The 72,089-nt window shown below is 46.2% G+C and overlaps 2 protein-coding genes and 1 long non-coding RNA gene across 3 annotated transcripts; 2 read left to right on the top strand and 1 right to left on the bottom strand.

Moving 5' to 3' along the window:
- Positions 1–25,998: 25,998 nt before the first annotated feature.
- On the bottom strand, positions 25,999–30,134 carry LOC109746128 (cysteine-rich receptor-like protein kinase 44). Its single transcript, XM_045228102.2, has 8 exons — positions 30,055–30,134; positions 28,310–28,476; positions 27,943–28,198; positions 27,631–27,859; positions 27,366–27,543; positions 27,041–27,265; positions 26,450–26,908; positions 25,999–26,340 (listed from the first exon to the last, which is right to left on the bottom strand). The coding sequence occupies exons 2-7, from the start codon at positions 28,445–28,447 to the stop codon at positions 26,471–26,473; spliced, it is 1,464 nt and encodes a 487-aa protein (XP_045084037.1). The 5' UTR covers positions 28,448–28,476; positions 30,055–30,134; the 3' UTR covers positions 25,999–26,340; positions 26,450–26,470.
- An 11,381-nt stretch (positions 30,135–41,515) lies between these two features.
- Positions 41,516–42,868, top strand: LOC109746129 (uncharacterized). The gene is made up of 3 exons (XR_002228697.3): positions 41,516–41,781; positions 42,400–42,525; positions 42,642–42,868. It is a non-coding gene; the product is annotated as an uncharacterized lncRNA (long non-coding RNA).
- A 4,201-nt stretch (positions 42,869–47,069) lies between these two features.
- Positions 47,070–54,324, top strand: LOC123493927 (uncharacterized). Its single transcript, XM_045228237.2, has 3 exons — positions 47,070–48,846; positions 50,131–52,173; positions 52,317–54,324. Exons 1-3 carry the CDS (start codon positions 47,725–47,727, stop codon positions 53,295–53,297), a joined length of 4,146 nt encoding a protein of 1,381 aa, XP_045084172.2. The 5' UTR covers positions 47,070–47,724; the 3' UTR covers positions 53,298–54,324.
- The last annotated feature ends 17,765 nt before the right edge of the window (positions 54,325–72,089 follow it).

Raw genomic sequence — 72,089 nt, 5'->3', positions numbered from 1 at the left:
TATGTGATGTATGAGATTGATCATATTCTTGTAATAGGAATCACGACTTGCATGTCGATGAGTATGACAACCGGCAGGAGCCATAGGAGTTGTCTTTATTATTTTGTATGACCTGCGTGTCATTGAATAACACCATGTAAATTACTTTACTTTGTTGCTAAACGCGTTAGCCATAGAAGTAGAAGTAATCGTTGGCGTGACGACTTCATGAAGACACAATGATGGAGATCATGATGATGGAGATCATGGTGTCATGCCGGTGACGAAGATGATCATGGTGCCCCGAAGATGGAGATCAAAGGAGCATAATGATATTGGCCATATCATGTCACTATTTGATTGCATGTGATGTTTATCATGTTTTTGCATCTTATTTGCTTAGAACGACGGTAGTAAGTAAGATGATCCCTTATAATAATTTCAAGAAAGTGTTCACCCTAACTGTGCACCGTTGCGAAGGTTCGTTGTTTCGAAGCACCACGTGATGATCGGGTGTGATAGATTCTAACGTTCGAATACAACGGGTGTTGACGAGCCTAGCATGTACAGACATGGCCTCAGAACACACGCAATACACTTAGGTTGACTTGACGAGCCTAGCATGTACAGACATGGCCTCGGAACACGGAGGACCGAAAGGTCGAGCATGAGTCATATAGAAGATACGATCAACATGGAGATGTTCACCGATCTTGACTAGTCCGTCTCACGTGATGATCGGACACGGCCTAGTTAAACTCGGATCATGTTTCACTTAGATGACTAGAGGGATGTCTATCTGAGTGGGAGTTCATTAAATAATTTGATTAGATGAACTTAATTATCATGAACTTAGTCTAAAATCTTTACACTATGTCTTGTAGATCTAATGGCCAACGTTGTCCTCAATTTCAACGCGTTCCTAGAGAAAACCAAGCTGAAAGATGATGGCAGCAACTATACGGACTGGGTCCGGAACCTGAGGATCATCCTCATAGTAGCCAAGAAAGATTATGTCTTAGAAGCACCGCTAGGTGAAGCACCAATCCCAGAGAACCAAGACGTTATGAACGCTTGGCAATCACGTGCTAATGATTACTCCCTCGTTCAGTGCGGCATGCTTTACAGCTTAGAACCGGGTCTCCAAAAGCGTTTTGAGAAACATGGAGCATATGAGATGTTCGAGGAGCTAAAATTGGTTTTCCAAGCTCATGCCCGGGTCGAGAGATATGAAGTCTCCGACAAGTTCTTCAGCTGTAAAATGGAGGAAAATAGTTCTGTAAGTGAGCACATACTCAGAATGTCTGGGTTGCACAACCGCTTGACTCAGCTGGGAGTTAATCTCCCGGATGACGCGGTCATTGACAGAATCCTTCAGTCGCTTCCACCAAGCTACAAGAGCTTTCTGATGAACTTCAATATGCAGGGGATGGAAAAGACCATTCCTGAGATATATTCAATGCTGAAATCAGCGGAGGTGGAGATCAGAAAAGAACATCAAGTGTTGATGGTGAATAAAACCACTAAGTTCAAGAAGGGCAAGGGTAAGAAGAACTTCAAAAAGGACGGCAAGGGAGTTGCCGCGCCCGGTAAACCGGTTACTGGGAAGAAGTCAAAGAATGGACCCAAGCCCGGGACTGAGTGCTTTTATTGCAAGGGAAGTGGTCACTGGAAGCGGAACTGCCCCAAATATTTAGCGGACAAGAAGAAGGCCGGCAACACCCAAGGTATATGTGATATACAAGTAATTGATGTGTACCTTACCAGTACTCGTAGTAGCTCCTGGGTATTTGATACCGGTGCGGTTGCTCATATTTGTAACTCAAAGCAGGAACTACGGAATAAACGGAGACTGGCAAAGGACGAGGTGACGATGCGCGTCGGGAATGGTTCCAAGGTCGATGTGATCGCCGTCGGCACGCTACCTCTGCATCTACCCACGGGATTAATTTTAAACCTCAATAATTGTTATTTAGTGCCAGCTTTGAGCATGAACATTGTATCTGGATCTCGTTTAATTCGAGATGGCTACTCATTTAAATCCGAGAATAATGGTTGTTCTATTTATTTGAGAGATATGTTTTATGGTCATGCCCCGCTGGTCAATGGTTTATTTTTGATGAATCTCGAACGTGAGGTTACACATGTTCATAGTGTGAATACCAAAAGATGTAAAGTTGATAACGATAGTCCCACATACTTGTGGCACTGCCGCCTTGGTCACATTGGTGTCAAGCGCATGAAGAAGCTCCATGCAGATGGACTTTTGGAGTCTCTTGATTACGAATCATTTGACACGTGCGAACCATGCCTCATGGGTAAGATGACCAAGACTCCGTTCTCCGGAACAATGGAGCGAGCAACCAACTTATTGGAAATCATACATACCGATGTGTGTGGTCCAATGAGTGTTGATGCTCGCGGAGGATATCATTATGTTCTCACTCTCACTGATGATTTAAGTAGATATGGGTATGTCTACCTAATGAAACACAAGTCTGATACCTTTGAAAAGTTCAAGGAATTTCAGAGTGAAGTTGAGAATCAACGTGACAGAAAAATAAAATTCTTACGATCAGATCGTGGAGGAGAATATTTGAGTCATGAATTTGGTACACACTTAAGGAAATGTGGAATAGTTTCACAACTCACGCTGCCTGGAACACCTCAGAGAAATGGTGTGTCCGAATGTCGTAATCGCACTCTATTGGATATGGTGCGATCTATGATGTCTCTTACCGATTTACCGCTCTCATTTTGGGGTTATGCTTTAGAGACTGCCGCATTCACTTTAAATAGGGCTCCGTCGAAATCCGTTGAGACGACACCGTATGAATTATGGTTTGGGAAGAAACCTAAGCTGTCGTTTCTAAAAGTTTGGGGATGCGATGCTTATGTCAAGAAACTTCAACCTGAAAAGCTCGAACCCAAGTCGGAAAAATGCGTCTTCATAGGATACCCTAAGGAAACTATTGGGTATACATTCTACCTCAGATCCGAAGGCAAGATCTTCGTTGCCAAGAACGGGTCCTTTCTAGAGAAGGAGTTTCTCTCGAAAGAATTGAGTGGGAGGAAAGTGGAACTTGATGAGGTGATAGTCACCCCTTCCGAACCGGAAGGTAGCGCAGCGCGGGAAAATGTTCCTGTGGTGCCTACACCGACTGGGGAGGAAGTTAATGATGATGATCATGAAGCTTCGGATCAAGTTACTACTGAACCTCGTAGGTCCACAAGGACACGTTCCGCACCAGAGTGGTACGGCAACCCTGTCCTGGAAATCATGTTGTTAGACAACGGTGAACCTTCGAACTATGAAGAAGCGATGGCGGGCCCGGATTCCGACAAATGGCTAGAAGCCATGAAATCCGAGATAGAATCCATGTATGAAAACAAAGTATGGACTTTGACTGACTTGCCCGATGAGCGGCGAGCCATAGAAAACAAATGGATCTTTAAGAAGAAGACGGACGCGGATGGTAATGTGACCATCTACAAAGCTCGACTTGTCGCTAAGGGTTATCGACAAGTTCAAGGGGTTGACTACGATGAGACTTCCTCACCCGTAGCGAAGCTGAAGTCCGTCCGAATCATGTTAGCAATTGCCGCATACTACGATTATGAGATATGGCAGATGGACGTCAAAACGGCATTCCTTAACGGCTTCCTTAAGGAAGAGTTGTATATGATGCAGCCGGAAGGTTTTGTCGATCCTAAGAATGCTAACAAAGTGTGCAAGCTCCAGCGCTCAATCTATGGGCTGGTGCAAGCATCTCGGAGTTGGAACATTCGCTTTGATGAGATGATCAAAGCGTTTGGGTTTACACAGACTTATGGAGAAGCCTGTGTTTACAAGAAAGTGAGTGGGAGCTCTGTAGCATTTCTCATATTATATGTGGATGACATATTATTGATGGGAAATGATATAGAATTCTTGGAAAGTATAAAGGCCTATTTGAATAAGTGTTTTTCAATGAAGGACCTTGGAGAAGCTGCTTATATATTAGGCATCAAGATCTATAGAGATAGATCGAGACGCCTCATTGGTCTTTCACAGAGTACATACCTTGATAAGATATTGAAGAAGTTCAGTATGGATCAGTCCAAGAAGGGGTTCTTGCCTGTATTGCAAGGTGTGCAATTGAGCACGGCTCAATGCCCGACCACGGCAGAAGATATAGAAGAGATGAGTGTCATCCCCTATGCCTCGGCTATAGGGTCTATTATGTATGCCATGCTGTGTACCAGACCTGATGTAAACCTTGCCGTAAGTTTGGTAGGAAGGTACCAAAGTAATCCCGGCAAGGAACACTGGACAGCGGTCAAGAATATCCTGAAGTACCTGAAGAGGACTAAGGATATGTTTCTCGTTTATGGAGGTGACGAAGAGCTCGTCGTAAAGGGTTACGTCGACGCTAGCTTCGACACAGATCTGGATGACTCGAAGTCACAGACCGGATACGTGTATATTTTGAATGGAGGAGCAGTAAGCTGGTGCAGTTGCAAGCAAAGCGTCATGGCGGGATCTACATGTGAAGCGGAGTACATGGCAGCCTCGGAGGCAGCACAGGAAGCAGTCTGGATGAAGGAGTTCATTACCGACCTAGGGGTGATTCCCAATGCGTCGGGCCCAATGACTCTATTCTGTGACAACGCTAGAGCTATTGCCCTTGCGAAGGAGCCCAGGTTTCACAGGAAGACCAGGCATATCAAGCGTCGCTTCAACTCCATTCGTGAAAGTGTTCAAAATGGAGACATAGATATTTGTAAAGTACACACGGACCTGAATGTAGCAGATCCGTTGACTAAACCTCTCCCTAGGGCAAAACATGATCAACACCAGGACGCAATGGGTGTTCGATTCATCACAATGTAACTAGATTATTGACTCTAGTGCAAGTGGGAGACTGTTGGAAATATGCCCTAGAGGCAATAATAAATGGTTATTATTATATTTCTTTGTTCATGGTAATTGTCTATTATTCATGCTATAATTGTATTGTCCGGAAATCGTAATACATGTGTGAATACATAAACCACAACGTGTCCCTAGTGAGCCTCTAGTTGACTAGCTCGTTGATCAACAGATAGTCATGGTTTCCTGACTATGGACATTGGATGTCATTGATAACGGGATCACATCATTAGGAGAATGATGTGATGGACAAGACCCAATCCTAAGCATAGCATAAAAGATCGTGTAGTTTCGTTTGCTAGAGCTTTTCCAATGTCAAGTATCTTTTCCTTAGACCATGAGATCGTGCAACTCCCGGATACCGTAGGAGTGCTTTGGGTGTGCCAAACGTCACAACGTAACTGGGTGACTATAAAGGTGCACTACGGGTATCTCCGAAAGTGTCTGTTGGGTTGGCACGGATCGAGACTGGGATTTGTCACTCCGTGTGACGGAGAGGTATCTCTGGGCCCACTCGGTAATGCATCATCATAATGAGCTCAATGTGACTAAGGCGTCAGTCACGGGATCATGCATTGCGGTACGAGTAAAGAGACTTGCCGGTAACGAGATTGAACAAGGTATTGGGATACCGACGATCGAATCTCGGGCAAGTAACATACCGATTGACAAAGGGAATTGCATACGGATTGATTGAATCCTCGACACCGTGTTTCATCCGATGAGATCATCGTGGAGCATGTGGGAGCCAACATGGGTATCCAGATCCCGCTGTTGGTTATTGACCGGAGAGGCGTCTCGGTCATGTCTGCATGTCTCCCGAACCCGTAGGGTCTACACACTTAAGGTCCGGTGACGCTAGGGTTGTAGAGATATATGTATGCGGAAACCCGAAAGTTTTTCGGAGTCCCAGATAAGATCCCGGACGTCACGAGAGGTTCCGGAATGGTCCGGAGGTGAAGAATTATATATAGGAAGTCAAGTTTCGGCCACCGGGAAAGTTTTGGGGATTACCGGTATTGTACCGGGACCACCGGAAGGGTCCCGGGGGTCCACCGGGTGGGGCCACCTATCCCGGAGGGCCCCGTGGGCTGCAAGTGGAAGGGAACCAGCCCTTAGTGGGCTGGGGCGCCCCCCTTGGGCCTCCCCCCATGCGCCTAGGGTTGGGAACCCTAGGGGGGGAGCTTTCCCCTTGCCTTGGGGGGCAAGGCACCCCTTCCCCCCCACTTGGCCGCCGCCCCCCCCCCCCCCGGAGATCCCATCTCCCAGGGCTGGCGCACCCCCCTAGGGGCCTATATAAAGGGGGGGAGGGAGGGCAGCAACCGACAGCCTTTGGGCGCCTCACTCCTCCCCTGCAACACCTCTCTCTCTCGTATAAGCCCGGCGAAGCCCTGCCGGCATCCCGCTACATCCACCACCACGCCGTCGTGCTGCTGGATCTCCATCAACCTCTCCTTCCCCCTTGCTGGATCAAGAAGGAGGAGACGTCGCTGCACCGTACGTGTGTTGAACGCGGAGGTGCCGTCCGTTCGGCACTCAGTCATCGGTGATTTGGATCACGGCGAGTACGACTCCGTCATCCACGTTCATTGGAACGCTTCCGCTCGCGATCTACAAGGGTATGTAGATGCACTCCTTTCCCCTCGTTGCTAGTAGACTCCATAGATGCATCTTGGTGAGCGTAGGAAAATTTTAAAATTATGCTACGATTCCCAACATCTTCGGCACATCTTCACAAGTCCATTGACACCACAATGGGCGGCAAGCATCAAGCACTTGATCTCTTCGTGATGCTCCACTTGAACTTGCGCACGGAATTCTTGATGACGATCACCACTTGATGTCATCCTCTCCATTGGTTGAGTGATATCTTCCTCTTGACGCAAGCCCATGAACACGTACCTAACCCCACATAGAACTCCCACATAGACCATGGGTTAGTACACAAAGCACAATGGACAATGCTTACCATACCATGAGATCACTTGATCCCACTCGGCGTATCTTCTACGCTTTGTGTGATGATCAACTTGAATCACTCTCTGTACTTAGTCTTGATCAACCTTGACTCTTTCCAACTCTCTTCATTTGGATGATGTCTTGAAGGTAAACATGAATGGTATCACAATCTTCGTCTTCAAGACATGCTTGCAATAAGCTCAACACTCACATGACCAATCTTTGGATAATTCCTTAATAGCACGTTGGTCAACACATAAACTCCTTGAAACCAACACATGGACTTCAAGAAATGCCTATGGACAAATCCTTCAAATATAACTCAATGCAACCATTAGTCCATAGAGAATGTCATCAATTACCAAAACCACACATGGGGGCACCACATGTCCTTTCAATCTCCCCCATTTTGGTAATTGATGACAATCACTTTCAAGAGAGTTTATATAAGGAATTATGCATCACCATGCAATGCAACAACCAATAATGCATGCGAATGAGATGCAAATGCTAAGGAAACATAAACCAAAGCTTCTCCGCAAAACTCTCTGAAACTTCTCCCCCATTAGCATCGATTGCCAAAATGGGCAAAAAGCTTAGAAGGCCAATATAAATTGTGGTCCTCCATAAATTGTGTATTTCTCAACAAGAGAGTGGAATTCAAAACACATATCCAATGGTAAATACTTGGAGGAAGACAAACTATACTGAGGCCCAAAGATTGCAAAAGAATGATATGCCGCAAATACATAACAAAGAGAGAAACAAGCAATCAAGCAATAAAAAGATACCAATTGAAGCAAGCTATCAAAAGATACCAATTGAACCAACTAGGCCAATGATCCTACGAGCCACATGAATAAAGCATATTATGATATGAGCAAAGGAGTGTTCTAAAGAAACTAGAGAAGCTCCCCATGATTTGTGTACACATAAGAATATTTGTATTTGCATACAAAGTGCACAAAACAGGATCATAGCTCCCCCAAAATCAATAGAAACATACAACAAGTGCAAGTGAACATATAGGAAACAAAGCCTAGCACTTGCAACAAACAAATGGTTGAGCAATCATGTAAAAGAGGCAACTAAGAATAAGCTCAACCAAAATGATGTGTGTGAGTCATGGCAAAGCACTTGAGAAGACTAAAATAAGGATGAGCATTAAGCATCAACATAGTCTTAGAAAAATGAGATACAAGGTGCATGACATGTCCTCCCCACACACACCAAGCAAACAGGATCACAAGCTCACTAATAAGCATATAAAGAACCTATGCTTGTGACAACCCGTGGTGAAGATAGAAGATGAAAGCCTCATCAAGACGAGGGCTACCAATTAAGATGGCAAAAGCCTCGTAAAGATAAGCATGAGGAAAATAATCTTCACCACACAAGAGTGCATCAAGATGCAACGATAGAAGACACGCACTCAAGGCAAAAGCTTTCACGAAGCCACCAAAGAAATAACATAAGAAAGACAAGGTGGATGTGAAAGAAAGGATATCAACTAGATACACAACTTCTCTCAAGTGTATAAGATTCTAGGTAGACGAAATCATGATGACATATATCTACAAAGAAGGATGTACACCTGAAATAGTTACAACACGAGGAACAAGATATCCAAAAGGAAGTCATACATATACCAATAAGATATTTCCTTGGAAGCATAGCACATGGCTAGATATTGTCTTATTGTATATAAATGAATTCCTACCATACAACCATCAAAGACATCACAACTAGCAACATGAGATCGTTGTTGAGATGCTTTGAGAAAGGAACAAGTATCACAAGATGGAATGAATAGCATGCCAAGATGCAACCTACACAAGGTTGAATGCAAGAAAATAATGCATGAATAGATACTTGTTACCGAGATATCATTGGAAGGATGTAGAAGAAACCAATTGAAGGTAGTAGATAGTAGTTCATTGAGCATCCTAGCTTGACTCCTATAAGCACATGGTGACACCACCTTCCTTGTGAGTGAGCCGAGCATCCAATGCATCTCCAATTGTTCCTAGAACAACAACACAAACAAAATGGTACCCAAACTCATTGGGACCAAAGAGTTAGAAACACCAACAATACATAGGACAAAATCCACATAAATATGTGCACATAGATATGAAAATGAATTTCATGCACATCTCATCCAGTTTGCGACTTGGTGGAGTTTCCCCTATATATTGGGTCAAAGAAAGAAAGCATGCCAAAGATACTACATGAAGTTAATATGCATGCTCAATAATTTCAAGAACCGACACCAATTGACAAAGAAAAACCAAGTGAAGAAAAGAAACCAAAATAATAAATCATCACTTGGAGGATATCAGCTGAAAGATACATCAAGGAACGAGATATCCAATGATACACGCAAAAATAAAGATGTCAAACTCCCAAAAGAGAGAATGTTTCCAAACAAACCAAGCTCTCTACAAAGTTTCATGATGGCACAAAGTACCAAAAAGAAACGGTTTGTGTTCCACCAACACACACTTGATAAGGACCACAAGATGAGTATTTTATAGAAAATAGGATAGCTCCCCCAAGACTAGTGCATTATAGAGAATTTGCATTTGAATACAAAATGCACAAGGTGGGATCACCACTTTCACTATATCTGGAAAACACTAGACAAGATCAAGAAATTAACAAGATCCACAAGCGGTATGGAAGACACAGGGAGTTGACACAAACCTAGGCAAGAGATAAGGCAAATAAAATCAAAGGCCAATGTAAAGATGATCAATAATTTCTACCACACATAAGTGAGTACCAATTGTCAAAAGACAAGAAGTATTTGCAAATAATTCCCGTTGGTAGATAGCAAGGATATCCAACATCATCTTCACACCAAACACAAGCAAATTGCAAATTGTAGAGCTAACATGCCACCTAGGAACAAGATAATCTACAATATCAACCCTAGGTGACAATATCTCAAATGTACACATTTTCTAAGCTAGTAATATACATAGCATATTACTCCCCCATAATGTGATACCAATTAAAGAAAACTTAACAAGAGGCAATAAGAGGATCGAACAAGAGATAATTAATGAACTATATAGAATTTGAATTTCTCATGAGAAGACATACCACATAGTGACTAGATAATCTTGTAATATCGATACTAGATGGTATTCCTCATGTACACACATTTATAGGATTGTGAGGTGCACAAAGCACATCACTCCCCCACAATGGGATATTCCATTAATCTCTCACAAGAGCCAACTAAGATACAAACAAGATGCACAAAGGCTCAACGTACGACACACATGTACATGATGTGCAAACCAACACACACATACTTGATTGCTCAAGATAATCAAGTTGGAAGCACAACATATACAAACACATGCAAGGAACAAAACCAAGCATGCAAATGGGCAAGTAACTTTCAATGTAAACAATTTAAGCACAAGTTACCGCAAGGAGGCACATTGGATATAAGATATAAACTTGATAATTCAATTGACTTGGCTTGAGACAATAAGAGTGATGAAGTCCCCTTCATTCTTCATAATGTAGCCAAGTCTCCAATGCCCTCCGTTGACACCTATTGATCAAGTTTGAGCTAGTTGGTACCCAACCAAGTTGGGTCCTAAGAGGTTAGTCACAATAGGCTTGGCTACCCAAATGATTCTTTGCTTGACACCACTTTGAGTACCAACAAACTTGGCAAACACACTGCCAACCTTATCCTTCCCAAGAGAATAGGTATCATTAATAATAATTGGGTTAGATGAGTTACCACTAGTGCATGAAGAAGCGAGGTGACCTTTCTCACGACATGAGTAGCAACGTCTACTCTTCACTTTCTTCTCACTTGATTTCTCAACTTGAGAAGCATTAGCTTGATTATTCTTGGGAAGAGGCCTTTCTTCAACTTGAGGTTGAGCATGAGAGTGAACTTGTGGACGCTTACCTTGTTGCTTGTCACTAATGGGCTTCTTCTTCAATGGGCAAGATCTAACATGATGCCCTTCAATTTTGCACTTGAAGCAAATAACCTTGGCCGAATTCTTGACTTGTTTTTGGCCCTTCTTGTTGTTGCTCTTGGACTTCTTCTTCTTATTGGAGTTGAATCCAAGTCCACCTTTGTCATTGGGGGATTTTTGTACACTCAAGATATTGTTGAGTGTGGCATTCCCTTCATGACACTTTTCCAAATCTTTCTTCAAAGAAGTGACTTGGGCCTTGAGCTCTTTGATTTCCTCTACATGGTTAGTCTCAACACAAGCACTAGAGGAAGTATAAGCTTCATCGTTAGAGCAACAAGGCAAGGAAAGCAATTCATCACAAGATGTACCAATGTTATGCATGGATGAATCGCGAGGACTAGCACAAGGCAATATAGCATTTTGACTAAAAGTAGTGCTAGTATCCACATGAAGCTCACTAGATGTTACCTTAGCAAGCATGGCCTCATGAGCTATCTTTAGCACATTATGAGATACTAGAATATCATCATGAGAGCTTGAGAGCTTTTCATGGCTTTCCTCCAATTTCTCATAATTGCTAGATAGCAACTCAAGTTGAGCCCGAAGCTCAACATTCTCCTTCAAAATGGATGCCTCGCAAGTAATAGAGTTAGTAGCACAAGCATCATCAATAATAGCAAGAGGAGAAGGCAACTTTACAAGCTCTTTTGAATATGAAGCTTTAAGTTGTGCATGGGACTCGGTGAGTTTGATGAGCTCACCCTTGATGACCCTTGAGCCATTTTCGAGGTGCTCAAAATCCTCAAGGAGTCTAGCATGAGCAACTTCAAGCTTAACATTTTTAGTTTCAAAAACATTGGCCACCTCAAGAGCTCTATCATGAGATTCCTTCACTCTAGATAATTCTAGAGCAAAAGTCTCCTTAAGAGATTCCTTGGTGGTTTGTTAAAGTTCAAGAGCTTGAGAGAGGTCCGCAATCTCATTAGCGTAATCACGCTCATGACTTTCCATTTTATCAATGGTGACCTCATGCTCCTCAAGACGAGATTCCAACTCATCAATATATTTCTTGCCCTCAATAGCAATAGACATGATTTTCATAAAGTTGGAGCGAGCAATTTTATTCTTAAGAAGAGCTTTCAAAATCATTTCCCCCTTAATTTTTAAGGAGGCAACATCATCATTCTCTTCATCATAATCGACATCATCATCACAAGATATATTGGGATTCAAGGTGGGAGATACCTTTGAAGCCTTGGCCATAAGGCAAAAAGCAATAGATGATGATGTAGGATCCCTTGAAGCACCATTCAAGACCACATCTTGTTCCATGGAGTATTGGGTTTCCTCTTGTTAGCACAACAACTCGAGGAAATACATGCATTTTTATCATGGCAACAAGATATAGCAAGCATATCATCATGATTTAGTCAAGCAATTTCTACATGATATGCAAGGACTATTAACACAAGCATGTGAAACATTTGGAGTGCTCAAAGTGCTAAAGTCCAAAGATGAAGCATTGCAATAAGAAAGTGATGAAGGATTATCAACAATAAGCCCACTATAATCATTGCAATGAACACCACTACTCACCATGTCATTACCTTGTGGCAAACCACATGTAGGTGAAGTAGAAGAAGTTGAGAACGCAACACGGCCGGAGGTGGAGGGAGAACAATCATCCTTACAAAACTTGGACACACCATATTTATCTTGAAGCTTTGTCCACAACTCATGAGCATCCCGGAATGACATGAGTTCAAATATAACTACATTGCTCAAGGCATCGAAAAGCACATTAGAAGCTTGCGCATTGACATAAGAGTTTTTCTCATCCTCTAAAGATAATCTTTGGGGATCCTTTGGAGGAGAAAAACCCATATCTACAATTCGCTCTAAATTTGGGTCCATGACCCTAAAGAGATTAAGCATGCGAATTAACCAAACATCAAAATTTGTGCCATCGAAACTAAGAGTGTCAGAGAATCCTAAACCCCTAGTCGACATCCTTACTCTCTAGGCGGTAAAGCCCAATAAAGAGAGACGAGGCTCTGATACCAATTGAAAGATCGTGGATGTCGCCTAGAGGGGGGGGGTGAATAGGCGCTTTAAAATAATTACGGTTTAGTCTTGAACAAATGCGGAATAAACCTAACGGTTAATTTGTCAAGCACAAAACCTAAAACAACTAGGCTCACCTATGTGCACCAACAACTTATGCTAAGCAAGATAAACAACTATGTGATAGCAAGATATATAACATGGAACACTATGGCTATCACAAAGTAAAGTGCATAAGTAAAGGGCTCGGGTAAGAGATAACCGAGGCACGCGGAGACGACGATGTATCCCGAAGTTCACACCCTTGCGGATGCTAATCTCCATTTGGAGCGGTGTGGAGGCACAATGCTCCCCAAGAAGCCACTAGGGCCACCGTAATCTCCTCACGCCCTCGCACAATGCAAGATGCCGTGATTCCAGTAAGGGACCCTTGAGGGCGGTCACCGAACCCGTACAAATGGCAACCCTTGGGGGCGGTCACCGAACCCGTACACTTTGGCAACCCTTGGGGGCGGTCACCGGTACCCGTCAAAATGCTCGGGGCGATCTCCATAACCTAATTGGAGAACCCGACGCTTTCCCGGAGCTTTACACCACAATGATTGAGCTCCGAACACCACCAACCGTCTAGGGCGCCCAAGCACCCAAGAGGAACAAGCTCAAGGGTACCAAGCACCCAAGAGTAATAAGCTTCTCAACTTGTAACTTCCACGTATCACGTGGAGAACTCAAACCGATGCACCAAATGCAATGGCAAGGGCACACGGAGTGCCCAAGTCCTTCTCTCTCAAATCCCACCGAAGCAACTAATGCTAGGGAGGAAAATGAGAGGAAGAACAAGAAGGAGAACACCAAGAACTCCAAGAACTAGATCCAAGGGGTTCCCCTCACATAGAGGAGAAAGTGATTGGTGGAAATGTGGATCTAGATCTCCTCTCTCTTTTCCCTCAAAAACTAGCAAGAATCCACGGAGGGATTGAGAGTTAGCAAGCTCGAAGAAGGTCAACAATGGGGGAAGAACACGAGCTAAAGAGATAAGGTTCATTGGGGAAGAAGACCCCCTTTTATAGGTGGGGAAAAATCCAACCGTTATGCTCACAGCCCGCACAGAGCGGTACTACCGCTCGTCCTCATGGTACTACCGCTAGGGGTAGCGGTACTACCGCTAAGGGTAGTGGTACTACTGCTTGCGAGTGGTACTAAAAAAATACATCCGTGCCTACCACCGCTGGACTTGTGAAGAGTTTTTGGTCTAGAGCAGAAGTAGCCACGGAAGTAGCCGCGGTAGTACCGCTCCAAGTGGTAGTACCTCTCCCAAGAGCGGTAGTAAAAAATTAAATCCGCTCCTGTCCGCGGTAGTACCGCTGCAGCCTTTCAGAACACCAAAACTGCCACAACTTCTGCAAAGGGGCTCCGAATTCAACGAAACCAAGTTTGTTGGAAAGCTAGCGACAAGGCCTAACACAATCTTGATAGAACTAACAATAAGAAGTAAATTAGAAAAGGCCCAAGAGAAAATGGTGAGAACCCTTCCTTGAAAAAGACCGGTAAGACCTCCAACACCGAAAACGCGATAGAAGAAGCATATGAAATCCGTTTTCGATGTGCTAGAGCTTGTCACGAAGATAACCACAAGCTCTAAAACCTCAAAATAAAATACAATAAGAATCAAGAAAGATGATGCAAGGATGCAATGGTTTGAGCTGTCGACAAATGATACGATCACGCTACTCACTTGAGAGCCCCCCTTGATAGTACGGCTATCGATCCTATAACCCGGTCTCCAAACTATCACCATGAGACCGGTAAAATATAAAACCTATCAAGGGCAAACCTTTGCCTTGCATGAAGTCCACTTGAGCTAGATGATTACGATCTTGACTCCCTCAAGTTGGACCACCTTTCTTGATTGCGTTGGATCGATGAAGACTAGATGATTGCTCCCCCATACTCCACTATGGGTGAGCCACTCTTCGACACATCTTCACAAGTCCATTGACACCACAATGGGCGGCAAGCATCAAGCACTTGATCTCTTCGTGATGCTCCACTTGAACTTGCGCACGGAATTCTTGATGACGATCACCACTTGATGTCATCCTCTCCATTGGTTGAGTGATATCTTCCTCTTGACGCAAGCCCATGAACACGTACCTAACCCCACATAGAACTCCCACATAGACCATGGGTTAGTACACAAAGCACAATGGACAATGCTTACCATACCATGAGATCACTTGATCCCACTCGGCGTATCTTCTACGCTTTGTGTGATGATCAACTTGAATCATTCTCTGTACTTAGTCTTGATCAACCTTGACTCTTTCCAACTCTCTTCATTTGGATGATGTCTTGAAGGTAAACATGAATGATATCACAATCTTCGTCTTCAAGACATGCTTGCAATAAGCTCAACACTCACATGACCAATCTTTGGATAATTCCTTAATAGCACCTTGGTCAACACATAAACTCCTTGAAACCAACACATGGACTTCAAGAAATGCCTATGGACAAATCCTTCAAATATAACTCAATGCAACCATTAGTCCATAGAGAATGTCATCAATTACCAAAACCACATATGGGGGCACCACATGTTCTAGAATAATTATTTAGTAACACTAATATTCTAGAATAATTAGTTTGACCACAGTTTGACCACAATTTAAAATTTTTTGAATTTTTTTGCCTCTCCAGATCTTAAAAGCCCCGTATCTTTCTTTCTGTTTTTTGCCTCTCTAGAATAATTCGGATGTAACTTTTCGAGTAGATGATTTTTCATATAAAAAACTTTTTCATCCGAGTTCGTATGCAAAAGTTATGCCCATTTTAAGAAATTCCAGAGAGATTTTGCAAATAAAGTCGAAATTCATATTTGTTAATTTTCCCAACAACTAGACCACATATCACATGAGAAACTTATTTTATTTTATTTTTTTGACATTTGCATCATTTTCTTTTGGTTTTTCTATAACTGAAAAGGCGGTCCAGGGGGGTAGAGTTTGATGGGCCCTTTAGTCCCGGTTGGTCTGGCCAACCGCGACTAAAGGCCTTCGGGCCAGCCTGAGGACCTTTAGTCCCGGTTGGCCAGGCCAACCGGGACTAAAGCCCCTCCCGTCCGCCAGCTGTCGACCGAGCGCGCTGGGCCCAGATAGTTGGTCGCGGGTCTTCTCCCGAACCGCGACTAAAGACCCCTTTGGTCGCGGTTCGATTATTTTGGGGACTAATGGGGGCGTATGGAAGCCTCTTTTTCTACTAGTGCTAGCCCCACTATATATGAGAGGCCTAGGATACAAGCGTCCTACTAGGACACGACTCCATATCCTATCTAAACACAATACAACTACAAGTCCAACTGTAACCTACCTTGTACACAATATTCGACACAACTCTAACAAACTCCACCTTGGCGAATATCCTTCACCACCTTGAATTTGTCCATGTGTCAAACTTCCATGTACATTGGACTTGAGTTTATCCCATGAGTACCGTTGCTACTCCAAAGACTCCATGTGACTCCACCTGCAACTTGTAGTCCCTCCTTTTCTTGACCACAGTCAATGCTCAAGCAAAATTAAGTTCCTCTTTACTCTAGTATGTGCTCCCAACTTCCAGAGTATCAGTCCAACGCCATCACACACCGATCACTGACCTGCGTGAAAGTGAACAACTCACATATTGGGTGTCACACATAAGAGTTACCTGAACTCAACATCACCGCTCTTTTCTTGACCGCCTGTCTGAAACTTGAAGGAATTTAACCATTGCTTGTAGTCATCCCGAGTCAAATTCGCAGTTGTCTCACCACATGTATGACCACCAGAGCCCTGGCCCGTCTCCATGTCCCGTGCGTACCGCACGCCTCACCGCTATTACCGCGTCGAGCCTCTGCTGTCCCGGTCGAGTCTCAAGGGTTGCGAACCCAGACCACTCTACCCCCACTGCAGAGTACCACCGATCATCACCGACCGATGACGAGTTTCACGCTTCCATCAGACCACTGGGCTCCAGTCCGAATTACGTGTCCCTCGCTTTTCCCGCTGAATAGGCTTCGACTCTCTATGCACTTACGCCGTAGCCCCTCAATCAGCACCGAGTGAAGTCCTCCAGACTTCAGCTCTACCTTTAACATGACTCCATGGTAGATGATCAGTCCACCCTCGCGCCCCGTCGACTTCAAGCTCTCATAAGTACGCCGTCTTGAATCAATCCCGCGCCATAGTCTTGTCGAAGTCACACAAGCCCTCAGGCCTGCGCCACGTGTTTCCACGCCCCAGAAGTCGGTCACCATCAGCATCACGCTCCTATGTCGCTGTCGCCGATCCCACCACCATCTTCTGTTCCAACCGACTTGCGTCGATCCGTCAGACTATCTAGTCCGACCCAGGCGAGTAAATAGCATAAAACTACTAGTTTACAGGCTATGGTTCCAAAAAACTACCACTTTTTAATTTTTCTCTGATAACTACCAAGTGGGTGGTCGGCTGTTTCAAAAAACTCAAATCACCGAGTCTTTAGTAGTTGATCACGATTATGACAGTTGGGGCCCACACTTTTGTTTGACCGTTTACTTTGACCGTTTGCTTACAAGGGGGGCCCACCTGTGAATTTTCAATCATGTCCCTAAAGGTTTTTGCAAAAAGCAATCGGGTCTCCAGAGGAGACGCGCCCGCAGCAGCCTGCTCGATTCCGAGCTGCCTGCACCGGCCGACGAGCCGTGCGCGCAGTGCCTCGCCTGCCGCCATGTCGTGCCTCGCCTGCCGCCATGCCTCGCCTGCCGGATCTACGCCATGCCTCGCCTGCCGTCGTGCCGTGCCTCGTCTGCGGCCGGCACCACGCGGTGACTCGCCTGCCGCCGCGCCGTGTCTCGCCTGCGGCCTCCGCTATCCCCTGCCGCAAGCTCCTCAAGCTCGACGCGGTCGTCGCCGGCTTGGGAGGGGAGGCGGCGGCTTGCACACAAGCCCACCATGGCGCGCGCCGCAACCGCGGGCGGAGCCCCGTGGCGCGCGGGGACGACCACGGGCGAAGCCCCATGGCGCGCGGTGACCGCAGGCGGAACCCCATGGCCGGCGGCGCGCGGTGGCGACCACCTATGGTGGCGTGCAGCGGCGACCACGGGTGGAGCCCCATGGAGGCGCAACAGCGACCACGGGCAGAGCCCTTTGGAGGCACTGCGGCGACGGTCCAAGGACCCGATTGCTTTTTTAAATGATTCCAGGGACCCGATTGCTTTTTAAAAATATTTGTAGGGGCTAATCCATAAAACATCTGTGGATGAGACGCTGACATATGGCCCCCACAAGTCAGTTAACAGTCAAACACACGGTCAAATAGACGGATCGTTTAGGTGCGGGCCCGACCTGTCATAAACCTGTTTAATTTTTTAACAACGAAGATTTTGGGTTTTTTGAAACAGCGGACCGCGCGACTGGTAGGTTTCTGAGAAAAATTAAAAAGTGGTAGTTTTTTGGAACCATAGCCTGTAAACTAGTAGTTTTATGCTATTTACTCGACCCAGGCTCCCAGATCATTCCACGCATTTCCATCCATCATATGATAATTCCGTCGTAGCTGACATGACTTCCTGCAACGCCTTCAAGCATCCCTGTTGTGCCAACAAATCATTCACCCTTGTCTGCCATAAATCAAGGTTTTCAGTCCCGTCAAACTTCTCCACCTCAAACCTGGTGCCCGATAGCGCCACAGTTCTTTGTACGGCTGACCCTGCGGAAAAATTATCCAAGCTTTCCTCACGTGATGCCCAAGAACACAAGCAAAACCTAACGTGGTACACACTCATGTACTAATAGCAATTCCAACCAAAAGAAAATCTTCTGATAATCACGTGATGGCTCCTGCTTTAGCTCAAATCACGATGCTAGCTTTTGCCTTTGCCTTGCCAACACCTTTCCAATGGATGCACATAGCAATGGATTTTCTCTGCACAAATCTGATCTGATGCCTTGCCACGTACGGTTACCCAGCCCTTGCTGCTATGTAATAGCGCACCAGCAGGTTGCCGAATACGAGGACTTCTAGGACTCGGTCCTTTTTGTTTCCAAACAAATCTCTGTCCACTGTCTTCCGATTGCGTCGTTGATCGTAGCAGCGACTCACTGCGCGCCCTGCCTTTGCTAGCCTCGCACGTTTGGGCCACCCAACACCTGGGCCGCAGCCATGATGACTGGGCCGTGTGCCCCCGCGCCACGACCAGCGCGTATCACGCGCCGCCTGTACGCCTAGTCCCAATTGCCTGCCTGCTGCGTCGGTTTCCGCACGCGATCAATCTGCTGCCGATCTTGCCGAGTCGGCTTCGAACACGACGCGTGTTGCTGCAACGCAACGCCAAACGCGTATGTGCACGCTCATACACGCCGCCGATCGATGTGCCGATCAATCCGTAGCTTCCGCGGGCGAAGTGCACGCGCCACGTAAATCTGGGCGAATCCTTCCGATCTCGTCCTCTAGATCGACACGAACATCGCCTCACACCTAGCTCATGATACCACTTGTTAGAATAAATCCGAGGCATACCGTCGATCATCCGAGGACCAAGCAATCACACGAGCACGACACCAAGATTTGTTAACGAGGTTCATCGATATGGCTACATCCCCGGGGCCCGACTATGGGCGCTCCTCCTCGTGACACCGTCACAATAGCGCATCCTGGCCATCCGGGCGCCGGCACACGCCGCCGGCTCCCCCTTGCACGCCTGTACTATTATGTTGGCATAGGTTACATCGTGTGTCTAGCCCCACTATATATGAGAGGCCTAGGATACAAGTGTCCTACTAGGACATGACTCCATATCCTATCTAAACATAATACAACTATAAGTCCAACTGTAACCTACCTTGTACACAATATTCGACACAACTCTAACAAGGACGACCACTCTGCAGCCTGTCCGATGGCCGCTCAATCTGCTTCACATTTTTGTTCATACACAATCTGGTTCAAACTTTGAGCCAGTAGTACCTCCGGTGCCATGGTGAAAAGCATGAGGGAATTGAAGAATATGTGGATGCAAAAGACATGTATATATACTTCGAAAGGGAACTAATTAGACGATAGTGATCAGCCTTCAAACTGCAAAGAGTCAGTTAGCAAACCATGGAGGTACTGACTCAAACTTTATTTATGGGCAGAATCAACACTGATTTTAAGGTTGAAACTGAACACGATTTAACACATACATGGGCGAATCATATCAAACTTCCGCTACTCAGCGCACAGCCAATGTGAAACTGAACATACAAAGTAGAGTCCAATAAAGGGGAACGTACAATAAAATTTAGCACAGTTGTGTTGATAGCAGATCTGCAGATGCCAAATTAAATGTGGGTTTACCTTGCCCATAAACATCTCGATTTGCCGACTAAAGTGGCCAAAGACGACAATCCGGCCAGCCGATGGTGGGGTGCCGTTGGACTTGGGCATGCCCTTGCCCCTCCTTCCCCTCTCCTCGTCGCCAGGGTGGTCGCCGGCAACGCGTGCGACCCAGGCGCGGAGATCCTCGTCTAGTCCTCCTCCGCCGTTGAACAGAACCCACCCGGAATCCAATGCCGTCGAAAGAAGAGAGTGCCCGGAACCACCACCAAAACTATCCTGTACATCAAATCCGATTACTCTGTCGCGCCACACCAATTGGCAAAAAAAAGGGGGGAAATCCTTAGGGGCACGGGAAGGGCAGACAAAAACTCCCAGAGGACGGAGCAAGAACGCCGACGAACCTTTCCGTCGCAGGTACGGGAGCGAAGGAGCCAGTCAAGTCCAGCACCCAGCCGGCGAAATCCAACAGCGACGAAGAACAGGCGGGTGCTGGCGGCGCCCCAGAAGGAACACGAAGGCGACGCGTGGAGAGCGACGGCTGCTGGGAAAGGTGTGCAGTGCGCGAGCAAGAGGTTCTAGCGGCGCCAGGTTTGCGGAGGACCATGGCGAGCAGAGCGAGGAAGAGGGAGGCAACAAGAAAAGCCCAGGCAGGGGGGAGGGGGGTTCACCATCGCGCGAGGCGGGGACGGCGACGACGGTGGCTGCGGGGAGGGCAGGGCGGGGCTAGGGTTCGGCGGCGCCTCTTCCTTCCTAGGGCGTGTGCGATGCGGTGCAGGCGCGGGGAGATCGAGAGAGGGAGAGGAAGAGGATGCGGGAGGAGCGGCTGCTAGGGTTACACACGGGCTGCTGCCTTTTATACGTCAACGGGTGAAAAGACGAGAATGCCCTTGGTGGGGCACGGGATTTACAGGCGGTGGCACCACACTATTCATTGTAGCAGTGTTTCGTTCGATCCGACAGCCAGGATCGATCCATCTCGCGATCCAACGGCCCAAACTTGTTTGGACACCTAATCCAACGGCCCAGAACCAGACGTCCCGAGGAGGCTCTAACAATGGGATTGGAAGGATGATAGTCTGTTCTGGGATGTCCTCAGACAAAATAGACAGTATTTTCCTTTTTTCTTCAGCCCTCCCGATGATTAATGCCTCTTCCACATCTGATGTTGTTTCCCTGTCAGGAGCATGCGGAACATTATTGTTAAAGCTATCTCTCAGCATGAAATTGCAATGTTCGCCTTTATTTGTTATATTTTCCAGTTCAGCTATCATCATCTCCAACACATTAGACTCTGTGCTCTTGGGACCAATTGTAGGACACGGGGGCACATCTGCCATCTGCAACAACTATTTATGTGTAAGTACATGAACAAGACCACAATAGAATTACCATGATCTCATAGTCTCGTAAATTCCCTGGCATGGTTATGCTATATGTGTGTAAGTTAATTTATTGACAATCTTTCAGTTAGACTGCTCTTAACAAATGTGCAAACCGGAAGAGGAAAAGGTTGTAATACCACATGTTGAAATAAAAATGCAACATATATACTAGAATGGCAGAATGCACAACATCAAAACAGAAAACATATGAACACATGGACTGCCTCAACACCACCTTCACCAAGACGGTTTCTTTATATGAACAAGGCCATATAGTCCTGATAGAGGATGACATGAATGAAGCGTAACCAAGGTGAGCGCCACAATTCTATGGAGCATCGCTGTACAGCCACTTCACCCCCACTTCTCCTGTGCTAGTTCGGTTCTCTTCCACCACTCCTTTCGTCCACCAGCCACCTACACCTCCCTGCTTATCCTCTCTCCAACCGCTGCCTCTTGCAGCCACTGCTGCCGCCTGCAGCAGTGTAAAGTCAGGGCGCCGCTGTTGATTTTTGCTCATGGATTGTTAATACTCCATACGGCAACCGCCATTCACATCCGATATGGATATGGAATGATCAACACCCCCCCCCCCCCCCCCCCCCCCACTCCCGACGTGGCCAAGGATAAATGATTGGGGAAATGCGGGGACTGAGACTTGAACCCAAGACCTCAGGTCTGATACCATGTTAAGATATACCTGTCAACCAACTATCCTAAACGGCCGTCATGTGTGGCTCAACGGTCCTCCGGACCATCTTTGTATTCCCCAAAACATTATGACATGAAATAAAGTGCGTTGTTCTTCTAAAAAAAAAGGTACGTACCGCTACCTTCTCAAAAAAAAAAGGTACGTATCGCTAATTACTAGGACCTGGTAAGGGTTTTCGTGATCGTTGGGGGGCTGGCCCCTGCTCGTCCCCCCTGGCTCCGCCACTGCGTGTGGCGGCGGCGGCGGGGCTCTCTCCCCCTCGCGAGGCTCCTGGACGGCGCGGGACGGCCGGCCCTCGCGGCGGCGCTCGGCTCGGCGGCAGGTCGGGCCGCCGGCGGATCTGGGCGGCATGCATCCCCTGTTTGGTGGCGCTGCGGCGTTGGCGGCGGCGTGGTCTGCGCGGGGCGGCGAGGCGCGGGCTCCTCCTTCTCTCGATCTGATGGCGCCACGGTGGCGCCGACGCTCGGGCGTGCGGCGGGGTTCGCGAGGGTAGTCGGCGCGCGACGTCTTCCTCCCCGATCTGATGGCTCCACGGTGGCGCCAGTGCTCGAGCGGCGGTTGGCGTCGGCAAGCGGTGGCGGGCGCAGGGCTCTCGGCGGCGCTCCAGCGTGTGCAGGCGGCGGTGGTCCCTTGTGCACGGTCGGCGGCTTCGTCTCTGACCCGGACGGCGCGGGGGATGGCGGCGGCCCGGCGTGGCCGGCGATCTGGATGCAGTGGTGCCGGCGGCTCGCTGATCTGCCGGTGCTCCAGGGTTCTGTCTGCTGGTGCTGGTGATGACGGCGGCCCGTGCACGAGAGTTGGATCCCTTTGGATTAAAAAAAATGTCGAAAAATAATTACCTGCAATGCCTTTGTCAGCAGGGCTTCATCAGCAGTTTGCTTCCAAAGGATGAAAGATTTGCCCACGAATTGTCCTGGTTGGGGTTCAGAAAGCAGAGGACGGAGATGGACGGAGATGCTGGCGGCGCTCCGCCTCCAGTCCACCCATCTCTTCTCCGTCCGTCATGAACAAGATGATGGGCCTCCATGCCACTAAACATAGTACTGCACAATATTTCTCGCTCGGCCTAGCCCGCACAATCTTTGTGCTTCGCACTGGTTTTGGGAAGCGCTGAACCTGTTTTTCTTCTTATTTTCTGTGTCCTTTCTGCCAGTTTTCTTTTGATTTTATTGCTTTTCGAATTTTTACTTTTCTATGTTTCCAAAGGGACGATTTTTCTTTGAATCCGTGAACATTTCCTAAATATACAAGATTTCAAAATTTCATTAACATTTTTAAAATTTACAATCATGTTTAAAAATGCGTGACAATTTTAAAATTCAAAAAACAAATTGAATTCATTATTTTTTTGAAATTCATAATTTTGTAAGTACACGAATATTTTTCATATTAAAAAATAACGTGTGAAAATAAATCATACTTGAAAATAAATAAATAAATCATGGATATTTTTAAACTCGTTTTAATTTTTCAATTCGCCAATTATTTTTGAATTTGTGAACATTTTTTAAATCAACAAACATTCATGAATATTCTTGAATCTGCAAATATTTTATAAATTCATGAACTGTTTGTATTTTTGAATATTTTATAAAATTCATGACATTTTTAAATTTTTTGAACACTTTATATATTGCCGAACATTTTTTATAGTTCCTTTTTTTCATTCTTTTTTTTCTTAAAGCATCGACAAGAAAAAATTGAAAGACAAGCAGCCAGCAAACGACACGCAAGTGAATAGCAGCAACTAACACTACTTGGGCCATATGCAATAACTCTCGCTAGAGCGTGACACACGTTTGCTCCGTATCCAGCACGTGGCCTGTGGAACAGGAGCTCTCGTCTGCTATACCACACTGATATAAAAAAAGCCAGGCAAAAAAAATGTATGTGTGCCTTCGTCGATTGGAAATGGACTAGAAGGACCAATGTAAGACGCACAACCACGTAGCGCAAACAAGACAAACAACATGAGAATGGGGGTGAGGAGAGGGGGCCTTGTTCCATGCCAGTAGCAACACAATCATCTTAGTGCCGCCGATCAGAAAAAAATCCTAAACTTATTACTAACCGTACCACCACCAGACCGAAGCCCTAAGGTCACCACCCCCTCCTGCCGCCAGAGTGAAAGATGTGTGTGTGTGGGGGGGGGGGGGGGGGGGGGGGGGGGGTGGGGGGGTGGGCTGAGGTGCTTGTATTTTCTTCATTAATCTCAGGACATGTCGTCTTAGTCTGTCAGAGGTCCTCATAGGGTTAGGGTTTACGTACATGCATGCGTTCATATAGATGAGTGTATATACATGTATGTGAGTGTATGTGTCCATATTGTGTTTCTCAAAAAAGAAGTAAACAACCTCCACAAATCCCGCAGCCACAAATCTGACCACCGCCTTGAAATCTCCACCTCCAAGAGTATCAAGGTCGAAGGAGTCTTGGAAACTTTCTCAAATTCTAGCATATTTTGTATAAACAGTGGGAGACTAGTTAGATCTCAACATGGATTAGATTCCCTCTCAGTTCACTCTCAAATCTCTCTCTGTTGTCAAGAATCAACCAAAATGGCGGCAATGGAGAGTGGGGATAGCAAATGGATGCCCTTTTCATGAAGGAGAAGAATTAAATAGGCTTGGCCAGAATCTGCCCATTGCATGAAAAATATTACATCAAAAGACTCCGGACATTCACTTACGCTATCGTCAAACTTGCGTCAAAATTCGACTCTGCGTCTAGCCACACGCGGAGATTCGACATTCACTTACGCTATCGTCAAACTCGCGTCAAAATTCGACTCTGCGTCTAGCCATACGCGGAGATTCTGATCATCACCCAAGGACATCTGAGTCTTGGATACTTTAAGTCACCCTAGGTACTCCGGTCCATGGCAGAAACATTTTTCTAGGGCCCTTGAAGAAAGCTTCAAACACTCCGGTGCCCGGACACTCCGACCATCACCCGGAATAGGGAATCAAAAACAATCCTCTAGAAAGCAATTGTCTTATTTTCCATTTTGTTGGTCGTCGATGGTCGCCGACTAACTAACTTTTTCGGTCTAAAACATGTCATTACACTTAGCACAAAATTAATCCCTTAATTTTTCGTCATCAAGTACCAAAATGAACGTTGGGAAAAGATGCTCTTTCACATCCCTACACTAAAATGTCAATCACCAGTACCTATATTGTCCAATTTTACGGAAATATCAGTTTGTATTGATATTTAAAACTAGATCCTATAAAAAAACGTTATAACACATTATCTATTAGAACACTTTTGAATTTCTTTAAATTAAGTTGACACATCATGTGCTGACATAACATGTAAAATGTACATACACTTCCAAACATTACAATCATCCAATCTTAACATTACATGGCAAATAAATGTGATAACTTTTTTTCAAAGAAACACATACAGTCTTTACTAACAGAAGTAGAACGGAGCATCATCTGAAAAACCATAAACCTGCACTTCACAAAGAAACAAGGGTAGAAAAAAGGAATCTCCATGCTGCATCCAACAATCAAACTTGATATATTCATTTTGTGGCTTTCTGCTAGTCCCCCCCCCCCCCCCCCCCCCACACACACACCCTCTCTAAACCAGCCGCAAGCCGCAATCATGTACCAACCTCTATAATTTTTCTGCAACTATCAGTCACAAACCAAAACCAACATGTAGAACAAAATTGATGTACTGTAACAATGCCTAAATGATCAACATGGCAGTTTTCATCAAAGAAGCACCGAATGTATATCTGAAACAGTACAATTTAAATAAAACCACTCTAATTTTTATTCTAAGTGAAAAACAATGCAGACGGTCACTTACGGTCCATCTTTTTGGAATAATATAGAAAATACAAGTAGATGGGGAGTCCCCACAACTGATGTAGAAATAAGTAAATCAAATACTTAACAAACGGTAGTCTTCCAGTATAGTCATAAAGAGACAATGGTGATTGATGTTTATTATTTTCTGATGCTCTGCCTGTCCTGAAGTCTCTTTCCGGTTGGAAGGCTGAAAACTCTCTTATTTTTCCTGAAATTTTAACTAAAATATATCAGGGAAAGGAATTTAACTTAGCATACATGTGCAATAATTCATTAATTTGTGAAGTCCTTCTCTTTGAGTTTAGATAAACACTTACCAAAAATAAAAGTGCTGCAAATTACTGGTCCAATCCAACATAATGAATCGGCAATATCACCTCATCCATGGCGCTGATGTTTTGAAGGAAGTCTTGAGTTATTTCATCGGACGTGAAGTGCTTGCTCACTCTTACGGTCTGCACAACCAACATGTCAAAGCACTGCATATTCGGCAATGCCACCTCTTCTTCTCGCAATGTTAGGGTGATGTAACATTTGGAATATGGTGCAATGATCCCTTTGTGTGGTTGTGCAAGATACTTTTCTACATCGGTGTTTATATTAAAAGCAATGTGGCTGGATGCCACCTTGTTGATGAGCTGCAGGCAGCACCGTATGTCCTTGTTTGGCTCAAATGGGAAGCAGAGTTCCAGGGACGGATCCACCACAATATCCTTTCCCAAATTGTTGGGACTTTTATTCTGTTTCAACGCTCCCAAACCATTGACACAGTTTCTCTACAAAGACAAAAGTTCAAGGTATTAGCTAACTAGTGATAGCCAGTGTTCAGCAACTATACATACATACATATTACCCAGTGAACATATATGAGTACGGGCATGAGTATGAAATGAAGGTTATATACATACCAACGGGTGTATAGTTGGTTTTGGATCTTTATTTAACATCTCCCCGACTTTAGAGTCTAGTTCCTTGAGCTCGCTGATAATTTCAGTCATGTAAGGTCGCTTGTCTCGGTCGTCCTCCACACAACGCATTGCCATGTCAATACATTTCGTTACCCCTAGGAGGTCTGCTTCGTCCCATCTATAACCTTTGGTTGCCTGCATCTTTGTTTTCCAGTATTCTTGTACCTGTCAAGTTGCAATATACATTGTGTATCTATATATCACTCACATCAAAAGAGGGTAAGGCACACCAATCTGTTAAAAAAAGACAAATGCATTTTCTTACACTGTCGATAAAATCTTGTTGAATTAGTTTTGAAAAATTTGGACGACGACGCGCATCCCAATAATCACCGTATCCCTTTTCTCCCGCCATCATGTGGAAAATTATGACTCCAAGACTGAAAACGTCATTCTTTGGTGAGACCTTGCGATTGTGTATGTATTCTTGCGGCATGAACCCACTGCATGATAACATGTAGAATATATGCTCACTAAAATGTTTATAAACTGGACTGAGCTATCTACACATGAGCATTATGCGAACTTACACCGTTCCTTTCATAGCACTTATTTGGTGAGTATATGATGTACCAAAGAGCTTGGACAAACCAAAATCTCCTATTTTGGGCACAAAATTTTCATCCAGCAATACATTATCCGGCTTTAAGTCTAGATGAAAAATCTTCTGTACTTGTCCCTTATGAAGGTAGTGCAGGCCCTCGCAAGTCCCATGAATTATTTTGTACGTTGTTGGCCAATCAAGTATGCAGGACTTGTCTGCATGCAGAATGAAAAATGTGTTTGTCACAGACACAACATGGTAAATGGTATAGCAGAATTGAGGTAGAGCACCATCATACCAGAAATATGCTTCGCCAGGCTTCCTCCCTTCATATATTCAAAGCAGAGAGCTCTCTCTATTACTGCTGAGAAAACTAATTTTCCTTCGTACTCAACATCTTTATGTGCTATCTCATAGCAGTAACCAATCATACGAATGATATTTTCATGTTGAACCTTCTTAAGGTTACGGAATTCATTTTCAAATGCCTCATCGTTAAGTCCAGGGACGGGAAAAAGCTTCTTGACAGCTATTTCGTCCCCATTAAGCACTCCCTGTTCATATGGATCAAGACCTTGGTTGTTAGAGCTACCATCCGATAATCAAAAGGTACAAAATGATTAGTTCTAGAACAAATTAAACATTATATGATTAACCATTCCTACCTTGTAAACTTCTCCATAACCACCACCACCAACTTTCATCTTCTCTGAAAAATCCTCCGTGATTGTTTTTAACAAATGCAGTTGCATGGGCTTTGCATCCTTATCGGACGAGGACATTTTCTCAAACAGGTACTCCATTGGGTGTCGTTATTCTTATTTGGGAAAGCCTTCAGTAAGACAATATCTTAGATTTAATGTTTGTCAATACAGTTGTTGGTAGAAAGTAGTCAAAAGTCTAAAACTACAGAATTATATCCGTAGAAATACAACAGGTATTCCGTTTTTCACTGCCAATACTATTTTTTCTGGCCCATGAATACAAGATATTGTTTCTGCACTGAACAACTTAATAACTGGAATAACAAAAACACAAAAAAATTTAAATAGCACGCAAAGCCTCTTAGCGATGGACCGCTTCTAAATGCTATAGCGTGCAAGTATTTAAAATGTTTGCTCATGTGTTTAGACAAAAGACCCTTAACGCAGGACCTCTTCTAAATGCTATAGCGTGCTATAACGAAGATATAGCGCGCTATTTAAGAAAGAAAAATATGTTTTTAGTCCCTCAAATTACCAAAAGTATATAATTAGTCCCTCAAGAATTTTTGGACGACATTTGGTCCCTTAAGTCTTAAAGCCGGACACATTCGGTCCAAAACCAGAAATGTGGAAAAGACCGTTGACGTGTCACTGGTATTCTCTTTTGTTCTCCCCTCTCTCTCAGCCGGCGAAAACAGGGGCCTGCACCACCGCCGCTATGAACCCGAGTCGCCCCGCCAGGGTTCATCAACAGCTCCCTTCCCCGCCCATCTCCACGCAGATGAGCGTAGTTCCCAACCGCCCCCTTCCCGTCCCATCTCCATGCGGATGAGCGCCGCCGGCCTAGATCAGCGCCCCTCCCTCCCGTGGATCCACCCCACCCTCCGTGGATTGGTGCCCGTGGGGCTCTCTAGCCGCCCCCGTACCATGGTCAACGTGCGCGTGGTGCGTCTAGCAAACTGCTCGCGTGTGGTGTGCGTGCGCTGCCGGCGTGTTGTGCGTGCGTGCGTGCGTGTGCTGCCGGCGTGGTGTGCGGTGGCGTGTGTGGGTGTGTTGTGTGTTGCCGGCTTGCCTGAACATGGCGACGTGAGTGCGTGTGGCGTACTGTAGCATGCAGGCGTGCGTTTGTTGTGCCCCGGCGTGGTGTGCGTGCTAGGCTGCAGCAAACTGCTCGCGTGTGTGTGTGCCACAGGCGAGCTTGCGTGCTTGCGGCCGGCGTAGATGTGACTGTATGATAGAGAGTGACACGTCAGGGTTCTTTTACGCATTTTTGGTTTTTGATCAAATGTCTCCGGTTTTGAAACTTGAGGGAGCAAATATCGCCCAAAAATTTTGAGGGACCAGTTGTATACTTTTTGTAAAGTTAAGAGACGAAAAACATACTTTTCTCTATCTAAAACCATATTAACCACCTCCACTTAATCAGTCAGCAAAGCCCCTAAGGCGCGCACCACATAAGCAAGAATCCCCTCCACGATCCAGTTGGATTTACGAATAATATTCATGACATATTGTTTTTCATTCTATAGGAACATATACAGGCAGGAAGTAAAAGTGAATTTTTCTCATGAAGACAAGGCCAATATCTGAAAATATTTCTTGAAGAACTAGGTGAGACATCTAACATTTCCTAACACCCGGACTACTTCCATAACAAAAACATTCATGGGCAAACTACGAAGCAAGAGCAGCAACACTGAACTTACCAGGAGGCGAAGACCCTGCAGCTCCAGGGACGGGAATATAGGAAAGAGAAGTGGTTTTGGCTCCTCGCTGAGGAGAGGATCCCATCCAAGCACCTCTTAAATAGAGGAAGGTGACTCTAATCCAAGTCCATATTTAAAATGGGCGCATGTGGTGGCAAAATTGTCCTGCCAATAAGCATGCAGACCAGGCTTCTTTTTCTTTTAAATTAATCAAGTGGCACTATAGCATGTCGCAGAATTTTAATTCTAATTCTAAGAGAACCGATTGTATAACATTGTATTTGTGCATCAAATTTTAATTTTAACACAACCGATTGTAGAAGTTTGTTTTAACCCAAAATCTAAAAAGTGGCCGCGCGCTAACTGGAGAGAACGAGCGGCCGGGCTTTCTTGCCATGCATGAGTTGTTTTTTTGTCTGCTAGTGCATGTCGTTATCAGTATTTAATGTGTTCACATTGGTTAGTCCAATTTGAAAGAAACAGCTTCACGTACAATTATTTTGGTTTTCCGAATTTTTAAGAAGCCATATCTTTCAAACCCGCGTCGGAATTCAGATCCGTCTTCACTGTTGAATTCTTTGCGACGAGGTCTTTGAAACTAGATCCCCATGAGTATGTTTCGACGAAATTTTTTTGATGCCAACTTTGGCGCTATATTGTGCAACTTCAGTACTGCTTTGTGCAACTTTAGTACTGCATAGTGCAATTTTTTTCAAACCCAGTTTTTTGGAGCTGCATCCACAGTAGTTGTAGTTGCACACATAGTAGTCCTAGTTGCCACATGCATGGCCACAGAGTTGCACAATCTGGTCCGCATAGTCGCATATGAATTGTCATAGCTTGTAATGTAGTCTAGTTGCACACACATTGATGTTTAGTTGGCTTGTAACATAGTCTAGTTGCACACACATTGATGTTTAGTTGGCAGGAAGACTAGTTGCACACGCATATGCTTAGTTGGCTTGTAATATAGTCTAGTTGCACACACATTGATGTTTAGTTGGCAGGACACTAGTTGCACAAGCATTGATATTTAGTTGGCAGGACTAGTTACAGACACATATACTGAGCTGGCGCGGCAATGTAGTCTAGTTGCACAATGCAGTACTTTAGTTGCACCATATAGCACCAAAGTTGGCATAAAAAAATCGTCGAAACATACCCATGCGGGATCTAGTTTCGAAGATCTCGTCGCGATGAATCCAAAGGTGAAAACGGATCTGAATTCCAACGTATAGTTTAAAAGATATGACTTTTTAAAGATTTAAGAGGTGAAAATAAATGTGTTTCAAAGACTAGTCTGTACAGATTCAATGCTAACAAAAACATCCACTAACTGACAAAAAAGACACAAACTAGGTAATTGCTATTTATAGATTATCAGGGGACCAAAACTTGCAATTTTAGGTCGGCCGCTCGCAAAGTGTAGCGAGCAGCCGGCCGCTCGCTAGACCGGTCCTTGTTTTAACATATACAATTTTAATTCCAATTGTACAGTTTGTAAAGGACCCGATTACAATTTTCTATCTTGTTTGGGGTGCTCCTTGTAAGAGTCAGGGACTTATGTGTATTTTTGCTTCTTCTGGGTCCTGTTTGTAAGATGTACTGCTCCACCTGGGTCCTATCGGACCCTTCCATTATTAGAAAAAAATTCTGAACTATTTTTTTCGTTATATCTTAAGATTACAATAGCGCTGGAGAAAGCTGAAATAAATCTAAAAACTATGCGGGCACGTATGCAAGGCTAGAACTTCAATCTCAATCAATTGTATAGAAAAATGAAATATTGACATTAAGAACATCGACATTTCCGCATGTCAGTCGATCGGTAGCATAATGCTAACTTAGCGGGCATCATTAGTAGTTACTTCCTTCGTCCCATAATAATTGACGCCGAAATGGATGTATCACTTCTCTTTCTTCCCCTAAAAGAAAGAAACGGTGATCTAGCCAGCTGCCAGGTCCTTCCGTCGTCGTCGTCTGATGACCTCTGTCGTCAATGTGAGCGGGTCACCGGAAGCACACGTGTTGATCGTGTAGCTATAGGTTTTAGGCCCTGGTAGCTTAGATTTTTTTCGTCGTTCATCGTCTTGGCTTCGGCTAAGACGATGACGACGTCGAATAAAGAAGCTTCAAATCCTTCCCTGACGAGGCGATCGGTCCTACGGTTGGAGCGCTGGATTTGAAAACCAGCCTGTTCAAGTAAGGATGGCATGGCCTTGACAACATCCTCGTGGTGGAATCGTGTCCTCGGGCTCTGCCATTACGATGGCATCTAGTCCAGCGCTGGCGTTGAGTTTGGGAAGTAGTCTCCAGAAGCAAATGCAAATTGTGATCTGCATCGACGACATCTGAAAGATGGTGAATCTTGTGCTAGGCTCGAATTACATCTCGTAGTAATACATGTAATGCATGGTTGGTAGCTGCTTACATCAAATTGCAGGTTGCAAATCGACCCATAGCATGTTTGTTTTTTGGGGATACTTTGATTAGGCCAAGGACACTCTCCATAGTTTGAATTGGAATCTTGCTTTCACTTTTGGACTTGCTATTTGTCAACGCCATTGTGGTTACAACCTTCCAGGCAATTTACCTTCGAACCGCATGTTATGTTGCCAAACCGCGTCTCACCAAACCAAAATATGCGCTTGGGATAATTTAATTTATGCCAAGGTGACTCAGCCTTGGCTTGAAAAGGAACGCTGCTATCACTTTTAGGCGTGCATGAATGCTGATTGGTTTAGGTACTGCATGCTTTGGCATTAAGAAATAGTCATGTCTGTGGACAGAGCTCAACAGTTTCATAATCTTTTGTTCCTACGTACCCACTAGTAAACAGGCATGTTCTCACTAAGAGGAGTTCTAATTATATGTATTGTGCAGCATCTAGATCTAGATTTACTCCTAAACTATTTCAAAACGATACGGACGGGTAACCAGACATGCTTTATTTTATTATAAGATTCCTAAGACAGAATGAAGCCCGTCGCATGCGGGGACGCTAGTTGATGAACGCGCTAAAGCACACCCGATTCCAAGGAGATTAAGTCACACGGATTCCTAGCTAGGTGTGAACTATTGCCCCCTTCATTTTTAACGAAGATTGGAGATGAGTCTGACTTTAGATTAATAAAACCATCAACCATTCAAGAATTAAATCAACCGACAAACAAAAGGAAAGATTTACAATTCCTTCAAGTCCAGAACCCAGCCACACTGCAGTTTTCATGTTTGTACGAGCTATCAGAGCAAGCTCGTGACTAACCTGATTTTTCTCACGTGTAGTAGCCTTCATATGGACCCTCCTATCACCACTGGTTAGCATTTTGATCTCCTGGGACTAGTGCGGCATCCTTGGATCGATCGACAACAGCTTGGCTGATCATCATCATTGCGGCCTCCGAGCTGTCCGTTTCAATAATGGAAGGCAGCGAACTCCATTCTAGCTTAAGAGAAATTCCCTCTTTGCATGCCTCCAACTTAGCTCGTAGTGGATTATCACATGCAAACAAGTGTCTGCATGATGTGAAGATAAGTTGTTGTTGCTGTCGCTGTCCCTCCGTCGGATAAGGCACCATTGACGTTCAGCTTTATCAATCCACCCAGAGGAGGTTCCCACTTCTCTGGTGGTCACAGTTCTGCACCTCTCCTGCCCGACGTCGGCGCAGCAGCAGCACCAGTTAGGCAGGCCGGGTCTGTGAGCATCATGAAGCGCCCGCCCACTGATGGGGTAGTAGCAGTGGCGGGAGGTCGATGGCGGATTGGCCTGGGAGCCTGGCCCGCCACTGCTGGCCTTTTTGCGCCTGTCACTGGTAGGCATTCCTGCAGTAGTGCCCATATGGTCTTCTAGATGGCGTGACGACCATCTGGTGCTACTCGAGGCGCTTGACGATGGAGCTCACGCTCGTCCGAATACCACATCTAGCGTGACCCTACCGCTGCATCGTGACTCTTTCCCTGGTATTGTTCCCTTGAACATAGTTCGGCTTGGCTCGATGCATGATTTTCAAACTGCATTTTTTGCAAAGTGTCCTCGTAAATGAGGTTTAAGCTACTGTCGCAGTCCATCGGGACTTTGGTAAGCCAGTAGCCGTCGATAATAGGGTCAAGGATTAGGCCCGCGATTCCTCGACCAAGGCTGGGAATCGGCTGTTTCTCTTGCCCGAATGTGATTTTTGTATCCAAACATCTGCTGTGCGAGGTTACCATGTCGCTAACATGGTTGATTTCTCGAAGAGCTCTCTTTCGCTGGTTCCGCTAGGGGTGGGTCTCGTAGATAATTAATATTTCGTTGTCGTCGGCCGACTGCCCCTCCCAGCTCGATGCTTTTCCTCGGCTTTTATGAGTTCCAAGGTTATCTAGGAGGTTTAGTCCCCCTTTTGCCACCTGTCAGACGACCCAACATGCCTGAAGCTTGTGGGTTGGATTTGTGTGTAATGAGACAGAGTGGTTTTGCATATGGTTAATCCAAGTTTGCGTTCAGTGCAGACCTGGGTCCTCTGCTCGGATGTTGATTCCTTCGTGTAGGCTGGTCGGCTGGTTTGTCGATTCTAGATCGCTCTTGGTGTCGTCGTCAGGATCTGATAGGTCTTGAGTCGAATTCTTTTGTACCTTGTCTGCTAGCCAGACATCTTCCATATGACGCGGTATCGTGTAACGATGTCTGATAGCCCGTGGAACATTCTAACGTGTCCCCATGCCAGAGATGTTTGTGATTCTGTCGTTATGGCAATTAAATTAGAATACTGCTAAGGTCTCTGCTTCACAGCAATCTGGGATTTTGTTCTTAACGAACATGAATCTTCCAACACTGTCAGACTGTTTCTTTTGATTTTTGTGTAACGTAAGCCAAATCACAGACGTCCTTCGGTCCAGAGTTATCGGGGCAGTACGCAACGTGGGGGCTGGATGGGACCTGAAATTCAATTACATACTGATCTACCGTCGGCTTCCCAGAGGAAACCTCGTGTCAGACGGTGCGACCGTGCTTATCGGGCTGCACCAAAGAGTCTTCGGATCCGAGCTCCAGGTTTGGTCCGACCTGATGTGACATTATCCCGCGGCTCTTGGGGCGTGATCGCTTGAAGATCCTTAGGCTGGATCTGATGAAACGGCACGGGTTATGATCACCGAAATTGGTTCCTCGGGATTTATGTCCTGACGGTGCGTAGAGTTCTGTGATTCTCCTGCGTCTCGGTTAAGACAAGGTCTTGATGCTCGGGCGCAGATGTTGCACCGACGTGGAACTGGTCGTCGGTCGATGTTTCCATCGAGCCTTTGCGACCGCGTAGCAAGGCCTGCATTCGGCCACCAATGTCGGTGCTAAAAATGGCAGATCTCAGGAGGGGGTCCCGAGCTGGTGGTATTGACAAGATGGTAACATGAAGTAGAGAAAGACACGATGTTACATAGGTTCGGGCCCTCGGGAAGAGGTAATACCTACGTCCAACTCTTGTTATATCGATTATGATGGGGTACATGTTGAAGGCAATGCAACTCTCGATATATTGATCGGGTGCATGGTGCACGTATATATGGGTACAAGGGCAACCCTCAGCCTCATCTATACAAGGAAACTAGAGGCGGGGCCGGTAGGAGATTATCCTAATAGATACATGCACATATATGTTCAACCCCCCCCCCCCCCCCCCCCCCCCCCCCCGCAGTCGATACGTCACCAGTGACGCATAGACTGGACCGGAACTCCTCAAATGTAGGCGTCGGTAACCCCTTCGTCATGATATCGACAAACTGCTGAGCGGTGGGAACATGAAGAACGCGGACACGCCCAAGAGCCACCTGCTCTCGCACGAAGTGAATATCGAGCTCAATGTGCTTCGTGCGACGATGATGAACGGGGCTGGCGGAGAGGTAGACCACAGAGACATTGTCACAGTAGACAATGGTGGCCTTCGGGACATCAAGGAGCAACTCCTGGAGAAGCTGCCGGAGCCATGAGCACTCGGCGACGGCATTGGCCACAACACGATACTCAGCCTCGGCACTGGAGCGGGATACCGTGGGTTGTCGTTTAGACGACCACGATATGAGCGAGGGCCCCAGGTAGACGCAGTAGCCTGAAGTCAAGCGTCGCGTGTCCGAGCAGCCAGCCCAATCGGCGTCACTGTAGGTGACAATGTCAGTCGAGGGCGAGGCCGTCAACGTAAGACTCAGAGTCGTGGTGCCGCGGATGTACCGAAGAATCCGCTTCACCAGGTTCCAGTGAGTGTTGCGAGGGGCGTGCATGTGGAGACACACCTGCGGGACGGCGTACTGCAGGTCCGGCCGAGTGAGTGTCAAGTACTGGAGAGCGCCGACGATGGAGCGGTAGAACGCTGCATCTGGCGCGGGTGAGACGTCGAGCGCAGAGACCTTGGCCTTCGTGTCGTTAGGCGTGGGGACAGGCTTGCAGTTAAGCATGCCTGCCCGCTCAAGAAGGTCCTGCGCATACTGCTGCTGGTGAAGAAAGAACCCGTCAGCGCGTCGTACCACCTCAGTGCCGAGGAAGTAGTGCAACGGGCCGAGGTTCTTAATGGCGAACTCGGCGCTGAGGCAAGCAATATGCTGGCGAAGGAGCTCGGGCGAGGAAGCCATCAGGATGATGTCATCAACGTAGAGGAGCAGGTAAGTGGTCGCCGGAGCCTGGTGGTAGACAAACAGCGAGGCGTCGGAGCGAGTAGCCCGGAACCCGAGCTGCTGCAGGAAAAAGGCGATCCGCTGGTACCAGGCACGAGGGGCCTGCTTCAACCCGTACAACGAGCGGGAGAGCAAGCACACATGGTCATGATGAGCCGCGTTGACGAAGCCAGTAGGCTGCTGACAGAAAACCTGCTCCGAGAGATGGCCATGCAAGAACGCATTCGACACATCCATCTGATGCACCGGCCAGGCGCGAGAGACCGCGAGTTGAAGGACCGCGCGAATCGTGCCCGGTTTGACAACCGGGGCGAACATGTTGGTGAAGTCGACTCCAGGGCGCTGGCGAAACCCGCGGACCACCCATCGAGCCTTATAGCGCTCTAGAGACCCGTCAGGGCAAGTCTTATGCCGAAAACCCACTTGCCAGTGATGACGTTTGCATGGGGTGGACGCGGGACAAGCTGCCAGGTGCGGTTGCGCACCAGCGCGTCGAACTCCTCCTGCATCGCCGCGAGCCAATGCTGACAGCGCGTGATCCGAGGAGTGATCCGCTACGGATCCAGTGCCAGGATCCTCCTGGGATCTCGTAGCTGGGATCTTCTGTGCCTAAGGTAATCCTGCATCCAGATTAGTACGCAAAACAGGTATGCCATAGTTCATGTGATCATGCGGGGATAAAATAACGGCGTGTTTAGCAACTCAAGGTGGTGTGGAAGAGGATTGAGAATGGGCAAAAGGGAATACATTCTCATCAAAAATGACATCACGAGAAATGTACACACGGGCCGTACGCAAGTGTAGACACTTGTAGCCCTTGTGGCGAATGCTATACCCGACAAACACGCATTGTTGGGATCTAAAGGCAAGTTTCTGAGTGTTGTACGGTCACTAGTTTTGCCAACATGCACACTCAAACGTGCGGACAGAAGTGTAGTCGGGTTTGTTTTGAAACAATTTTCCCATAGGACTTATGTTGTCGATGACACGACTAGGGAGGCGATTGATAAGATAATAGGCCGACAAATATGCCTCGTCCCAAAAACGTAAAGGCATGGATGCATGTGATAATAGATGCATGTGATAATAATGACATGCCCATGTTAACGATGTCACGATGTTTCCTTTGGGCAGAACCATTCTATTGGTGTGTGTGTGGGCAAGAAATGTGATGTGTGATGCCAAGTTGACGAAAGAAGGTATTACTACGTTTTTCATACTCACCCCCCCCCCCCCCCCCCAGTCGGATTGAACGCATATGATTTTGCAAGACAGGAGGCGTTCAACATGAGCAAGGAAATCACGAAAAACATCAAACACATTACATTTTCTCTTGAGAAGATATATCCAAACAAACTTGCTATAATCATCAATAAATGAAATATAGTACTGGAATCCACCAGACGAGGTCTTGGCAGGTCCCACACATCTGAAAAAATAAGTTCCAACGGAAAAGAGGAAACACTCGAAGATCTAGGAAAGGGTAACTAGTGTGCTTTGCCTTGTTGACATGCATTGCACACATGGGTCATAGACCGACTAGAAGATGGTAATTTATTGGACGCCAAAACATGCTGAACGACTTGTGTGGAGGGATGGTCAAGCCTAGCATGCCAGTCTGCAGCGGAGAGCCGAACCGAAGATAGAGCACGGAAGGGGGAAGGCCGGATGGGGTAAAGCCCATTTTCACATCTGCATTGAAGAAGAACCCTCTTGGTGATCAAATCCTTCATAAGAAAATGAGTGGGATAATATTTTAGATAAGCATGATAATCAATGGTAAGACGATTAACAGAGAGAAGGTTCTTGTCTGCATCGGGAACATGTAGAATGTTGCGAAGCTTAAGATTTGCAGAGGGAGTAGGGAGGATGGCATGACCACGATGAGCTATGTGCAAACCTGAACCGTCGGCGGTGTGGATGCGGTCCCTCCCCGGGGACTTCTCCCTCACAGTGAGGCAATCCAGATCGGAGGTGATGTGATCGGATGCCCCCGTGTCAGTGAACCAGGTTGGGTCAACGAGGATGGACGGCGAAGAAGAAGCTGCCAGGCCAGCCATCTTGGAGTGTTGGGGTTGAAAGGCGTGGTTGTGGAGCTGGCCCCACTCCCAAGCATAGTGCCCAGGGCCATGGCAGAGTTGGCATTGGACGCGGGTGTCACCACCACCCCCGTAGTCACCGCGGTCACCACCACCACGATTGCCATCGTAGTCACCGTGCTGGTGATTGCCGCTGCGATCACTGTGGTTGCCACCGCGGTTGTTGTTGTTGTAGTCACCGCGATCACCTTGGTTACCGCGTCTCTTGCCATGGTAGTTCCCCTTGCCACGAGTGTTGTTGTTGTTGCCGGTCTTGTCGCGGGCGACGTAGTTGACAGAAGAGCCGCCGGCGTGGAGATGAATACGAGCAGCATGGTACTCGCGACGACGCTCAAAGGAGAGAGCGTGAGAGTAGAGCTCCCCAAGGGTCATCTCATCAATCCGAGCCGTAACAGTGGTGATGAGGGGCTCATAATCACTTTCAAGCCATTTGCTAATGGCGGTGATGATGTCGAAGTCCCGCATGGGACGGCCAGCGGCCGCTAGCTGATCGGCGTAGGAGCGGATCTTGGCGAAGTAGTCCACCATGGAGAGATTGCCCTTGCGGAAGTTGGCCATGTCAAGCTTGATCTGGACAACGCTAGCGCGAAAATGGGCAGAATACATCTCCTCAAGAAGTGCCCAGATGGCACGAGAAGTATCAAAACGGATGACCTGCTGAAGTACATCATCGGTGAGAGAGGCAAGCAGGTAGCTGAGAACGATATGGTCCTGCCAGTACCAGACCGCATACTCCGGGCTGAGCGCACGTTTCCCCTTGTCATCGGGTGGAAGGAGGTGAGGAGGGGTGGGAGAGGTGCCATCAACATAGCCTGTAACGTTGGCGATGCAAAGATGAGGTAGGATCTAGGCTTTCCAGAGAAGGTAGTTGGAGGTGGTGAGCTTGGCCGTGATGAGGCTAGCGGAAGGAGCAGGAACAGACGAGGTGGACGGCGCCGAGAGAGAGGCCGACAGAGAAAGCAAGATCATGGCGGAGGAGGTCATGGCGCCGGCAGAAGAAGAACCCATCGAGCAATTACGCGAGAGGGTCTGATACCATGTGAAATAAAGAAGATGTAGATTGGAATAGCACACACAATACGGTGGCCTCTAGGTCATATATATACGCCTCTAGGGCATGCGGCTAGATGGATAATTACAAAGGTTTGTTACAAGAGATAAACCAAAACCCTAGCCGCTAACAACTCCTAGATACTAACAGAATACAGTTTAACAGGGTGTTCTGCCAGTTGAGCAGGAAGGGAGAGGGCAGTCTGTCACATTTTTCTTAGTGGATCCATTTTTCAAACCAAAACTCTGCTTTCGTGGATGGAGTGATCGATTGCTGGACCTCACCGTTGTGCGGCCAAGGCCCAGCGAGACTTGTCATCATAAAGCAGCAGTTCATTGCAGAGGCCCATCATCTCGTTCATCACGGACGGACCGAAAAAGAAAAGGATAGAGATTTTGCGGGTGTTTCGGGCTTCCAGCGGAACGCCGCCGGCGATGGTGGCTGCAGCGGGATTAGAGTAACTCCAATCGGGCGACCCATTTCGTAGGCCGTTATCTGTTTGAGTTGGCACGGACAAAAAAGGCGGCCCAACGCGCGGACCCAAACCCAAATCTCGTCCGCTTCGCGTCCGCGCCGACGCATTTGCAATCCAAATTTGCGCCTCAAATGCGTCGGCGCGGACGCGGAGCGGACGCCACGCGCGTCTTCTCGTTGTCCGTCGCGTCCCCATCAGGCGGGCGTCCACCTACCACGGTCAGTGTTATTTATGACGACCGCCCACCTTGGCCCCATGCGTCAGCGATGGCGGTCGTTCTTTTTAAGCCGGCCGTGCGGCGGGGCCGTCCTCATCCACTCCAGTCGCCCCCCATCCCCACTCGGCAAAGACATCTCTTCTTGGCTTGCGTGTTAGCTTGGCTTTTGGTCTGTCTCTTCAACTTGCGGCTTGCGCCAGTCTGAGCTAAACTGTTGATATGATGTTCGCTCAGTCTCAGATGCAGGTGCAAAAGGGGAATGAAACAGGAAGAAGAAGAGGTGATCGATCAGTGTGATGATGTAAGTCTGAATCGACCTCATTACATCATATACCCCAGCTTTTCCTCACGTACAAATTAAAATAAACGAAAGAAGAACAGTGAGGCTGTAAGGCTAGAGCGTCAAACATGTAATCATTTGTAGTTAAGAAATACGGAGTACATAGAGCCGAAGGAGCTACGCTGTTTCTCATTGCAAATATGATATGATATGCACCTTGTGGGCATTGTTTATAAAAAAGAATTGAACCCTGTCTGACAAAGGCGTTGCGGTTGAAACTTGCAGGCAATTTAAAATGGAAATCCCATGTTACAAAAGTGAACGACAACGCGCATCTATGCCGTAGTGGAATACAAAGTTAAGAACCATGCCACCCACCCACCCAAAGACTCCCTTTTACAGACAGGCCCGCAAAAGCAATCTTTAGAAATAGTACTAAATGAGAAATGAGCAACATTATTGTGGCTCCACATAAACACACTGTAATTTTCCGGGATAGCAGAGGACACGAAACTGATCAATCAGTGGTATCATCTTTTCTCCCCCTGAAATCAAGCATTCCCTTTTGAATAATTAAACATCTGAGCGCGATCGACATACTAAATGGAAGCTAACCAAAGTACACGCTTGAGATAGTCTAATTTATGCCAAGGTGACTCGGCTTTAGCTTTCAACAGAAATTCTCCTTTCGCTTTTGGAACATGCCAGGATGGTGATTGGCACGCTTTCGCGTTTACAACTTGTCATGTCTGTGGACAGAGCTCAACTATTTCATAATCTTTCATCCACCTGGATTCCTGCATACCCACTAGTAACCATACATGTTCTCATTGGGAGTCCTAATTATATCAATGTGATCAGAATCTGGATCTAACCTCTGCGGAAGTGCCCTTCTCCCTCTCCTTCTCTACACAGCAACATCTGAAACCTACTCGCCATCGCTACACTGCAGCAGGGCTTCTTCTCCGGGTAATTTCAATCTCTTTTGTTTCTCAAGGTAGCAAAGTAGTGTGCTCCTGCCGCATCAATCATGTTTGTGAGCTTTCACTCCACAATGTATAAGTACACTTTCTAACTACTAAGTTCATGTGTCTCAATTAAGTTCCTTCTGAGATCTTCTGGAGTTCATGCCAGTGTTAAATTTGATTATTGCACATCTGTGTTCATTGTGTTCATTCTGTAAACCATGTTTCATGAATCTGGTCCACAATAACACATAGCACTGTAGGCAAACTAGACATGCAGAAGTTGCCTTCAACATAATGAAGCAAAATACGTGCTTCCTATATCCAGAGGATTTTTGGAAAGACTGACACAAAAACGCATGTTTGCGCAGTAGTCTTAAGTTTTTTATTCTTGTTCCACTGTTCCTTGTGTAGAACTGTGGTAACTCATATTAATATATCTTCCAGCGCTAAAAAAAACTTATATGGCACCTAGGGTCGGATAATGCAAGAACCATGACGTGTTAAACTATTTCTTCTCACGGCAATTTTCTTTTCTTCGCCATCATTAGAAAATCAGCTTTCCTGTACTTAAAGATACAGATTTTTTTTTTCATACTTTGCTTTTGTGTGTGTACAAAAGGTCCAAGCTAGCTGGTATAACATGACTGCAGAAATGCGTATACCACTGCACGACTTACGTGAGATTACAAATAGATTCTCAGTGGACACAAGAATAGGACAGGGTGGGTACGGAGATGTTTACAAGGTATGGCTTATTACTTGACTTCTTTTAGTTTCAACAAACGTACCAGCAGTCCAGCAATAAAACAAAAAGACCCAGTTATTAATAAATAATTGTGTAATTTCTTATGTCAAACAAAGGGAGTTTACAATGGGAGAGAGGTTGCTGTGAAGTTGCTTCATGTTGATCCGGTGCAAGGAATTGACGACAAACAATACATCAATGAAGTTGGTAACCTTTTAAGGGCTAAGCATCCAAATATCGTACAGTTACTTGGTTATAGTTATGAAACAATGTCTGAATTTGTCAAACATAATGGTAAGGAATGTTTTAGCCAACACATATATAGAGTGCTGTGCTTTGAGTACTTGCAGGCTGGAAGCCTAGATGTGCATCTTCGTGGTATGTATGTTTTCTGTTGTGTTTAAACAAAACTAAATTCTTCAATTATATTGTGTATAATATTCTCCTTATCAACTTGTGTAGACAAATCTTTTGCACCTGTCGCAGACCTCGGTCGTCATGGCACCAGTCGCACTCCCCCGGGAGACTTTCGTCGTCCGAGTACGACATTTCCTATGTTCATAATTCAAATATTAAATTTTTACAATTAAATATATGTACTAAAAAACCTAATTAGATCATTATTATTCATCACGGGTTGACTATCGGTCTGTCGAGTCTTTTCTTGAAAACTCCCAGCTCACGTGGTGTATATATTTGACCGTCGGTGATGGTAGCTCCTCCTTTCGTTCCGAGTGCATTACACCAAATTGTCTAGCACATGGGAACGAAGGAGAAGCTACCCCCACGACAACAGTCAGGATTTTTCGTCCTCTCATATGTGCTGGAGACTCTCACTCACTGATTCCTCTCTGACATTTGCGACCGTCGGTGATGGTCGTTACTCCTCCTTCCCCTAGTGCATAACAAAGGTCTAGCACCCGGAGAAGAAGGAGAAACGACCGCCACGACAACAGTCGGGATTCTTCGGCCTCGACAGACTTAAAGTCAACCCGAAATATCGTTTAATTATCTTTCTAGAAAATCCAGGCCACTCGATATTTCCTACATATTCTAGCACAAGTCATGCCAAAATTCACGGAAAATTCCGGCATGACCTTTGCTAAAACAGGACATATCGAGCGCCTGAAATTTGCCGGAACGAAAATGAATCAACACTCCGGCAAAACATAGGCCACTCGGAGGTGTAACCTGAACATGACCGGCCACTTGGGTAACCACATATCCTATTTGAGCAACACAAGATATACATGTTTTTATCTACATGATATCTTATAGGACTCATATTGACATGGAGATTTGGCTGGTCTCACCTCGAGGTCGGAGGGGGTCGGTGACGGGGACGACGGCGGGGATGATGGAGGGGCTCCTTGATTTCTGCAAAAACAAAAACCCTATAAGTTATCACTAATACATCCCGAATAGTATCATACATATAACATCACTAATACAATTAAAACCCTAGCGAACGACGCGTATCGACGATGAGGATGCGGGATAGGCATTGTCGACGTCGATGCGGGAATAATTGCTTAAACTAAAAAAATAACAACAAATGTGACATGTTCAACTAGTTCTATTAATTCAACTAGTTCTGACTAAATATAAACTTACTATAAATAGAAATAAACTAGTTCTTTATAAAAAATAAACTAGTTCAACTAGTTATATTAATTTTCTTACTAAAAATACATTAGTTCTATTAATTCAACTAGTTCTTACTAAAACTAAACTTGTTGAACTAGTTTATTAATTTACTTACTAATTATTTTAAACGCTTACTAAAAACAGTAAAAAAAACTACATTATACAATAGTAAAAAACTACAGTGAAAAACAGAAAAAAAAAAGAGATGGAGGGAGGAGGGGAAGGGAGGAGGAAGGAGAGAGGAGGAGGGGGAGGAGGCCGGTGGGATCGGAGGAGGGAGGGGGCGGGGGGAGGAGGGGGAGGGTCGGCCCGAGGAGGAGGAGGGAGGGGGCGGGGTGTGGAGGGGGAGGGGGCGGCCAGAGGAGGAGGAGGGAGGGGCGGCCGGAGGAGGAGGGAGTGGGGTGGTGGGAGGAGGGCGGCCGGAGGAGGAGGGGGGGGGGAGAGAAGGAGGGAGGAGGGAGTACCTCGGCGATGAGCAGCGCGGCGGCGGCGGACGACGTACGGGTTCGGCGCGGGCGAGAGCGAGTGAGAGAGAGTGAGTGTGAGAGGGTGAACCGCGCTCCAGGATAAGGTAAGTAAGTAGTAGCGCGTTTCAGAGAAACGCGCTACTGCTACGGGCCATAGCAGTAGCGCTGGTCAGTGGTACGCGCTACTGCTAAGTGGGGCTAGCCATCTGCGCCCAGTACAAATATAGCAGCAGCGCGGTTTCGCAGAACGCGCTACTGCTAATACTTTAGCAGTAGCGCGGTCTATTTAAAAACGCTACTACTAAGTAGCAGTAGCGCCCTGTTTTGTCAAGCGCTACTGCTAAGATGTGTGTATAAGGTTTTCCCTAGTAGTGTACGCCCATAAAGTGATAGAAGGTGTAATCTAAATTCTGTCCACACTCATTCTCAATGATCATGTTATGCATGATCATGCAAGCAGACATGATATACCAAAGAGTTTTTTTACCCTAGAATCTAGATGGTCCTCGCATAGTAGCAAACTGGAATTGCAAAATCACAAAAGCCCTCTCAACATCTTTCCTAGCCGCCACATGTGCATTGTCAAAGATGAGTTTTTTCTTACTTTGGGGTTTTGCAATTGGCTTAACAAAAGTACTCCACGTCGGGTAGATCCTATCTGCAAGATTGTACCTGAAGTCATGGTCGTGCAATGATGGTGCTCAGCGTTGGTCGCGGCGCGGCCTAGATACCTTGTATCTCGTCTCTTTGCCTTGCCAGTTCGAGTTCGAGCTAGTAGAGTTTGTGTTGTGTTGTATACCTCTTTTTTACCAAACCTAGTTTGGTGCTTCTCTCTTTCTCTCATGTATGTCACTGTTATTTCTCTCCGTCCTATCAATAAAATGATACACAAACTTTGTGTATTCATGAAAAAGAGATTCTAAAAATGAAAAGAAATGTGCACGTAGAATCCTGCTTCATGAGAGAGATGGTAAGCACATATACATATAGTACATCTTTTTATTTCAAGTTTCTTTTGATTAAAGAGTGATTTTCCCATCTGCATTTTGGAGCAAGCATACAGGATAAAAGAAATACTTTGCTCTCACAATTACACATTAATATTCTCTTTCTAGGTTAGTTATCTGGGAAGTGGTATGCGACACCTTTGAACAGAATATGTTAGGATTCGCCCACGGATCGATCACATCAATTCACGACGAACATGCGGACACAAAAACTTTTATAGCCAAGGGCCCTTGTCATGCCCTTTGTTTTCTCTTTATTGATGTTCTTCTTTTTCCACAATCTACAAAGCTCACGGCCGGCTGCACATATATATGCAGCGACCACGACCAGCTGACCCAACTCCTAGCGTTGCACGGCACAAAACTTGCCAAACTTGCCTGCACGTATATGGCCAGGTGCTAATCCTAGCCATACTTAATATCCTAGTACAAAAACGGGCAGGACATGTAGTCCTATACTAACTCACGTACCCAGCCAACTATAAACTAACTAAACTACTCAAGATTATTACTAACAGAATTTGACTTCTGCATACAATATATTGGCAATGAAATTTGTGCGTCAAGAACACTTTTGTACAAGTATCGTACATCATACTTTCATATTTTTCATATGAAATTATATCTCTCTATTTCTGTTTCATAGGTACATAGCAATTGGAAGAATAGGATAAAGACCACTTCGGAGTATCCATTAGAGGAATCACATCAAGTGCAGACATGCATCGACACAGCAATGCATTGTATGGAACCTGAAAGAAACAACCGACCCACTATAGCAGAAGTCTTGGATATTCTTAACAGGACAGAAACTCATATTCCAAAGAGACAGGTCTGATCTGCGTACTTAATGCAAACAAAATGAAATGGAAGCAAGAGAGCATTTAATTTACAATAATTGGCAGAAGACAATTGTTTGTGTACATGGACTAGCTAGCTAGCAGTTATAGATTTCGTAGCTCCTCATTTCCCAGTCATTTTGTTTTCCAAATGCAAAATTTACTCTTTGCATATTGTTGATTCTTCACTCTTCAATCTGCGTAGAACAACTTCAGTTTAATTTCGTCTAATTCTAGGAACAGAAAAACTAGAGAGTGCACGTACAAAATCGTGCCGTGCAGTGAATGCTGGCGTTTGATGTCACACGAAGTACCCTGATGGGCTTATAGGATAGCTTGACCAGGGTGCCGAGGCTGTTGGAAATAAAAAGTTGCATGCCTAGCTATGTCTGATTGTCTGAGTTAGAAAACATGAGGTTTCAATAATGTGTTTGATTTACATGCCATACATGAGTCTCGGTTGTGTCCTAGACTCTCCTAGTTGTACATGGCTTTGATCATGTAAACTAGTACTAGTCTGTAATGGTTTAGCATACTGTGTTGATAACTGAATGCCCGTGCAAGCATCTGGGCCGGAAAAGAAATCAACCATGTCATTGTGCTGTGTTTTGCTCATGATCATCTGACGTGTTCGATTTAGTGTTGTAGAGCATTACCGATCCAACTAAGGAAACCAAGAGTGACACCCTCACTTGGCACGGCTGGAGGTTGCAGCACTGGCTGCCGGTGATGGTGGTGGGAGAGAGGAGAGGCAGAGAGGTGTCGTTCGGTGGCTGGTGGAGTAGAGTGGTGGAGGAGAAACAAGCTAGTGGAGGAGGAGCACTGGCTGCATGGTGATGCTCCGTAAGCATCAACCTAGCTTTAAAATCATGGCCCACACCTTGTTTCCACTTTAATCATGTCAGCGTGTCACCCTCTGTTAGAACTATGGCCTTGTTCGTGTAATGGTGTCGTCTTGGTGAAGATGGTGTTGAGGCCACCCATGTGTTCATATGTTTATTGTTTTGATGTGTTGCATTTTGCCGTTCCAGTATGTTGCACTTTTATTCCAACATGTGGTATTACAACCTTTTCCTCAGCTGGTTTGCAGTTGCACGTTTTGTGAAGAGCAATCTAACTGAAAGACCAGTCAATAACTTAGCTTACACACATGTAGCATAATCATCGCAGAGTATTTACTAGACAGTGAGACCATGATCATGATAATTCCATGTACTTACACATAAAAACTTGTTGCAGATGGCAGCTGTGCTCCCGTGTCCAACAATTGGGCTCAAGAGCGATTCTAATATGTTGGAGGTGATGGTAGCTGAACTGAACAATAATGAACACGGATATTGCAATTCGATGCCAACAGATAGCTCTAACCGTACTGTGCAACAAATTGCTGACAGGGAAACATCATCAGTTGTGGAAGAAGTAATCATTGGAAGGACAGAGGAAAAACAAAAAATACTATCTATTTTATCCGAGAGCATCACAGAAAAAATGATCATCCTTCCAATATATGGCATTGGAGGCATTGGCAAGACAACCTTGGCACAATTGATATTCAATGACCCACAGTTCCAAGACTACACTCGGGTGTGGATATATGTTTCTCAGGAATTCAACTTGAATAAGATTGGCAATTCTATAATAACACAGTTAACAGACAAGATCAGCAATATACCTACCAAACAGATGCTTCATAAATGCCTTGAAGAGCTATTTGCTAGTAGGAGCATCCTTGTTGTTGTAGATGATCTGTGGGAAGAGAACCCAAAAGAGTTTCATAAATTGAAGGTTATGCTAGGGCTTGGCCTGGGAAGCAAGGTGATTATAGTAACTACACGTGATGGAGGCCTCGCAAGGAAAATTTGTAGTCCTGCAGTTACACCATATAAGCTGGAGACTTTGAGAGTTGATGAGTGCTGGACTATAATTAAACAAAAAGCTGACTTTGAAGGCCGAGTCGACCAAGAACAATTGGAGCATATAGGAAGGGAGATTGCGACCAAGTGTGGAGGAGTCCCCTTAGCGGCTCAATCACTTGGATACATGTTGAACGGTATGACTTCAGATGATTGGGAGTCGGTGAGAGATAGTTATATCTGGAATCTATCAACTTCGGAGGGCCACGAAGTGCTTGCATCCTTACTGTTAAGCTATAGCCAGATGTCTGCTTGGTTGAAGTTGTGCTTTTCCTATTGTGCAATCTTTCCAAAAGGTTACATAATAGTGAAGTATGATCTAATTTACCAATGGATTGCTCTTGGGTTCATCAAGCAATCTAGGATATTTGATTTTATGCAGCTCTCAGAGAATTATGTCACACAACTTTTGGGGATGTCCTTTCTTCAATATTCAAAGAGACCTTTGGTGAGATCCTACATAATTTTCTCTTATTTTTAGGTATTTTAGTTCACATACTATATATTTTTGATGACTCTGGGGAAAAAGTATTATATTGTGCATATGCTCGTATTGCAATTATTTTGCATATTTTTTTTGAAAAAATCAGAAATGTGTATGTAGTATACGATGCTATGCTCACTAACAAAAAAAAAGAATGAATATATGTTCGTGATTGTACAAATCAAGATAAATTTGTGGCACACATCGTTTATCCATTATGGCCAATTTTTTCAGTTATAGATAACAAATATGAACAGTTTTAGTTTGTACTGGTACTCGTACTCTAATACAACACACAATTATGAGAAAACGTTATGAAATTAGTTTTTTGAAATATGCAAGTGCAAGTAGTTGCTAATGGGCGCATATGAAACATGCTCGTTCCTGGATGGTCAATGGGCAGTCGGTTGGGGACCTTGTGCCCATGGTCCGTTGACATTTATATTTGTTAATGGGCGCCGTTAATTAGTCGGAGGGCGCTTTCTAACTGGCAGCACTGCATAGTTCATCAACCTCTCTGCTGAGGACGACTTCATTTGGAACCTCTTGCGCTCACATGCTCTTTGAGGGCACGGTGCAATCTCCGCTCATTTGCTTGGCTTGCTTAAGCGGCATGGCCTCACCAATCAATGTGTGTCTTCTTTATGATCAGCTCCATGAGATGATGTCGCACATTCTCACATGATCTGTCTTACAAAGTCAGGTATGACACTGGGTACTTTCCGCGTTCTCGCTGCAGCCGGCCGAGGACTTCCCATCCTGGCCTCTTCATGCTCGCCCTCCCGAGCAACAACATCACCTTACATGGTTTTGGCTGTTACGTTTGCCTTTAGCTCTCGCAGCTTTTGTCCAGTTTCCTGTCTTCTTAATGCTTTCTCCTCTAATATACATAGGCACACATTTAGGTGGATTAACAAACTAACTACTTCTTAATCTCTATATGGATTTAACTTCGGCCCCTTCCTTGCATCATCTACTAGGCACTACTTTGACCACGGCATGTCTTTCGGCTCAGAAAACTACTCCGTCGTACTAGCTTTAGTTGATACTGTACTCACAAACTGACAAATTACTGTTCCAAATTAATTGCCATGAAAATATGGTACCCACATCGAAGTACTTCCGTTGATATGCTACTCTGTTCACGTACACTGTTTATAGTTATAATATAATAATATTGATAAATATACAACCGTCAGAAGAAATAAATTCAAAATTCTTACACCATTAGGTGTTCTTTTGTTGCAGAGGGGTAGAAATCAAGAGAAAGATGGTACATTGTTCACAATGCATGACCTAGTGCATGATCTCGCAAAAGAGATCCTGTCCCATCAACTAAACACTGGAGGAAATAAGTGCCGCTATGCATTGCTCACAGATTGTAGCAAGTCATTGCAGTTGTTCGTGAATTTTCCTGCAAATATAAAGGCGCTACGTTTTCAGGACTGTGGCGGACAAGAACTTTGTGGTAGTGCATTTTCGTCAGCGAAGTGCCTCTCTGTCTTGGATTTAAGTGAATGCTTTATTAATGAGCTGCCTGATTGTATTGGTCAGTTGAAGCAACTACGGTTTCTTCGTGCTCCAGACATACGTTTGGAGATTCCCAATTGTATCACTGAGCTCTCAGAATTAAATTACCTCAACCTTAGAGGCTCTTCTGAAATCTCAGCGCTGCCGGTGTCAATTGGTGATATGAAAGGTTTGATGCATCTTGATTTATCAGGTTGCAATAGAATAAGTAAACTCCCAATATCATTTTCAGAGCTCAAGCAGCTGGTGCATCTGGATTTATCAAATTGCAATATGTTTTTGGCAGAAACTTTGGGTGGTTGCACCAAACTTCAGTATCTGAATTTATCAGTTCTAAATTCTACGGGCCATAAGCGCATCACAGGGCTGCCAGAGGTCATTGGCAATCTAATTAAACTTAGGTATTTAAATCTATCGCGGTGCGTGGACCTCATGGGGCCTTGGCCTCCTGAGGCGGAGGAAATTCACAAGTTGCTTTGTTCTATCAGTACCCTTTCAAACCTAGAGCATCTGGACTTGTCCAGAAATAATCAGATTTCCAGTATACCAGAAAGTATTGGAAAGCTCACGAAGCTTCATACATTGGACCTCTCAATCTGCTGTAACATAAAGAAGCTTCCTGATAGTATCTTCAAAATGGTTCGTCTGAAGGTTCTGTCATGGATATATTGGCCTAATAGATTGTCTGAATCCGCGCTCCCTCGGTTTAATTTTGTATCATTGCCTCACTTTGAGGTGCAGTCTTCAAATGATAAATGTAGCAGTAATATCAGCCTGCTACAGCCTACAAATCCTGATCAGCTGGACATAGGTAAACTTGAAAATGTGAAGTCTGCAGAAGAGGCAACAAGTGTAAAACTCATAGACAAACAAGCAATCAGGACTCTAAAATTTCAATGGACCCTAGGTGCTGAGAGGTTTGTTGATGACAAGGTTGTGTTGGAAAAGCTAGTGCCACCAAGCAGTGTAGAGATATTGACTATAGTTGGTTACAGGAGTCACAACATTCCTGATTGGTTTATGGGTATTAGGCAGTATCTCCCTAATCTTTTGGCGTTAACTCTATGTGATTTTCCTAACTGCAATAACCTACTACCACCACTTGGTCTACTACCAAACTTACTAAACCTGATTCTCGACCGTATGGAGGGCTTGGAAGAGTGGAACACAACACATTACAGTGGCAAGGAAGGTTCAAATGAACCCATGTTTCCTAAGCTTGAAGAATTGAAGATAAAGCAATGCCCCAAGCTAAGGATAAGTCTGCCTAGAGCTAGACGCTTGTGGATACAAGATTCTGATAATATTCTATCATCATGGGGAGAGGGCTCAACACATATCGGTGATTCCTTCTCTTCTCTAATGCATATCATCAAGGGGAGAGAACTGCTTGTTTCTGGCAGCAAGGTGCCCATGCATCAATGGAGGTTGCTTTACCACCTCCCTGCCTTCCGTACTTTAAAGATCATGGATTGCACTGATTTGAGCACCTCACCTGACATGACCCAACACCTCTCCTCCATTGACTTACAATGCCTCAGATTATCGTCACTCGACCAGGCAGAACTCCCTAATTGGTTGGCTAAGCTGACTTCACTACATGAACTAACTCTGGATAGGTGCGAAAGCATGACATCACTACCGCAGTGGTTAGGAGAAGTTACCTCTTTGAAGAAAATGGAGGTCATATTCTGCCCCAAATTAGAGAAGTGGTTGAAATCAAAGGAGAACAAGAGGTTTATTGCTCACATAGACATTACGGTATGTGCCTCGCAAGCTATATGTTTTTTGTTGCATTTATTTCTGTATTGTATATATACACATGCATGGCAAGAGTACGTTGCATAATTCATGCGTCAAGATTACTGATTGTTCTGATTATATCTATTATTTCCATTTTTCAGGTCACGAGATCACCATATCAATTATTATTTTTGGGGGAAGCTTCAGACGAGTCAAATGAAGAGGACATAGCAGAGACCAATGAGGAGACAACCTACAGCCTACATACTGCAACCGGTTCACAGAGGCCAATAGATGACGGTGTCAGCAACCCGAGCTCCCCGCCACCCACCCGGATGGCGGACACAATTCCGCAGTCCCGAGCTGCCGCCCTTACCCCGGAGACGCCGCGCCATCTGCATCCCTCCCCTGCGGCGCACAACACGATGCCGTCTACAAATATCGCAGCCACCATGGTGGCACCCATCAGTGACGACGATGCCGACAACATGTCCATCATCTGCATCGGCGACGATGACAAACTGACTGTCAGCGCGACGGCCAGGCCTGCCCGCCCCACTCCATGCACCCCGCTCGGCCTCCTTATGGTATCGCCCCTAGCCACTTCCCTGGTCGGCGACGGAGCTGAAGGCGTCCTCCCCAGGCCAGGCTACACCCTCACTAACGCCACCTACAACGCCGATGACGAAGGGCCCCAGCTGGACTCTTCCTCCGGCAGCTGGGCCAGCTTGCAGCGGGCAAGGAAGGGGAAGGGAAAGCAGAGTGATACGGATCTCGTCGACCCCGTGGACGTGCCGATCATCAGCAAGAAGATGAGGAGCCTGCTAGAGCTGCAAGAGTTGGATGTAGAGGCAGGAAGCACGGGGACCGCAGTCAGTGCAAGTTCTCCAGCCGTGTTGAGCTTGGGTCTCAATGCCGCGGTCAGCGCAAGTGTGAAGCCCCGTTGCTACCGGAGATCACCGGAGCGCGAGCAGGAGGATGATGCCGCTTGTGGAGAGCGGCCACCGGAGCAAACAAAGGATCCAGAAAAGAGGAACAACAGCGGGACAGAGGAAGAAGGAGACAGGTTCAGTTTCAGATTTCTGTTGGATGCCTTCCTTGCTGTGGTTGCTTGCTTTTGTAGTCCCCAAAGCAGACACTAGCCCAAGTCCACCTGACCACAGCCCATGACAACCCAGCCCATGACCGGGGGTGTGGCTCCATGTACTACGACAGCAAGTTCTTCAACAAGCATGTCTCGAAAAAAAAAATCTTCAACAAGCAAGCTAGGGCCTTGAGTGTTCCTTGAGACTTTGTTTGTTCCTTTCGCGGGCTTATTGTGCTGTTGGGTTGCCCCCAGCTAGTACTATCTATTTCTTCTTGTCTTTTTCTTGTTGAACCTTCTGTTTACCTATGGACCTCCATTTCGATGTGAATGTATCATGTTGTGGCTTTATTTATAAAGCGGGGCGAGAAGTCTTTTTCGGTAGGTCCTTGTGTGTAGGTTTGAATCCTGTGGTCTTGCTAGGGCCGTTTTCTGCATGGTTGCCGTCTCTTGCACTGTTCCCATAGTCGTCGGGGCCTCAGGGCCCTGCCACACTTTGTATCTTCTCATTTGTTCTCCAACCTTGTCTCAAAAAAAAAAAAATCCTTCGGCAGCCGTTCTACCGCATTTGCATGGCATTCTGTTCAATTGTTTTTTTTTTCTTGAGTTAATTGCAGAAAACCACCACATTTGGGGTTAGGTTTGCAGAAAACTACCTAGTCCCTAATTTTTTTGCAAAAGCCACCGCATTTCTAGTTAACTTTTTGCAGAAAGCACCGATCGGGTGATTTGTTGTGTTTGATCACTTTCTGTCAAGTAGGGCCGGATTGTAAGAAGCTGGTTTGGCAAAACATAGACATACACCCCCTAGATTTCACAAGGACACCCTTATTCAAAAAATAAAAAAGCAAGCATGTATGTCTATTTTTCATAACCGAATAAGGCCTTGAGAATTTCGTGTGTACTCTGTTGCCGGATATAAACCGCAGATAAATGTCTTCGACGCCTGGGTAGGTAGAATAGCTTTTTGATGGACCAATCCAAACGTGCCAACCCATATAAAGATTCCAAATGTGCCAGACTAACAGAATAATCATGTCTCATAAAAAGATTCATCTGCCGGAGGCTGTCATTCATGTGCCAGTGAACAAATGCTGCTTCGGTCCAGATCGAGGGAGAGAGAGAGAAATGCTACAAGAGCTGGGTTTCCACCAAGAGCTATGGTTCTCCGGATAATTTTTTAGAAAAGGTGGTTCTCCGGATAATAGATTGTGATAATATGCTGTCATCATGTGGAGAGCCGCACTCGTCTAAGATTTCCACTCGATGTGATGTGACGAAGGAGAAAAGGTGGTTGAAACTCCCCCTATCAGCAGTCTCCCAGATCGCATCTCACGGAGCCTCTGCCCCGACCCCGCCGCCGCCCCAGCCCCAACTTCAGCAGTCTCCTCTCCCTCCAGCGCCGCCACTCCACCCCTCTCCCGCGACCCTCACCTTCACTGCCAAGGGAGGGAAGGGAAGGCCCTAGATCCACAGCGGTGATCCGAAACCTAGCCGCCTCCCGGGTCGCCTTCGCCCGGGCGACTCCGGAGGATCCTCCCCCGTCCCCTCCAGCCCCCTTCATCGGCGTGCCCCTTGCCGGCGCCTCCGCCGATGCCGGCGCCCTTCTCGCCTAAAGACGGAGGGGAGGAGAGTGCACCGGGGCGGCGGCTCCATGGGCGGTTGTGGAGTGGTGGCAGCGGATCAACGGCGGCACGGCATGTAGCCGTGGCCTGAAGCCGGAGCGGCGTCTTCACGGCGGGTGGTGCGCAGCGTCGGCACTAATCTCCGGCGGCGTTGTGGTGCGTCGGATCAGGGCCTAAGGGTCCGATCTGGGTCGCCCCCTGCCATGGACTTTTTGTGGTCGTGCGCTGCGACTGCCTTCTCTGATGCTGCTCTGACCGGCGGTGTGGGGTCCTGCTGGTGTGCTCGAATAAAGGCAGTGGTCCTAGGGTTCCTCTTGCGCCAAGACAATGATCTTCCTGACGCCTGTCCTTCCTGATCTGGCCGGAGTGGCGGGTTCCGGAAGGCTCTGCCGGCGAACTCCCATGGGTGTGTTATGCCTGGAGATTGCTGGATCTGGTGGGATTCGGTCGTGCCCATTGGTTCTCCGTTAAGGAGCGAGCGGTGCGAAGCTTTCCTATCTGTTGCCATCAGGAAATATGTTTAGCTTCATGGTGATGTCAGAGGCGGAGAATGTCATGGAAGCCGAGATTGGAGGACTAGTAATGGTGATTGGAGTCTACGGCGTTGAGGAACTTGCTTGGAGTTTCGGGATTCGTAGCAGCGGTATGTAAGTGGGGGCGACGGCACAAGTGAAGTTCAGAGTCTTGCATTTCAGGGTGAAAATCCAAGGTCTGGCCTTGATTGGTTGTGCCTGACAATGGTCTTGTTGAAGGCATTGTTTTGAGAGTGGAGATTATCTCCGGGGTGAAAACCCAAGATCTACGATCGGGCAATGACGACGTTGGTACACTGTTTCCTCCATGAAGGCGTCGCTTTTGGAGAACCTAGACATCAGGTGTTGTCTTGGTGGTGGTTGTGCTGCTGCCGCAAGGCTTGAAACACTGTAGCGGGACTTTCTTTTTTTAGTTTCTTTTTTTTGGCTGTGTGCATCCGTCATGTCATTAGGGCATTGCGTTGTTGCAGAGGCTAGGTGTTGATATCTTCGCGATATTAATATATACTCTTTATCGAAAAATATGGAGAGAGCTCGTCACACAGTGGTGCTTCCTCTTCTCCAATAACAAATCTGATTGTAAAAAACAGCAAGGTGCCCATGCAGCAGTGGAGCCAGCTTCACCAACTCCCTGCCCTCCGTAGTTTAACCATCACTGGTTGCAGTGATCTGGCCACCTCACCTAAGATTATCCAACAGCTCACGTCCCCATCGATCCCCAACTTCCCTGCTTGCTCATTGCCATTGGTCTACCCGCACCTCCCGCGGATTCATCCCTGCTCCGGACAATGCCAACCGTAAGATAAGATCCGACGCACGCACGCACGAAAACCTCCGGTCCGATTGGTTTCGTAGCACGGGGAAAGATTGAACATCCGGTGGAGAGCCACGGATCGATCCCCACCCAACCTGCTCGCTCATTGGTGGAACGTCGCGTCCCATGGATTCATCCCTTCTTCGCACAATGTCAGGCGTTAGAACAATCCGACGCACGGAAAAACCAGCACAGTTGGTTTGGGTCTCACGAGCAGACAACTTTTTATTTCTGCGGGTGCGGGCGGGAACATTAATCGGTCCCAATAAATTGCCGAGATGGTTAGCTGAGCTGACATCTCTGCAGGACCTAAGGCTGTCTGAGTGCAGAAGCATGACATCACTACCTCAGTGGTTAGGAAAACTTACCTTTCTTAAGAAATTGCAGGTCATATGCTCCTCTCCAATGCCGCTTTTTCAACTGGTTGGTGGCTCGGAATCGATGTTGGATGTCTGACAGGTTGGCGCGGCGAGGGTTACCTCATCAGGCGGCTTGTCCCTTTTGTGATCAGGATGAAGAGACAATCAATCACATCATGCTATCTTGCGTCTTCGCCCGCACGGTGTGGATTGCTGTGCTTGCGGCGCTTGGCAGGCCGGATTGGGCGCCTAGCCAGGAGGGCTTGATTGTCGACTGGTTCATGGCGTGCTCGCCTGCGAGGACCCACCGGAGGGATGCCATCACTGTGCTCTCTTTGTGCCTCTGGGAACTGTGGAAACATAGGAACAAGATCGTGTTCGAGGGTGCCTCCCCTTTGACGGCAGTGGTGATCGCGCGCATTGAGGCGGAAGGCAGCGTTTGGTCAAGAGCTGGCATGTTCAAGCACGACATGGCCTCCTTCCTGTCCGTGTTGTCTAGGTGGGATGGCGCGAATAGTTAGACCTGGGCTGATCGGGTGGGGCTCGGTAGCGTTAGGGTTGTCTGCCCGAGTGTAACAGCATGTAAACTTGTTGACTTTGGTGGATGGGGCTCTTTTCCCCCTCTCCTTCTTTAATGCATGATACACACGCTAGTGTGTATTTTAGAAAAAATGTGCTGTAAGGGGATCAGGTCTTTGCCGGACAGCATACAACAACTGACTAAGCTTGAATACTTAATCATCGGTGGCTGCCCTACACTAGTGAAATGGTGTGAATCAGAGGAGAACAAGATGAAGCTTGCTCACATCAGAGGGGTATGTGTGCTCGCCTAACTGTTGTATTGTTTTTATTCTTGGCACTGACTAGTACCTACTCTTTCTTTGCATAATCATGACAAGTGTCGAGTTACGTGTCTGTTTTTTGTCTATTTGATGCCTCATATGTCTAGATTACTACAAATTAAAATATATGAAAAATGCACTGATACCATGAAAGCTGAATAAAACTGTTGTTTATTGATGATTTGGTGCAGCATACAAGAGTATATAAGAGGGTACAAACCGACTTGGGGTAGGGGTACAAAACTGACTTGGACTAGAAGTCGTATACCATAATGACTACTCTAACACATGGTACTACTGTGATGGATGAGGCGGATCCAGATGTGCTGTATAGTGCTGTGATGAACATGCCTGGCTTCGCTGAGGAATCTTTATTAGTTGCCCTGTCTCAATTGATGGACAACACTCCCAGGGCTCCGCATATATGGCCATGAGCGAGGAGGACCGGGTATCATGGCTCATGAACTTTCTGAAAAAATACTAGTAAGTTTTAACTTTTGCTGGCTGGCGGTAATTAGTTTATAGGATGATGTGACTGGAAGCAAACTATGTATACATATTGGTAAAGTTCCTCTGTAATATATATTGCTGTTATATGTAAAGATAGATGAGATTTACGGACTGCAAGTGTCAGTGCAATACCTACTATTTTCTTGCAGCGTTGTTCTGTGAAAATTGAGATGATAAATCTCAATTGGTTATTCAGTTCTCTATCCCACAAAGAGGAGAAATGGGTGCGGATGATGTGCAGTTAGCAGAAAGATGGAATGTATTTGTAGCTAATGTGGTGATGCTGAATCTTATTGGATTCATTCCATTTCACAAGTGATGGTGAAGCAAACTGTGATGCGAATCTATATACATTTTGCAGAAGTTACTCTGTACTGCATTACTTATTGGATTTCCATGGCTCATGCATAAATGTTTAGATTTCCATGTACTTTGCCTTGTAACATTGTGGTTGTTGTGTTCCAACTCTACCGTGTTAGTTAGAAAATAAAAATCAGAGTAGCAGTCAGACTAATTTCCATGAACTATGGATTACTTGGTAGATCACTGCAACCGCAAACGCCCTTTCCAAAAAGACTTTAGGCGTCAGTACTTGCTAGTGCAATGGAACTGTGTGTATGTGCACAAGTTCACGGTAAGTTTTGGTGATCTACACCAGAATCTGCCGCCATTGCTTCGCTTGCAACCCTGCACCTGCAACTGTCGCGGCTCCATGGACACCAGAATCTCCCCCTTGCTTCAGGTGGCAGCATCGTCTTCCCTGTGATCTGTGATCTCTGTTGATGGCCTCATCTATGAACTCCTTCAGTCCAGGGAAAGACGGCGGTGAGTTATCCTGACCTTCCTGCTGCTGTTGCTGGATCGACGGTGGTGACTACTGTTTCTTTATCTGCAAATATATACATGTCATAAGCATCTTTGCATAATCATGAGAATAGTCGAATCAGGTCTCTTGTTTTGTCTATTTGACACCTCATAAGTTTCGATTATTGAGTAAAATACGGCTAAATTTTTTTAAATAATACATTTTTTTTTAAATTACAGAAATATTACGCTGAAAAAAGAATTTTCAAAAATAATACACCGTCGGCCCGCTGCAGGCCGACTGAGCCCAGTCAGCCAACAGCAGGCCGACTGGTGGCCCATCAGCTTGCTGCTGGCCGATTGGGCTGTCGGCGACCAGATCAGGCCCAGTCGGCCTGCAGTTGGCCGACAGGGTCCAGTCGGCCTGCAGTTGGCCGATAGGCCTGCAGTGGGCCGACTAGGCTTGCTGTGGGCCGACTGGTGCATGCCAGCATTTTTTTTCGAACGATCGGCTGTTTATTTTGTAAAACTTTGACGTATTCCGCACAACCCTTTCCCGCTACCCATTTTCCGCCACCCGTTTCCCGCCACCCCTTTCCCGCCACCCGTTTCCCGCCACCCGTTTCCCGCCACCCATTTCCCGCCAACCCTTTCCCGCCACCCGTTTCCCGCCACCCATTTCCCGCCATACTGGAGCTCGCTTTCCCGCCATTTTCTTCTGTCTAACTATAAAACCCCCTTCAGACGGAGGTGGATAAGCATTGCAGTGTAGTGTAGTTGAGATGTCCCATTATCCTTTCGATCGTAGTTTTCACCCTGGGATGAGCAGGACTCTTCTGAGGCTAGCTACCGATTTCAGGATGGATAATAGGATAGTTCCATGGGACGAACTCACCGGTAGTGACACCATAATGAATGAGTTGGCTCACCAATTACGTAGGTCTGGGTGGCCTGGAAGGACCTATGAGGAGGTACGTAAAGAACTTCTTAGGTTGCATGACAGGTGGAAGAAGGTAGTGGTGCCGAAGAGTGAAACTTTCAGAAGGATTGCAGCAAATAATCCATGTTTATGGACTGAGGAGAGCGAGGACGAAGATGATATCTTCATGCCGCCGCTTCCGGGTTCTGCATCGTCGAAGGGCAAGAGTTCTTCATCATCGAAGGGCAAGGTTTCTGCATCGTCGAAGGGCAAGAGTTCTTCATCGTCGAAGGGCAAGAGTTCTGCATCGATCGAGGATGACGATGATGACTTCATGTAGTTTTTATGCTGTATGTTGTGAGTTCAGTTACGTGCCATTTAATTTAGATATAGCTCTATCTAGTTGTTTGTAATGTCTCGTTGTATGAATATTATGTTCTATCTAAATATAATCTTGTAGTTCCAATAACAGAGTACTAAAATAGAGTAGGCATATATCTCGTACATAAGTACATAGTCATTTGTCTCATACATAGAATAGACATAATTCTCACACAGAAATAGATGGTAATGTCTCTACTGATAGATAGGAGCATCAGTGACGACGTCTGGCCTGGCGGGGAGGCGGATCTCGAATGACAAATTCATCACATATAACTCGGTTTCCTGTAGCAATGCAACTCAACAACCCTTTTCCATTCCCATTCGCTCAGCATTTCTTGAATCTTGCCATCATCAGTTATGTCAATCAATTTTCTTTCCCCAGGGCCATCTGACTGCTTCCTGCTGACGTAGTACACAAAATCGTCTTCCTTCAACCCTTGCTTCAACATGAATTTAGTGTTCAACCAATCAAAAGTGAGGTCCACTTCACTAACTTGCACAACAGTTGGAGAAAAGCCTTGGACATGAACAATAGGGCTAAGCACCCACTGAGTACCCTTAGCCATCTGCAACACACAAATCGCATTGAGTACCTAACCTACCCCTTAATATCTCCACTAACAAATATTAGACATGTCTATATATTACCAAGCTATATATTACAGAATATTAACGGAGCAACTAATACAATTCACCCACCTACAAGTATATTACGAATATTTGCCGTAGAAACTACAAATATTGACAGATTAATATATTTGACTGGACTGCCTATATTACGGACCTTTTTTCTGGACTACTACATATACTGACACTCCTAAATACTTGACATCGACATATAGGACGGATTATTACCGGAGCAACTACACATTTTTACATAACTAATTAGTTGACATCTAAATATATTAACAAATACTACCGGAGCACCTACGAAAAATAAAATGTGGGCTGAAATATACCCTTGAAGCGTGCGTGCGAACGAAGAACGACGAACGGCGGCCACCAAACTGCCGGTGCTCCAGCTCCAACGAAGAACGACGAACAACAGCTTCACCTCGACCACACTGCCCCAACTTCACCACCACCACACTGCAATGCTTATCCAGCTCCGTCTGAAGGGGGTTTTATAGGTAGAGAGGAGAAAATGGCGGGAAAGAACGACTGCGGTAAGGCGGGAAAGGGTTGGCGGGAAACGGGTGGCGGGAAACGGGTGGCGGGAAAAAGTTGGCGCGAACATATGGCGGGCAAGGGTTCTTCATCATCGAAGGGCAAGGTTTCTGCATCGATCGAGGATGACGATGATGACTTTATGTAGTTTTTATGCTGTATGTTGTGAGTTCAGTTACGTACCATTTAATTTATTTGTAGTTCTATCTAATTGTTTGTAATGTCTCGTTGTATGAATATTATGTTCTATCTAAATTTGATCTTGCAGTTCCGATAACAGAGTACTAAAATAGAGTAGGCATATGTCTCGTACATAAGTACATAGTCATTTGTCTCATACATAGAATAGACATAAGTCTCACACAGAAATAGATGGTAATGTCTCTACTGATAGATAGAAGCGTCAGTGACGATGTCTGGCCTGGCGGGGAGGCGGATCTAGAATCGGGGACCATCCCAACCTGTCGGGTGCCCTAACGTGACGAGGAGGAATCTCAGACTCTCCCTGGTCATGCTGCGTATCCTGTGTGGGGCCTGGTGGAGGAGTCGAAAGCATGTTCATCCACTGGGTGTGCTGCGACATCTGACCCTGTATGTTGTCCTCGGGATGTTGATCACTCCCCCACGTATCATGTGATGCCGACATAGACGCCTGATATCCATAGGCTCCTACGCGATGGAACGTATCATCATGAAGAATGAGGTCGCGTCAATTAATATTGAAAAGAGTAAATATGAAGACACATACCTGCTGGGTGTGACGTCTGCTCTGGCTCAAACACGAAACTGGACGAGGGACCGTGCTGCTGTGGCTGTGGAGAAAACACGAAGCTCGACGAGGGACCGTGTTGCTGTGGCTGTGGAGAAAACACGAAGCTCGACGTGGGACCATAGTGCTGCGGGTGCCACGTAGAACTGCCAGGTTGGTCAGGACGGGGTGGCCTGGCTGTCGGCTGATGTGCTAGACGTGGACGTGGTTGATGTCGGTGCATGGAGTGACGCGGCTGCTCCTGCTGGTGTTGAACAACATCGGTTCTCCGGGTGCACGCGATAGCCTCGTACACAGTCCGTATCTTATTCTGAATTCTTTCCAAGAAGGGCTGTACCACTGGACGATGATGAAGAAGAGGTACAGATGATAGTGATCGTCCAAAGGTGGTCACGTCGTCGTAGAGTTCGCGTGTCAAGGTAGCCTGCAAATTTCCATGACGATTAATAATGTCTGTCTCTTGCACGTCAAAGTATGTGACAACATTACGTAAAGAAAATATATCTTACCGCGTACTGCCTAGAGCCGGAAGTATCATAGCTCGGGTACATATCCGACGGAGTAGGATCCGGTATCTCCTCTGGGTGGGAGTACTCAACAATGCGTAACCGTGTTCCGGTCATATAGCGCCGCAAATAGGGATTGAATTCATCGAGATCGAAATTGCGATTCTCGTGCCAAAATGCTCACCACGACCACCACGAGCTACCCCGTCAGTAGATCGACACCTCTTTTGGCTGCCCTAAATGAGTTGAACCCATTCACGGTGCCAAAATCGCGAAAATGTTGCTCATTTAGGTGCACAAATGGGTGCCATTTTTCTGTAGAGAGAGGAGAAGGAAGAACACAGAAGAAAGGAGCAACGGGAGAAGAAGAATGGAGGAAGGAGAGGAAGGAAGGAGAGGATAAGGCCGGGCTGGCCAGCGTGTCAGGTGGCAGCCCCCTATCGGCCAGCAGCTGGCCGATCGGCGGGCGGTAGGCCGACAGGGGCGCACAAGCCGACAGCCCACTGCCTCCCCCTCGCGCGACGTTGCCCGACCAACCACAGGCCGCCGCGTGCCAGCCGGGCCTGCAGTCGGCCTGCTGCTAGCCGATCGGCCTGCTGTGGGCCGATTAGGCCTGCTGCTAGCCGATCGGTCTGCAGCGGGCCGACGGTGTATTATTTTTGAAATTTCTTTTTTCCGTGTAATATTTCTGTAATTTAAAAAAAATGTATTATTTAAAAAAATTAGCTAAAATATGCCACACTTACACGAACTATTCGTATAAGAAGAGGAAAAAAAATCTGATTTTAATTGTACTGTAGCATGGATATCTGTGCATACTCTGTTGTTCTGCTTTTTACTATATCTGTTGTTCAGGTCTTCCCAGCATCATTGAAGGCAAAGGAAGGTACTGTGACTGATGAGGCGCATCCAGATGTGCTTCATAGTGCTGTGACGAACAATGCTTTATAGCGCTGTGATGAACATACGGGCCAGAAGTGTGAAAGTTACGGGGAACTGATTCTGCCGAGCATAAATATTTGCTGCTGTTAGATGTGTATAGTATATCCTCATTGTATAAGGGCTTTATGCACTTTACCACACATGTATATGTATTGGCCTTTGGCCCTCAGTAAAGCTAGTTGCTCATTATCCAACATGGTATCAGATGCTAGGCTAGCTTCGCTCCCCCGCACGATGCAACTCCGTGCTCTCCCTTCCTGGCCTACCTCGTCTCCGGCCGCTGCGGTTCGATTCCGGCCGCCCCTGCCTGCCTCAGCTCGCCTCTGGTCGTTCTTGGCCGTTCTTTTCTCCGCCCCGACTGGATTCGCCAGTTTGCCTGGCTCCGCCCCCATTTCTCTGTTCACGCCGCCGCCGCCTGCTGGTTTGCTTGGCCGCCACCGCCTGCTGCTGTCCAGTCCGTTTCCGTCGCCCCCGGCTGTTCCGTCCGGTCCCGCCGCCCCCAGCTGCTGGTTCTGGCCGCCGGCTTTGCCCCGGCTGGATTTGGCTGCCTGCTGCCCTCTGTCCAGCGAGCAAGCAGCATCTTGCAAGGCGCGTGCGCGTCTCTGCCTGCGAGGCAGCGCCGCTCCTGATTCAGCGAGCCCCTGCCGGCCTCGAGCGCACCTCTGCCCGATCCAGATCGGGTGTGTGTTTGCTGACTCAAAAAAAGGAACAATTGCATTTTTACCCCTAGTTGGTTCCTACCCATGAGTTTTGCCCTTACTTTTCGAGCTTGCTCAGTTTTGCCCTTACTTTTTCCGTCGAGGTCCCTCCAATGCCCTTTGACCGTTTGATCGAAACTTTAAAAATTCATAACTAATTCATATGGACTCGGAAAAATGCAAATAAGATATCAAAATGTGTAGATAAACATTACCTTTATGTGCACATCATTTGCATACAGGACAAAAGCATGCTTTAAACTACCTGAGGTAATTAATATTATTAACATTATTAAAAATAATAAGGTATAAACAATATTTTTTCATGAATAAAAATTACATGGAAATGTAGGTGATGTTTTCTGAACATCCTAATATCTTATTTGCATTTTTCTGAGTTCGTATCAACTTGTTATGAAGTTTTCAAATAATGGTCAAAGTCATTAGAACATTCTTAACAAGATGATACGAACTCAGAAAAATGCAAATAAGATATCTGGATGTTCAGGAAACATCACCTACATTTGCATGTATTTTTTATTCATGAAAAAAAAAACATTATTTATACCTTTTTATTTTTGATAATGTTAATAACATTAATTATCTTAGGTAGTTTAAAGGGTGCTTTTGTCCTGAATGCAAATAATATGCACATAAAGGTAATGTTTATCTAAACATTTTGATATCTTATTTGCATTTTTCCGAGTTCATATGAATTAGTTATGAATTTTCAAAGTTTCGGTCAAACGGTCAAAGGGCATCCGAGGGACCTGACGGAAAAAGTAAGGGCGAAACTGAGCAAGCTCGAAAAGTAAGGGCAAAACCCGTGGGTAGGAACCAACTAGGGGTAAAAATGCAATTGTCCCAAAAAAAAGCAAGCAATAGCATCAGAGAGACTTCCTTATGTCCTCTTCGGGCTATGTCGCCGTCCCTCGATGCTCGGTGATCTTCGATGGCACCAACTATGCTGAGTTTATGGGCTTCATGCGCATTCATATGCGTGGACTCCTTTTATGGGGTGTTCTCTCTGGCGAGGTCCCTTGTCCGCCATGCCCTGTTGCGCCAGTGGCCCCAATCCCACCTGTGCCGCCGGTTCTTGCTGCTGATGCTTCTCAGGCTAACCGGGATGCCGCCAAGGCTCTAGATGATGTTGCAGTGGATGCTTATGATCAACAGGTATCCGCATATTCTGATGCTCTTTCTGTCTACCGGGATGATCTGTCTGCTTACACTCAGTGGTGCAATGATGATGCTCGAGCTGCTGCCGTTCTCACTGCGAGTGTCCTCCGTCAGTTTGCTTCGGAGTTCATGGGCCTCGGCACTGTTGCAGCGATGTGGTCCTATCTTTGCCAGTGCTATCAGCCCTCTGGCGATGCTCTATACCTTTCTGTGGTGCGCCAGGAGCATGCTCTTCAGCAGGGTGACTCGTCTGTTGATGAGTTCTATTCGGAGTGCTCTGCCATCTGGCGTCAGCTTGACTCACTTCGGACAGTTGTTTGTGGCACTTGCCATTGCTGTCAGACTACGCGGTCTGACTTGGAGTTTCAGAGGGTTCATGAGTTCTTATCTCGCCTTCGATCTGAGTTTGAGCCTCGTCGTGCTCACCTGTTTGCTCGTGGTCGTGTTCCTATCTCGGAGGTGCTTGTCGAGCTTCGTGCTGAGGAGACCCGCCTTCGCTCTGCTGGGTTGCTTGCTGTTCCATCAGTGTTGGCTGCTCGAGCTGCTGTGACGTCTGCTCGCCTTACCGCTCCGCCGCTCCTGCCTACTCCTTTAGTGGGGGTGGGTCGCCCTCCTTATGCTGAGAAGGGCACGTCGCGCCGTGACACCTTCTATGGATACTGCTTCAGGTCAGGTCACCCAGAATCTGATTGTCGCCAGAAGAAGTGTGACCAGAGGCGCTCCTCTTCCAGTGGGACTCCTGCGTCTTCCTCGACTCCATCACTCACTGACCAGGACCGACTCAAGCATCTACTTGCTTCCTCTGGTTCTTCATCGATGGGTTCTGCTGCTGTTGTGACTGCTTCCACCACACCGCCAGCATCTACACCGTTAGGTACATCCTCGTGGGTTCTGGACTCTGGAGCTTCCTTTCATATGTCCTCTGATTCTTCAGCATTGTCTTCTCTTTGCCCTCTTGATTCTCCTATTAATGTCCTTATTGCCGATGGCACATCTCTTCCTGTTGCTAGTCGTGGTATTCTTTCCACTCCGTCCTTTTCTGTCCGGAGTGTTTCACATGTTCCTCGTCTTACCATGATTTTTTTCGCTGCCCAACTTACTGATTCTGGCTGTCGTGTCATTCTTGATACCGACTCTTGCTCCATTCAGAATCGTCGCACCAATGCTTTGGTTGGCGCTGGTGTTGGAAATATGCCCTAGAGGCAATAATAAATTGGTTATTATTATATTTCCTTGTTCATGATAATCGTTTATTATCCATGCTAGAATTGTATTGATAGGAAACTCAGATACATGTGTGGATACATAGACAACACCATGTCCCTAGTAAGCCTCTAGTTGACTAGCTCGTTGATCAATAGATGGTTACGGTTTCCTGACCATGGACATTGGATGTCGTTGATAAAAGGATCACATCATTAGGAGAATGATGTGATGGACAAGACCCAATCCTAAGCCTAGCACAAGATCGTGTAGTTCGTTTGCTGAGAGCTTTTCTAATGTCAAGTATCATTTCCTTAGACCATGAGATTGTGCAACTCCCGGATACCGTAGGAATGCTTTGGGTGTACCAAACGTCACAACGTAACTGGGTGGCTATAAAGGTGCACTACAGGTATCTTCGAAAGTGTCTGTTGGGTTGGCACGAATCGAGACTGGGATTTGTCACTCCGTGTAAACGGAGAGGTATCTCTGGGCCCACTCGGTAGGACATCATCATAATGTGCACAATGTGACCAAGGAGTTGATCACGGGATGATGTGTTACGGAACGAGTAAAGAGACTTGCCGGTAACGAGATTGAACAAGGTATCGGGATACCGACGATCGAATCTCGGGCAAGTAATATACCGGTAGACAAAGGGAATTGTATACGGGATTGATTGAATCCCCGACATCGTGGTTCATCCGATGAGATCATCGTGGAACATGTGGGAGCCAACATGGGTATCCAGATCCCGCTGTTGGTTATTGGCCGGAGAACGTCTCGGTCATGTCTGCATGGTTCCCGAACCCGTAGGGTCTACACACTTAAGGTTCGATGACGCTAGGGTTATAGGGAATAGATATACGTGGTTACCGAATGTTGTTCGGAGTCCCGGATGAGATCCCGGACGTCACGAGGAGTTCCGGAATGGTCCGGAGGTAAAGATTTATATATGGGAAGTCCCGTTTTGGCCACCGGAAGAGTTTCGGGCGTCACCGGTAATGTACCGGGACCACCGGAGGGTTCGGGGGGGTCCACTGGGAGGGGCCACCAGCCCCGAAGGGCCCTATGGGCTGTATGTGGAGAGGGACCAGCCCCTTAGTGGGCTGGGCGCCTTCCCCCCCAAGGCCCATGCGCCTAAGGGTTTGGGGGAACCCTAAGGGGAGGCGCCCCCCTTGCCTTGGGGGGCAAGGCAACCCCCCTGGCCGCCGCCCCCTCCTCAAATTGGATCTGAGGGGGCCGGCCCCCCTCTCCCTTGCCCCTATATATATGTGGGGGGTGGGAGGGCAGCAGCAACCCAAGTTCTGGCGCAGCCCTCCCCCTCTTCCATGTCCTCCTCCTCCCCCGCGGTGCTTGGCGAAGCCCTGCAGGATTGCCACGCTCCTCCATCACCACCACGCCGTCGTGCTACTGCTGGACGGAGTCTTCCCCAACCTCTCCCTCTCTCCTTGCTGGATCAAGGCGTGGGAGACGTCACCGGGCTGCACGTGTGTTGAACGCGGAGGCACCGTTCTTCGGTGCTTAGATCGGAATCAACCGCGATCTGAATCGCTACGAGTACGACTCCTTCATCCGCGTTCTTGCAACGCTTCCGCATCGCGATCTACAAGGGTATGTAGATGCACTCCCCTTCCCCTTGTTGCTAGATTACTCCATAGATTGATCTTAGTGATGCGTAGAAAATTTTGAATGTCCGCTACGTTCCCCATCAGTGGCATCATGAGCTAGGTCTATGCGTAGTTTCTATGCACGAGTAGAACACAAAGTAGTTGTGGGCGTCGATTTTGTCAATTTACTTGCCGTTACTAGTCTTATCTTGATTCGGCGGCATCGTGGGATGAAGCGGCCCGGACCGACCTTACACGTACTCTTACGTGAGACAGGTTCCACCGACTGACATGCACTAGTTGCATAAGGTGGCTAGCGGGTGTCTGTCTCTCCCACTTTAGTCGGATCGGATTCGATGAAAAGGGTCCTTATGAAGGGTAAATAGAAATTTGCATATCACGTTGTGGCTTTTGCGTAGGTAAGAAACGTTCTTGCTAGAATCCCATAGCAGCCACGTAAAACATGCAACAACAATTAGAGGACGTCTAACTTGTTTTTGCAGCAAGTGCTATGTGATGTGATATGGCCAGAAGATGTGATGAATGATATATGTGATGTATGAGATTGATCATATTCTTGTAATAGGAATCACGACTTGCATGTCGATGATTATGACAACCGGCAGGAGCCATAGGAGTTGTCTTTATTATTTTGTATGACCTGCGTGTCAATGAAAACGCCATGTAATTACTTTACTTTATTGCTAACCGTTAGCCATAGTAGTAGAAGTAATAGTTGGCGAGACAACTTCATGAAGACACGATGATGGAGATCATGATGATGGAGATCATGGTGTCATGCCGGTGACGAAGGTGATCATGTCGCGCCTCGAAGATGGAGATCTAAGGCGCAAGATGATATTGGCCATATCACGTCACTTTATGATTTGCATGTGATGTTTGTCATGTTTACATCTTATTTGCTTAGAACGATGGTAGCATAAATATGATGATCCCTCACTAAAATTTCAAGAGATGTGTTCCCCCTAACTGTGCACCGTTGCGAAGGTTCGTTGTTTCGAAGCACCACGTGATGATCGGGTGTGATAGATTCTAACGTTCGAATACAACGGGTGTTGACGAGCCTAGCATGTACAGACATGGCCTCGGAACACATGCGAAACACTTAGGTTGACTTGACGAGCCTAGCATGTACAGACATGGCCTCGGAACACAGGAGATCGAAAGGTCGAACATGAGTCGTATAGTAGATACGATCAACATGGAGATGTTCACCGATGATGACTAGTTCGTCTCACGTGATGATCGGACACGGCCTAGTTTGACTCGGATCATGTATCACTTAGATGACTAGAGGGATGTCTATCTGAGTGGGAGTTCATTAAATAGTCAGATAAACTTCATTATCATGAACAAAGTCAAAAGGTCGTTGCAAATTATGTCATAGCTTACGCTTTAGTTCTATTGTTTAAGATATGATCCTAGAGAAAATTTAGTTGAAAGTTGGTAGTAGCAATTATGCGGACTGGGTCCGTAAACTGAGGATGGTCCTCATTGCTGCACAGAAGGCTTATGTCCTTAATGCACCGCTCGGTGTGCTGAACCTCAGCGTCGTCTGTAGATGTTGCGATACATCTGGCATACACGTTTTGATGACTACGTGATAGTTCAGTGCGTAATGCTAACGGTTTAGAATTGTGGCACCAAAGACGTTTTTGAAACGTCGCAGAACATGTGAGATGTTCCGAAGACTGAAATTGGGATTTCAGACTAATGCCCACGTCAAGAGGTATGAGACCTCTGACAAGTTTCTTAAGCCTGCAAACTAAGGGAGAAAAGCTCAATCGTTGAGCATGTGCTCAGATTGTCTGAGTACTGCAATCGCTTGAATCGGGCGGGAGTTAATCTTCCAGATGAGATAGTGATGGTTCTCCATAGTCACTGCCACCAAGCTATTAGAGCTTCGTGATGAACTATAACATATCAGGGATAGATGATGATCCTTGAGCAACTCGCGATGTTTGACACCGCGAAAGTAGAAATCAAGAAGGAGCATCAATTGTTGATGGTTAGTAAAACCACTAGTTTCTAGAAGGGCAAGGGCAAAAGGGACACTTCATGAAACAGCAAATCATTTGCTGCTCTAGTGAAGAATCCCAAGGTTGAACCCAAACCCGAGACTAAGTGCTTCTGTAATGAGGGGAACGGTCACTGAAGCAGAACTACCCTAGATACTTGGTAGATGAGAAGGCAGGCAAGGTCGATAGAAGTATATTGGATATACATTATATGAATGTGTACTTTACTAGTACTCCTAGCAGCACCAGGGTATTAGATACCGGTTCGGTTGCTAAGTGTTAGTCACTCGAAATAAAAGCTGCGGAATAAATGGAGACTAGCTAAAGGTGAGATGACGATAAGTGTTGGAAGTGTTTCCAAGGTTGATGTGATCAAGCATCGCATGCTCCCTCTACCATCGAGATTTGGTGTTTGCATTGAGCATAAACATGATTGGATTATGTTTATCGCAATACGGTTATTCATTTAAGGAGAATAATGGTTACTCTGTTTATTTGAAAAATACCTTCAATGGTCTTGCACCTAAAATGAATCTCGATCGCAGTGATACACATGTTCGTGCCAAAAGAAATAAAATAGTAATGATAGTACCACATACTTGTGGCACTGCCATTTGAGTCATATTGGTATAGAACGCATGAAGAAGCTCCATGTAGATGGATCTTTGGACTCACTCGTTTTTGAAAAGATTGAGACATGCGAACCATGTCTATTGGTATATGTGCATGAAGAAACTCCATGCAGATGGATCGTTTGGACTCACTTGATTTTGAATCACTTGAGACATGCAAATCATACCACATGGGCAAGATGACTGAAAAGCCTCGTTTTCAGTAAGATGGAACAAGAGAGCAACTTGTTGGAAGTAATACATTTGATGTGTGCAGTCCAATGAGTGTTGAGGCACGCAGTGGATATCGATATGTTCTTACTTCACAGATGATTTGAGTAGATGCTGAGAATATTTACTTGATGAAACACAAGTCTGAATTATTGAAAGGTTCAAGTAATTTCAGAGTGAAGTTGAAGATCGTCGTGACAAGAGGATAAAATGTCTGTGATATGATCATAGAGATGAGTATCTGAGTTACGAGTTTGGCACACAATTAAGAAATTGTGGAAATTGTTTCATGACTAATACCGCCTGGAACACCACAGTGTGATGGTGTGTCCGAACATCATAACTGCACCCTATTGGACATGGTGCATACCATGATGTCTCTTATCGAATTACCACTATCGTTTATGGGTTAAGGTCTGTATCTGGAGATGTTTCTTTACATTGTAATGGTTGTAGACTTGGCAAACAAACCCAGTTACCTTATCCTACCAGTTTGTCGGTATCTCAGCGTCCTTTTGACTTAGTTCATTCTGATGTCTGGGTCCTGCTCCCTTTGATTCGAAAGGTGGCCATCGCTACTATGTTTTGTTTATTTATGATTTCTCTCGCTACACTTGGCTCTACTTCATGAAATCTTGTCGCGAGATTCTCTCTATATACAAACGTTTTGCTGCCATGGTTCACACCCAGTTTTCCACGCCTATTCGCACTTTTCGTGCTGACTCCGCTGGAGAGTTTATCTCCCAACTGTTGCGTGGTTTTCTCGCGGAACAGGGTACTCTTTCCCAGTTCTCTTGTCCTGGTGCTCATGCTCAGAATGGCATTGCGGAACGTAAGCATCGCCATTTGCTTGAGACGGCTCGTGCGCTGATGATCGTCGCTTCCCTTCCCCCACACTTTTGGGCTGAGGCTGTTTCTGCGTCCACCTACCTCATCAACATTCAGCAATCGACTGGCCTGCAGGGTGGTATTCCTATGGAGTGTCTCACTGGTCGTTCTCCTGACTACTCAGCCCTTTGTATGTTTGGATGTGTGTGCTATGTCCTCCTTGCCCCGCGAGAACGCACCAAACTGACTGCTCAGTCGGTTAAGTGTGTTTTCCTTG

The sequence above is a fragment of the Aegilops tauschii genome, chromosome 5 (genome assembly GCF_002575655.3).
Source record: "Aegilops tauschii subsp. strangulata cultivar AL8/78 chromosome 5, Aet v6.0, whole genome shotgun sequence".
In the NCBI taxonomy this organism is placed as follows: domain Eukaryota; kingdom Viridiplantae; phylum Streptophyta; class Magnoliopsida; order Poales; family Poaceae; genus Aegilops; species Aegilops tauschii.
Note: the sequence above shows the minus strand (reverse complement) of the source record. Positions and strands in the feature narration are given on the sequence as shown.

Bases quoted from the DNA above. Each gene is read 5' to 3' on its own strand.
- LOC123493927 (XM_045228237.2), top strand. From the start codon at position 47,725: ATGGCAGCTGTGCTCCCGTGTCCAACAATTGGGCTCAAGAGCGATTCT. The intron at 48,847-50,130 runs GTGAGATCCTAC...CTTTTGTTGCAG, and splicing joins AATATTCAAAGAGACCTTTG to AGGGGTAGAAATCAAGAGAA. The intron at 52,174-52,316 runs GTATGTGCCTCG...TCCATTTTTCAG, and splicing joins TTGCTCACATAGACATTACG to GTCACGAGATCACCATATCA.
- LOC109746128 (XM_045228102.2), bottom strand. From the start codon at position 28,447: ATGGAGTACCTGTTTGAGAAAATGTCCTCGTCCGATAAGGATGCAAAG. The intron at 28,199-28,309 runs GTAGGAATGGTT...CCATATGAACAG, and splicing joins GTTATGGAGAAGTTTACAAG to GGAGTGCTTAATGGGGACGA. The intron at 27,544-27,630 runs GTAAGTTCGCAT...GTTATCATGCAG, and splicing joins AGTGCTATGAAAGGAACGGT to TGGGTTCATGCCGCAAGAAT.